This window comes from Enhydra lutris, unplaced genomic scaffold, assembly GCF_002288905.1.
Source record: "Enhydra lutris kenyoni isolate GAN:26980312 unplaced genomic scaffold, ASM228890v2 scaffoldscaffold54, whole genome shotgun sequence".
Lineage (NCBI taxonomy): Eukaryota > Metazoa > Chordata > Mammalia > Carnivora > Mustelidae > Enhydra > Enhydra lutris.
The window spans coordinates 8,185,969-8,249,592 of NW_019154138.1; the positions used below are offsets into that span (position 1 = coordinate 8,185,969).

At 47.9% G+C, this 63,624-nt stretch overlaps 2 protein-coding genes across 3 annotated transcripts in view; both read right to left on the reverse strand.

The window, feature by feature from the left end:
• Positions 1 to 2,066: 2,066 nt before the first annotated feature.
• LOC111157342 (carboxylesterase 1) lies at positions 2,067 to 31,544 on the reverse strand. The gene is made up of 14 exons (XM_022518669.1): positions 31,443 to 31,544; positions 28,075 to 28,282; positions 23,973 to 24,117; positions 21,553 to 21,686; positions 19,367 to 19,520; positions 17,551 to 17,655; positions 16,514 to 16,618; positions 14,014 to 14,052; positions 9,109 to 9,249; positions 7,857 to 7,937; positions 7,435 to 7,582; positions 3,686 to 3,817; positions 2,689 to 2,761; positions 2,067 to 2,428 (listed from the first exon to the last, which is right to left on the reverse strand). The coding sequence occupies exons 1-14, from the start codon at positions 31,492 to 31,494 to the stop codon at positions 2,248 to 2,250; spliced, it is 1,698 nt and encodes a 565-aa protein (XP_022374377.1). The 5' UTR covers positions 31,495 to 31,544; the 3' UTR covers positions 2,067 to 2,247.
• An 11,959-nt stretch (positions 31,545 to 43,503) lies between these two features.
• The window catches only part of LOC111157380 (carboxylesterase 5A), a 28,726-nt gene continuing 8,605 nt past the window's right edge, over positions 43,504 to 63,624 (reverse strand). The window contains exons 6-13 of one of the 2 annotated variants that reach the window (XM_022518742.1): positions 62,881 to 62,985; positions 61,033 to 61,137; positions 59,585 to 59,725; positions 56,754 to 56,822; positions 54,071 to 54,218; positions 46,405 to 46,554; positions 44,175 to 44,247; positions 43,504 to 44,053 (exon numbers count right to left, since the gene is read on the reverse strand). In XM_022518742.1, the coding sequence (XP_022374450.1) occupies positions 43,825 to 44,053; positions 44,175 to 44,247; positions 46,405 to 46,554; positions 54,071 to 54,218; positions 56,754 to 56,822; positions 59,585 to 59,725; positions 61,033 to 61,137; positions 62,881 to 62,985 (1,020 nt within the window). In that variant the 3' untranslated portion in view covers positions 43,504 to 43,824. The remainder of the gene's footprint in view (positions 44,054 to 44,174; positions 44,248 to 46,404; positions 46,555 to 54,070; positions 54,219 to 56,753; positions 56,823 to 59,584; positions 59,726 to 61,032; positions 61,138 to 62,880; positions 62,986 to 63,624) is intronic. The other variant, XM_022518744.1, reaches the window with a different exon arrangement.

Sequence of the window (63,624 nt, forward strand, 5' to 3'; positions counted from 1 at the left end):
AGGCGGGCTGGTCCTCGTCGGCCTCGGCCAGCTTGCCTCCCCTCTGTGGGGTGTCTCATTCCCAGCAGACTGGCCTGGGCTCATTCCCATGGCAGTGATGGGGGTTCAGCACGTAGGCACAGCCTCTAAAAACACAACATCACTTCTGCCATATTTTAGTGGCAAAGCAAGTGAAGAGGCCAACCCAGACTCTTTAATGAGTAGAGCTTCAAAATCGGATGACAAGGCAGTCTCCAGCAAAGTGAACACGAGGGTGGCCATTCGGATGGATCACTCTGGCTCTGTGGCACGGAGGCTAAGGGGAAGGGAGGCCAATTGGGAATCGTTCACTGGTCCAGGTGGGAGGCAAAGGGCAGATCCTTTACAGAGAAGTGCTACATGAGCGGAGTTTCCTGAATGTTTCTGAGGTGCCCGGAACTGGATTAGTTCCTGTTGGAGGCTGGGGAGACCACCAGGGCCAGGAATCACTTCATCTTAGGGTTAAGTAGGAGGAAGACAAGGGAAGGGCCTACCCAAGCTGCCGCTGCATGGTTAGGAGTCTGGAGGCTGCAAGAGACCAATCTGAATGCAGAATGCTGACCCCTGGAAGGGTCAACTCTGTCACAGTCACCGCCCCAGGGAACATTGCTAGGGTCTCTTCCAGGGGTTGTGGTCCTGGATCCAGCCCTGAAGCAGGTGTGGCTATATGGACACTGCCCACTAGATGGCAGCAGAGAACAGCCAGTTAAATGGGTGCCTTTGGCAGGAAGTGGATGACTCAGGAGAATAGGATGTTTAAAGTGTTCCGTTAAGGAAGGAGGGATTGCTCCGTGGGCTCAAGTTCTAGAACCAGACTGCTAAGGTTTCTATCCCAGCTCTGTCGGCAGGGTGGACTTCATAGATGTGAGACCCAAAGCCCCAGGCTCATGATTGCTTTAACGCTCTGCTGTTGCCATCTTGAAATTCTTAATAATTTTTAAAGATAAGGGGCGCCTGGGTGGCTCAGTCATTAAGCGTCTGCCTTCAGCTCAGGTCCTGAGATCAAGCCCTATAGCAGGCTCCACGCTCAGCAGGAAGCCTGCTTCTCCTGCCACTCCCCCTGCTTGTGTTCTCTCTCTCTTTCTGTCAAATAAACAAATAAAATCTTTTAAAAAGTAATAATAAAGGCTTATTTTTATTTTACACAGAAAATTATGTACTTGGTCCTGTCTGCCACGTCCTTGTTGAGTTTTCTTGGTTGTTAACGTTCATGAGGTTGATAACAAGTGTTCACCTCAAAGTGTGGCTGTGAAGATGATATGAATAGGAAAAGTACTTTATTATGAAGACACATAGAAAATATTCGGTAACTTTTAGTTACTGTTCTTATAGGAGTCAAAGGTATAATCAACGGATCACTGAAGGCCGAAGAGCACTTTGACCTTGTAAAGTTCCATCTGACCACCATCTATCGGTCCGTCCATCTCATCACCTGCGAAGGCCTACATTTTTTGCCATCTCCAGGAACCTAGCAACGCTCCTTTCCTCCCTGCTTATGCATTCCACCATCCGTCCGTATTTAGTGCACACACTGTGCAGGGCCCCGGAGTCCCAGAGACCTATAGAAAGGGTCCCCGCCTTCAGGAACGCATAGACCAGGTCGGTGGTTCTCAATGCTGGCTACATACCAGCTAAACATAAGGAGTTCTTTTAAAAATCCTGATGCCCAGGCTACAGAAAAGACCCAGTCAAGTTGCTTGGAAGGAACGGCCTCAGGGAAGGGCCCAGCAGGCTGCTGTGTCCTTTGAAGAAAAGCTCTGGGCCTGAGGAAGAGTCCGTAAGGGCCACATCACAGTGCCCCAGGGGCGTGGAGCCACCTCCCCTCGCGGCCACCTCGAGTGCGCACACAGACGATGCCCCTTCCCTGCCTACAGGTAGCTCCTCATGGAGGGGAGGGACAGGGCACTCCGGCCGCCCGCATCCGGTAGTTGGAAGCTGTTGAGAACCAGAGGCAGAGTCCCCCTTGGCAGCTTCCAGGGCCAAGCCATCCCCACCAGAGGCGGCTTCCAGACAATGGCACCCACCAAGCCCAAGACACCAACACTGACTTGGTCTCCAAAAGAATTTATTCCCCAGATGGAAACCACAGTTCCCCCTCCCCAACCTCCACCATCCTCCACCAGAAAATCCCTAGCCTCCACAGTAAGATTGCTCTTTGGCTCATTAACACCATCTGTAGAATACCCCGGTCTGGGCTCCCTGGGCCCTAAGGCCAGGCAGACCCCCCATTCACAGCTCCACGTGTTCTGTGCGAGGTGGCGTTTCTGCCGCCCCCTTGGCCAGCTCAGTCCAGAAATCCACTGCCTCATCCTTCAGCTTCTGGGCTGGCTGAGTGGTGACTCCAATCTGTAGGTACCCTTCCTTCTGGTCGTAAGCTGGCCAAGAGGGCAGCCCCTTCCCGTTGGGGTTCCTGGGAACAGAATCAAGTGAGAATTACCCAAAGCTACCGTGGGGTCCCCCAACAACACTGCGAGATTTGCAAGACCTCTTGGTTTCATTTCTGCCAGGAGGCTCATTCACCCCCAGAGGCAGGGAGCTCACCAAATCCTAGGCAGCCTGTCCACTCTCAGAGAACTCTCATTGTCAGGGTCATAGGGCTGGGAGCTACCCGTCCCAGCCAACATGTCCGGCCCTCCCCCAGCCTTGCTCCATCTCTGTCACCCAGCTCACCCAGTCCGGGCGAAGTTGGCCCAGTATTTCATCATCATCTTGCTGAGCCCGATCTCCTCTTCTGAGGCACCACCTGTGCAGAGGAAGAAATAAAGGCCACGGTCAACAGCCCTGGACAGCTTGTGGGAAATTCAGAATCTGAGTCCTTACTCCAGGCCTACTGCATCAAAACCCACATTGCAAGAAGATGTGGGTAATTTGTGTGCAATTAAGCTTCGGGGATCCTGATAGAGGATGCAGGGGAGGGCTGTGGTCAGTCTGTCAGCTGGCCACCTTTGTCAACGATGCCTATATATCCTGTCCCCCCAGCTGTCGCGGGCCCAGCACCACACCCACGGGGGCCTCCACAGCAACCCCACCTCAGTACTGTGCTCCCTGGGGTCTTTGCTCGGTCTCCTTCACCCACCCACACTTGCACAAAATCTGAAAAATAACCCAAGTAGTTAACGCCCGGAGGCGCTGGCGTATCACAAACAGCCCTGAGGCGGGTCGCATGTATGTCATCTGTCACTGCTAGTTAGGACACTGAGAATATTGGCAAGAGGTCGTCTCTAAAATATTGTATTATTAAATATATTAAGTTTAGAGACATGAGTTTTAGGTAGATACACAGTTGAATGGACAGACACACAGACGTACATTAGCCCTGATTCAAGGTCACCAGCCATTCTGACCTTGTTCTCACTCACATTCTGATATGCTCTGGTGAGTGGGCAGTGAGTGGTGGCATTCTGGCCCTGCAGGTGACCCACCAGGTGTCTTACAGACAGCCAGGTCCCAATTCTCAGAGATGCTACCAATGGGGACACATGGCTACACCTTCTCCATCATGTGTGTGGGAGTCAGAGAAAGGCTGGGAATCTTTGGAGCTCAGCCCTACTCTGGTGTATTTGGGTAAGAACTAGAGAGAAAGGGGAACCTGCCCAAGGCCACCCCAAACTGAGGCTCAAACCCGGATGTCCTAACTACAAGTCTGTAGTCACCAAAGGACCATCACCTTTCAAAAATGGGGCCCCGAAGACAGAGAAGAGCTCATCCCCGTGGTCCCCTACCACCGTCTTGGGTTTCATGTCTGATGAGAAGCTTGGACGATACTGGAACTCATACATGTAGGTGGGGGCTCCGGCATCTGGGGAGAGATGGAGTCACGCACAGGTCATTTTACCAGACGCCCACCTGCGTGGTGCCGAGGTCTCCAGGGGCCCTGAACGCTCAGGGACCAGGAGGGCCACCCGGGTATGGGGTACAAACACCAGCAACATTAATAGCAATTGCCCAGTGTCAGGGCTGGCTGTGCGCTGGACCCAGTGTGAACCTGAAGAAAACCCCTGGAGCTTTGGGAAAGGTCCGTATTCGCTTGAAGACACACCGTCGGTGGAGGCGACAGTGGTTTTGAGCCAGGTATTGAGGGACTCAGTGACCTCAGGTCGAATGAGCGGCTGTTGGACCCGGGGGCGTAGACTCATTCAGAAGGACCATCACTGCAGGGGCCTGGGGTCAATCCGTACAGATGCTGCCGTCTACACACGACATCTGTGCTCGTCCCGCTGACTCCGCCGCATTCCACTGCCAACAGCCCGGGTCTGATTCCTTCGCGGGCCCTCTGCGGCCCAACAGGGGCCTTCTATCCTGCCCAGTTTGGACAGTTTGCAGTTGATTTCCTCACCTAAGTTCTAGGGAGGAGTGACACGAATCTGAGGTTGCGTTTAAGTATCTGACAGCTCCGACATTTAAGTAGGAACACGGGGAAAGGGCACAATCTGTCTCTTGCATCTCAAGAATCCAAAACCCCAGCATTTTCTATTTCTCCATCATCTATCTTGCTTCCTGACAGCAGAGAAGGGGGTGGTAGCAGAGAGAAGGGGGTCTCTAAGGGAGGACAGAGGTGGCTGCTCTTGCTTTCCCGGTCCCCGCTCTCGGAATCCTCTCTCTGAGCCCCCAGAGAGGGTCAGCTTTCCTGAAGACGGCTTCACCCAGAGTCGTTTCACCCACTCCTTCAGGGCTGGGTTGGGAGCCGCCACCCTAGGAGCTCAGCGCTGCACAAGGACCCTAACACCCACAACGGACTGACTCTGATGGAGGAATGGCCGGGCCCCTGGTGGAGCTTTTCCCTCCTTGCGTACAAGAACAAACTTCGGAAATGCAGAAACAACGGATGAACAAAAAGATCACTTACGATGCCACCACTCGAAGACACACATGTTCATATTCTAGCATATATCCCTTCTATGAATATAAAAATGGGGTGATGTTGTAGATGTCACTATGAAATAGACGATAATCATTTCTCCATATCATTAAATATTTGTCCAAAAATGACTTAACCATATACGCCATCCCCACATGAGGACGTAGAATAATTAATTGAGTTACCTCTCTCACCCCCGTCAATGAGCCCTTGGTTTAGCAAGAGGTCCTGTCTGGAAGAAGCAACCATCAATGGGTCTGAAATCTGCCTGCTAGCAGCTGCTTCAAGGTCAAGCAGAACTCACCGAGAGAAGGGGCTGTCACTTTGCCCCTTAAGACCTTTTGCGAAGGAGAGAACTTCTTTGGGCAGTGCATTACACAAAAGATAATTCTCCTTCTCCCCTCTCCTTTTTTTTAGCTTTCTGCCTAAAACCATGGAGATGTATAAAATTCCTACAAGCACAAGTGTCCAAAGGAAAGTAGGGGCACAGGTTAGGATAACAGGAAAATAGGAGAGGCAGAGAGGACAGAGTTAGTTATCTAAGTACACCATTGCAAACATGGGGATGGTCTTTCTTTCTTTTTCTTTTTTTTTTTTTTTTTGGCAAGGAAAAGCTTGTGACATTGGCAGCATTATCTTACTTTTAAATCCGAGTTTCCTAAGTAAGAGAATTAAGAAATCCTACTCATACAGTGGAAAGAAATTTCACAACATGTATCAAGAATTTTAAAATGCTCTTAGGGCCCTGCCTGGGAATTTCACTTCTAGCAACCAATCCTCAGAAAACTTTGAGAGACTTGACTGAAGATTTATGCACATAAGGCCAAGCATGAAGACTTTTCACAGATCTTGAACAAAGGCTTAAAATATAGCGTTTATGAACACTATTGATATATTGAACACGTGATTATTGAACACATGATATAACATTAATTTCTCAGTTATATGTTAGACATGGAAAGATTATTCAAAAAATATATCAAAAATTTAGAGCAGATGTTTCTTGGTGGAGGAATTCAGAGTAGTATCAAATTCCCTCTTCATGTGTTTCCACATAATATCCCAGTGCAGGATATTAACTTTATATTCAGGGAAGTTCTTTCAAAAAGAGAGTGGGACAAATACAGAATGAAGACTATCATCGGTAAAATCTGTGCAGTCCTGGGAAAAGACTCTGAATTCAAAGTCACATGATACTAGATTCTGATTAAAAAAACACAAGTCCAAGTATGGCTGGGACCAGCAGACAAAGCAGAGTAAGATATCACGAATCAGACATGTATCCAGAGGCAAGACCAAGTTTATGAAAGAGCAAATTTGACCCCCAGTGGCCCCTGGCTGACGAGTTTCGTCGGGACCCTTGGGAGGAGGAAAGAGCGCCTGTACTCACTATACTGAGGGCTTGGGAACAGAACAGGTCAGCTCAGCTGCTTTTTCTCATGCCTAGAAAGTCCTGAACTTTAAAACCCTCCCAGCACGGTTACAGAAGAGACGTCTGTACCAAGAACCATTTCCTGGCCTGCAGACCAGGTGAAGGAGGGGTCCTGTGAGGACCTCAGACAGACGCTCAGAAGGGGTGCACCCTCTCTAAATGAGCTTATCCATCCTTGACCTCATACTCCACCTGCACAGCCTGGGATCAATGTTGGACGGGCCTGTGGTAGACCCACCATACACCAGGATGGACAGAAGCCATCAGTAGAATGGACACTCTCTAGAACACCTGCCTCCACACCTCCCATTGCTCGCTTCTTTTGTTTTTTTGTTTTTTTGTTTTGGTTTTGGGTTTTTTTGGTCTTGGACCAGCCTGATTTTATGCTTGGCTTCAGTCTACCCCCAGCTCCACTAGCTAACAAACTGGTTTGCCCCAGCTCTGATCTTGGAAACCTTCCAAGACATATCTTCTAAGCCTTGCTCTCTGGCCTCACAGACCACAGTAACATTGGGGGAGGAGCCCCTGTGATAGATGCTGCTGGTCCCTCATCGCCTCCCCCAGCTTCTGGGTGCACCGGCCGGACTTCCACCTCTGGCATCCGGAGCTCTTTGTCTGAAGGCTTTGGCTACCAAGTGACCATTCTGCCCATGTGTGTGGCAAGTCAGAGCTCCTAGAAATTAACAGCCCCTTGGGAACAGGCTTCAACCCATGACTCCCAGGAGTGGGAGGCTAAATACTGAAGCTCCCTTGCCAGTCGCACAGAATCACCCTGAGACATGACCGGGGACATGATATGACCGGCTCCAGGTGTCAACGGTGCCCACCCGCTTCCTATGCAGCTCCAGTGGCTTCCTTCTCCTTTCTGTGCCACTTCTCCACTGCTCTGCTGGTGTGTTCTGGGATCCCGTCTCTAACAAGCTATTCGCATTCAAGTCCTCCTCTCAGAGTTGCCTTCTGGCGGACCCAAAGTGAGATGGTGTCCCTATCCCAGGCCATATGGGATCGGTCCTGGAAGCCTGACCCTTGGTGGCTTCCACGTCTCTGTCTATGCTGAGAAGTGGGCAGGACAAACAGAGAAGCCAGTGGGGTGGTGTCTCTCTCCTGTCCAACCTCTAGGACTTACCTCTGTGATGACGGGCCACAGTCACAGATGGGACACCAAATACCAAATCTGCTAACATGTCCAAGAACAGGTCCTTCTTTTGGGCAGGGTCATCCGTCCCCCCTAAATACTTCTCAGTGGCCAGTGGAGTCAGCTCCTCAGGGACCCCCTGAAATGGAGCAGAAGTAAAAGCGACCCTCTGCCCCTCTTCCCCCCTGGGAATGATGCGGCTTCTAGAGCCTGGGGTGGCTTGTGAGAATGGTGACTCTCTCCAGCCCTATGCAACCACCCCCGCTGTGTGCTGAGGGGGGAAGGGCAGAAAAGCGGGGCCAGAACCCTCCATCTCTGGGCTTCACCCTGCCATTTAGGTGCTCAGCAATTTGGGGCCAGTGTCTGTCCCTCTTAGGATTTCAGCCAGTTCCTGTGGTTCCCTGGCCTCTTACAGCGATGGGGTGGGACCTCCACAAGAGTGATGCAGCCGTCTTCTGGTCCAGCTTTCCCTCGGAGAGTGGGTAACCCATCATCTGTTAGAACAACAGTGACACACTTGTGACGCATCAACAACTAGCAGAAGGCACCAACCCTAGCAACCAACCAGACCCATGCAGGCTGAAGGTCACTTTGTCATGACTTAGACAAGCATGGGTCCTTGATGCATTGGGCAAAATCAATGAAACAAACGGGCTTATTTTAACCAGAAACTCAAGCTGTGCAAAAGGATACAGTCAATGTAGAGAGAAGCTGTCCCAGGCCTTTGCAGTGTGTGCGTGTGTGCGTGTGCGTGTGTGTGTATCAGGCAAGAATCCCCACCCTGGACATGGCGACACTGAGGAAAGGTTTAAGCCTGGCTAGTGTTGAAGCAGCGGGCAAAGGACACAGACCTGACAGATACTCCCGCCTGTCTCAGATGGTCCAGGAAGGCCCAGGTCCTGCCATTATACCTTTGGTCTGTCAGTGACCTCTGCAATTCCATGAAGTGAGAACGGCAGGACTGTGACAAAACACCCCACCCAAGCCTCCACATTAAGGGACTTGACCAAACGATAGCTTGGCTGCCAGAAGCATAAGGCCTTGTCCCTAGGATGGATGGGGAGGATGTCCCAGTGCCCTTTAAAATGCTTGCCTGAGAAAGCGCCTGGGACCAGGGGAATTTACTGTTTGTTCCGGCCAAATCCTGGCAATAGCTTGATAGGTCTCCAAGCTCCCTACCTTAGACAGCATGCAATCCCTAATCCTTCTCCCCCTCTGAGATGTAATCTACCACTCAAACCATTTCCTCCAGGACCTGAGAGCCACTCCTTGAAAGCAGACATTCAGCCAGGAAGCCTCCTTCCTCTCCTGGGTTCTGTGGGAGCGGTGAGGCCTGACTCCGGGGTTGCTGTGCCACACCCTGTCCCACCACCCCCTGTCACAGAGACAGAAATGTGTCTCCCGGCGATCATGCCTGCAGGCCCTCCTGGCACCTACATGTCAGGGTTCTTAGATCGGAAGACAATAGAGAGTGTGGGGACAGGGGTCCCCAGGTGACACTTGGGCCATCTTAGAGAAGCTCCCCTTGGAAATGTCGACTCATGTGAAGGGGACAGCTGCTCTGGATTCAGGGGGAGCTCTGGAGAAGGAGGAGCCCTGCAAGCAGAGATGAGGGGGTGATGCAATGGGTGCGGGAGGAGAATGGAGGGGACCCCACATTCTCACCATTGGAATAAGCCAGCCAAACTCATGCTTGTTGATTCCGATGATGTAGGGGACAGAGATGACTTTCTTTTCAGCCAGAATCTCTTCAGGCATCTTTGGCAGCAGCACGCCATCAACGACCGTGGGCAGGAAGGGATGGCTCTGGGGAGGATGGCATCATGGTATCTGGGCTTCCAGACATGGAACTCTAGGGGCCACACCCATGTCCCCTTCCCCACAGTCTGAGCTGGAAGCCAACACCCCAGACCTGCATGGCCACAGGTGGTGGCCACAGAACTCTAGCTCCCGAACAAAGGGGACCAAGTGTATGTGACCCCAGAGGACAGAACGTTGACTCAGGAACTAGTAGTGGTAAGGTGATGGGGGCAAAACTCACTCAAATTGAAATACACAGGGGAGTCTGGGTGGCTCAGTCCACTGGGCATTGGACTCCTGATTTCAGCTCAGGTCATGATCTCAGGGTGGTGAGATCAAGCCCCGCATTGGGCTCTGCACTGGGCATGGAGCTTGCTTAAGAGTCTCTCTCTCTCCCTCTCCTTCTGCCCCTCCCCACCACCTCCTTCCTTGTGTGCTCCCTCTCTTAAAAAAAAAAAAAAAGTATACATATATACATATTTTCATATATATATATATATTTTTTAAAGATTTTGTTTATTTATTTGACAGAAAGAGCACACAAGCAGGGGGAGCAGCAGAGGGAGAGAGAGAAGCAGACTCCCCACGGAGCAGGGAGCCTGATGCGGGGCTCAATCCCAGGACCCTGGATCATGACTCAAGCCAAAGGCAGACACTTAACTGACTGAGCTACCCAGGTGCCCCTATTTCCATATATGTATGTACATATAAGTATACATTAAGTTAAATAGAAATGTATTAAATTTTTAAATATATAAAATATATAATTATATGTATATATTTTGTATTGAAATTTATAAACATATACATTTTATATGATTTTAATATAAAACATAGGGGCGCCTGGGTGGCTCAGTGGGTTAAAGCCGCTGCCTTCGGCTCGGGTCATGATCCCAGGATCCTGGGATCGAGCCCCGCATCGGGCTCTTTGCTCAGCAGGGAGCCTGCTTCCCTTCCTCTCTCTCTCTGCCTGCCTCTCTGCCTACTTGTGATCTCTGTCTGTCAAATAAATAAATAAAATCTTTTAAAAAAACCATAAAATATATATATGTACATATTTCTATATCTCAATTTGAAGTACATGTTTGCCTATATGATCTCTGTATCTACAGTCAGCTCTGGTGTCCATGCTAGTTCATTTCTATAAAAGCCGCCGTGAACTCTGAATTAGCAGGTGCTGAGCCACGGCTCCTGGGGGACATACAATGTCAGGTTCCTGCAAGCATCTGGTCATGTTTTTGTCAATCCTGTTTTATGCGTGTTTAAAGACACCTGATGTAACATGCATTGCTCACAAACAATGAATTCTGTGCAGTGTTTATTCATAAGACACCAGCTGAGAAAGGCTCACCATTTTCCTGGGCCCTGGGTAACGTGACCAGAGCTTCCTTGACCTTCAGCCTCGAGACCGTGTTATCCGTGATCCGCTGTCATCTCACAAACCCCAAGTGTAGCTGATCTCCCGCAGCTTCCTCACACACTAGGTGTTACTCTAGCCCTTGCCCAAGCAGCCTCAGACTGGCAAGGAAGCAAGTTGCTTCCTTTTCCTGCATGGCGGCCTCACCGATCCATCACCACTGAGCTCACGGCCCACGGCCCTGTGAGCCACCCTGAATAAGGCTGATCTAACACATGACTTTTCTCCATGAGACGCACCACAGCCTTGGTGCAGGGAATAGCACCTCAGTGCTGTGCCCATGGGCCATCTTCAACAGTGAAACCATCAAGAGAAAGCGTAAAAGTGTGGAAAATGGGGCCCTACGTAGACCGTGAAAAGGACACGAGTTAATAGTGTGAGATGGGAGACAACAGAGGGTGGCCGTGTTTGATCTCGATCAAGAGCCTACGCATAGTCACTCAAGCTTTTTGTCACTCCCTGCATGTCCATGAAATGGACACATGCACAAAAACGCCACATGCATTGATTTTGGGGTTACACATACATTTAAGAGAGCCGATGAACTCACCAGTACGGAATTCACCATCAATAAGGATCGACTCTATTGAGGGGTCTCTATTTAAACAGAAGCTGCTACTGGGCACACCTGGGTGGCTCAGCGGGGTTAAGCATCTGACTCTCGATTTCGGCTCAAGCCAATTAGGTCCTGGGATTGAGCCCCAGTGTCAGGCTCCACAGTCAGCATGGAATCCGCTTGTCCTTCTCCCTCTGCTCCTCTCCCATCCTTGCTCTCTCTCTTTCTATCTCTAAGATAAATAAATAAGTAAATAAAATCTTTAAACATAACCTGCTACTGATTAACAACAGTTCGCATCGAGGAGGTAGTGAGTTCCCCATCACTCATGAATAAAAGCATCAGGGATAGGCTCGCCTTACACTGAAAAAGTCCTCATTTTTGGTGTTACCTTTGATGAAAATTACTCACATGGGGCCAGAGTCAGTGGCACCTGACTCCCGTGACAGCGTCTGGGACACGGGCTCTGGGTGTGGTTACACTGCATTCTGGGCCACGCGTGTAGTTATTAAGAGCGTGGGTTCGGGAGCCGCACTGTCTGGACTCGAATCCTGGCTCTGCCACCAACTAGTTGGTAACTTGGGACACTTATTTCGCCTGTTCGTGCTTCAGTTTCATTATCTGTAAGGTGGGTTGTTGTGGGGATGAAGAGCCTGGACCCTCAGAGAATGCTCAGCCCAGTACCTGGGCCCTGGAGGTCGCCCCGTGCACATCAGATAGGACCCGTGGGCAGTGCTGCCCAGCCCTCACGAGCCATGTTTCCAGCTCCACACACCATGTGCCTTATTTCCCACTACCAGATGGCAGGTAGAACCCTATGATACCCAGGCTTTGAGCCCCTGTGGCTCCAGGGACCTGCGTCTGCTCTGCAAGGGCCAATGAATGACAGGCCATTTCTGGTGGCCACAGGAAAAGCTCTATCAAGTGAATCTGACTCGGACGGACAGGGGCCCGAAGCCTCCTCTGGTCTAGGCATGGCCTAGGGGGATCAGGCAGTGCAGGACATTTTCTGCACGATCCCCGGCACACAGCAGCCACGCAGCTGGGCTCTGAAGGAATGACTCCATGGGGGCGAGGGCACTGGTCTTGTAAGGAAGACCAGCCTTTCGAGGAGATGACGTGCCCTGACCTATGCTTACAAGGGTCAGTCTGGCAGCATCATGGGGCAAGGATGGGGAGGAGAAGAGAGTCCAACTGCAGAAGTGAGACCACGGGCCCCAAGCTGACCCAGTGGGGCTGACTGGTACTCATGAGACGCAGAGCAACACCACAGCTGCCTTCCACAGTGCTCGCGAGGGGTTGCCCTGGGTGGGGGGGGGGGGGGCCTCAGGCACCACCAGGCTGAAATCAAAACCCCGGGGGCCATGCTCTATCCTCTCCTTTCTCTTCCACCCCTCATACTGTCCATTAGCAAACTCCCTCAGCCATGACTTCAAAATTACCCAGATTCTGGCCCCGTCTCACCATCCCCACTGCTATGTGCCCAGCATAGGCTGCCACGGCCCATCTGCCGCAGCTCAGGGGCCTCACAACTGGTCTCCCTGGAGCTACCCTACGCTTCCCTACCTTCGATCTCGAGCAGCAATCAAAAGCCCTTTTGTAAACCCACGGTCAACTTCCTCCTCTGTTCAAAACCCTCCCAAGACTCCCCATCTCACTTGAAATCAAACTCTGAGTCCTTTAAAGAGACCACCCATACCTCTCTTTCCTTTTCATTCCCAGGCCTGTTCCCTCCCCCAACTCCTTCCACTCCAGCCACAATGACCTCCTGCCACAGGACTTTTGCAACTGCTGCTCCCTCTACCTGGAACACTCTTCCTCCAGTTTTCCTGACAGCTGCCTTCCTCCCCACCTCCAGAACTTGGTCCCAGTGTCACCATCTTGTTGAGCTATTTCCTGATCCCACTATGCAAATCCAAACCACCGCAAACCCTATCCCCATTCCTTTCTCTTTCTCCCCAGCGAGGACCATCACCAAACACATGACGTATCTAGTTTGTTACTGTATCCTCCTTTCACTCCAAGAGGGCAGGGCATTTTCTTTGTTTTGCCTATTTTATTGCTATTTCCCCAGCTTCTGAATCAGGTCCCCACACAGTCGGTGCTAATGAAATCTTTGCTGAATGAATCTCAGTGAATTGTCACGACGCCCTTTAAGGTAGGTGCCAGTATCCCCAGGACAGAGCAGAGAGCACAGAACTGTGAGGTGTGGCAGAGATAACGTCTCAGAATCTGCCAAGGTGCTGGAAGGCACGAGGGGAGGAGGAAGGAGACAGGGAGGCTCCTGGGGTTCCGGGTGTGGCTGGGGGGGTGGTGTCCTCAGGACTGAGATCCTCAGCCCTTTCCAGAGGGCCCTCCAAATCATGTAGCTTGCACAGCTCGTCAACCCTGCAGTCTCCTGGGAAAGTCCTAGGCTCCTCAGGGAAGGTTCCTGAAGAAACACCTCATCAGCTATCACCACCACCCCAGAGTGGAAGTTTCTTGTCCAGTCCTTTCCTGAGGGACTTTTTTGGGAGTGGGAAATGTAAACAAGAAGTAGGGGGTAGGCTGGACCCAAGGGACACAGAGTTGATAACTGGAAGCCCTGGGCTGGGAGTCAAGAGAACCCATTCCAGTCTCACATCTGGTCGCCCTGGCTGGGTTATCCCGGCAAGCAGCCGGCCCTCTCTGGGCCTCAGTATAGTAAACACAAGGAGTCACCATGAGCCCCAACAGAAGATTTTTTTCATTCATATTTAACTGGAGCTTAAACATGTCAAGACTTAAAACCTGTAATCAAGAAACCCAATGTCCTTACCTCTCTGGGGTCTCCAAACATATCAAGGGTGAAAAATTTCTGTGAAGACAAAGGGAGAAGGGTATATGTGAGAAGGTTTCCAGGGACAAAAGCCAGTCTTTGTGAGCAGATGCCAAAGGTGTCAGGTTCTCCCTCTTGGTGCCACCCTGGCAGGGCCAAGAAGAAGTGGGCAGGATACTGGCTCCCCTAGGCAAGGGCACAGGTGGAGGTGTGGGATGGGGGTGGGGGTGCTGGAGAAGCCGTCTGTCTGCTGTTCCTGCCCGTGCTGCCCTCCATCCGCTTCCCCTTCTTGTCTCCCTGGGCGACACTAGTCATCCTTTGGGGCACCTCGCTTTCCCCCAGTCTCACTCACAAATCCAGGCATCTATATGTGACCTGTGGTGCCCCATCTCCCTGACCACAGGGATTTAGTTCAGGTATTGGCATACATCCACATGAATCCAATAGACTTTACCCCAAAATTTTTGCTGGAATTATTGTGGAACAGTGTCTGAATAGATAGGAGGTAAGTCTAGATGCTGTCACTGATTTTACCCTCCCTAGAGAACAAATTTGCCTAAGAGCGAAGCCAACACTGAGAGTTAAAAAAAAAAAAAAAGCCGAGGGATGGAGCAGATACATTCTTAATAATATCATATGTGCACCTGGATCCAGCCGTACCTAAAACCATGTTCTCCTGAACCACAGTTTTGTTTTCAGTTAGTTACCTAAAGATTTTGTTACATTTCTTTTTCCACTCAAGGTACTTTGAGATGAGTTTCCTCATCCTGCGTCAGTAAGTCCTGACTTATACAAGATCAATGAAACTCACCCAATCCCATGGTTCTGTTATACATCGGCTGAAGAGTGCACTGATTGTAACATTGCACTATAACTACTAGGTCTGGCCAGTATGCATCCAGGGACCAGTCAGGCACTCCTTGTTATGGGTTATGGCCCTAAGTCCTCTGGCTTTCCTCAATATCACCAACTCTTCTAAGCTGGTCCTCTTAAGCCAATGGAGAATTGCTGAAATAAACCTGCCTCTTTCCAGGAATCAGACGTGGTTGTGTTTTCATTCTTTGTATGCACTGCTCACCTTATTTGAGCCCGAGAAAACAAGATCCAAGCCCACGTCCACATTGGAATCCAACCAGGAAACAGAGCAGAGGCTAATGCCAGAGGCCTGGCCCCAGGGTCCAGGAGTGTCTCCAGGAGCTGAGGGCCCCGACAGAGTGTCCAGGGGCTCAGGATATGTCTGAACTCATAGTCACACCCTTCCCCCACAGAAGGAAAAATTCCCATTAGGCCTTCCTGCTGTATTCTCTGGGTATCCTTGTGATGACACACTGTCATAGCCATCCATCAGTCCTCAAATGTCGCCTCCTCTAGGAAGCATCCCTGCTGACTGTTATGGGAATTTCCTCTCTCTATACTCCCACCATCCTTAGTCCACGAAGTCTGTGAGTGCATTCCTCCTTGAATAGTTCCTTGGCCACAGAAATTATATCTGATTAATGTCAGGATGGATGGAGGGATGGATGGAGGGAGGGAGGGATGGATAGATGGATGGATGGATGGATGGATGGATGGATGGATGGATGGATGGATGGTTGCATGGATGGATGGATGGATGGAAGGATGGAGGGATGGATGGATGGATGGATGGATGGATGGAAGGAAGGATGAGGGATGGGTGGATGGATGGATGGCTAGATGATGGATGGAGTTGGTCAATACACAGAGTGTGGATGAACTGGAGAGACTGGTAGATAGATGAATAATAACTAGCTGACGGGGTGATGGATGGATTATTGACTCTGGACAGTTGAATGATGGGGTGAAGATATATGGTGCTTGGATGACACCCAGATGATGGAAATGAATGGAAGTTATGGCCGAATAAAAGTTATTGATGGATGGATATTAAACTGATTAAAGAATACTGATAAACTGGATAGACTGGCGGATGAACAGATGGATAATAAGATGATGAGTGGATTGATGGCTGACTGGCTGGATGGGTGGGTGCATGTATAGTTATTCTAGAACCACGACTGAGGCAGTCTCAGAAAAAGTTAGATAAATGGACCACCACTGGGTTATCACTGAGGTAGTTTCTAAATTAAGCAAGATATATTATGACAATCTTCCTTAGAATCTTTGTTCTTAATATCCCATCCTCAAAATACAGAATAGTAGGTACCTCTGGGACTATGTAATGCTTAATTTCTTTAACATACATTTGGAAACAAGAACGGGAAAATTTTGGTTGAGGTGAGAGATTATTATACTATTTGTTCATTGTGTTGTTTCACAACTTCACAAATGTTTGCGATACTTCATATTAAAAAAGAAATTCCTATTCAGATCCAGAGGCTGACACTGTTCCCTAGGGGCCAGAAACACTGTCCCAGAGAGTTTTCTAGGGCAGGGGCAAAGGGACAGCCAAAATAATGGAGCCTGGGCCCAAGTGCACAGGGCGGGGGGCTTGTGTGGTCACGAGAGTGGATATGCCTACCAACTTCAGCGACGTCTCCAAGAGCTCATCTTCCGTCTTCTGGCGCAAGCAGTGAACAAGGACAGCCGAGGTGGTGGCTTTACACCCAGCAAAGACAGCAATTTGCTGTAGAGATCACAAGCAAGAGCAGAACTCAAGAGCCACGTCCCTTCCCTCCAATCAATAAAGAGGAATTCTACCCCAACCTTCACTTCTAAGGGCAGCAGAGGGGAGCAGAACATACTCTAGACCAGCAGGTGGGAGTCCTACGTGCCAAATTAAACAAGGTCTGTCTCTGTGACTGTATCTCTGTCAAATGGGCAAAATGATCTCAGAGCTGAGAGTTGAAAGGGAGGGAGAGCGGGGTGGGGTTTAAGAGCACGGAATCCAGAACACACTGCCTGTTTGCACATTTCCTTTCTGGAAGCCTTCCACGATAACCTCATGCTCACATTAAGATTAAGTGCTCCTTTTGGATTCCCTTACGATATCAGATATCTCTGCTTTATTGCTCTTGTCACTTGAGATTTTATAATCTGTGTGATTATGAAATCATTAATTTGTCTCCTCCAATGGAATGGAAACTTCATGAGGCTCCTAGATGTCTGGCTTTATCAAAATTACGTGATGAATGAATGAAATGAATGAATTCCCGGAACCAACCCCAGCCATGAGGCACTTAAGTGGGGGGCCACTGCAGGCCCACATACTGTAAGTGGGTTGACCAGAACTCAGACCCCGAGAGAGACCAGACACGGTGACAGCCCACTGCCCACTGTGTGGCCTGGTGCCCCCCCGCCCTCTGCCCTGCACCCGGTGCACTTTGGGTAGAATGCTCAGGGGACAGTGCACTGCACTGGCAGTCCAGAGTCTCGTGTTCAAGTCCCAGCTCTGGTAAAACTGGGAGACTGGCTGAGGGTCTCCTTCCCCTTCCACTCAACTGCTGTGACTTCCATGATTTCTTGAGGATGCCTGCCGGATCCCATGGCAAGAAAGGCCCCTAAAGATTCCAGGACAGCAGAGCCAAGGGTGTGGCAGTGGTCCTGCGTGAGACCTACCTGAGCTGTTTCCTTCATGTCTTTCCTAACCAGGGTAGCCGTGAGGGCCACGCCGCTCTCCGAGATGGCCCGGTGGAAAAGGTTCTTGGCCAGGGGAGACAGCACCTGGCAGGACAGTGGACAGGAAGAGAGTTTATGCTCATGGGGAGGGGTTTCAAGAATCACCTCATCCTTAACTCTGGCCTGGACCGTCCCCCTGGAGACCCAGGCACCCAGGGAATGTGGCAGGTCCTCACCAGGGCCTCGCCCTATTCCCAGGCTGACGCTGGGGCCCGGCTCCTCCAAGAGAAGCTGAGCTGGAGGGCACCAGCAGCACAGAGCGAGGGAAGCACGGGAAGCGTGGCGCGTGTGCCGACTGTGACAATCAGAGGTCTCGAGACAGGGCGGCAACTGCCAGCCGCACTTTAAAGACACAGTTCTGATTCCCCATCTCTACTACTCAGGATTTATCCTAAGAAGAGCGATCATGGAGATGCACGATGATTTCCAAGAATGCTCATAATGTTTATAATATAATTGGAAATAACCGAAGGTTCCAATATTATGAGATTGAGGAAATGAAGGATTCTCATTTTACTGTGGAACACCATACAGATCTCTACCACGAATACCACGGAATCTACAACAAAATGATAGTAATAGAAGAGTAATGTTTAGGGAAATGTTTCTGTTATAGGATATGCTAAGAAAGGTTTTTAAAAAAATCTTAAGACAGGTGGGGTGCCTGGGGGGGCTCAGTCATTAAAGTATCTGCCTTTGGCTCAGGTCATGATCCCAGAGTCCTGGGATCAAGTCCTATATCGGGCTCCCCACTCAGCGCGGAGTCTGCTTCTCCCTCTGCTCCTCACCCTGCTGTCAAGCTCTCTCTGACTCTCTCCCTCTCTCAAATAAATAAAATCCTTTTTAAAAAATCTCAAGACAGGTAGACAGATGACAGATGGATAAATAGACAGAAGTGAGTCATGGGGAAAACACTAGAAAAGTAAGTCTCAAAATGTCTGTGGTGAACTTCCCTGGGTAATGGGACTATGGCGGACTCTTTTCGTCTTTGGGCTTACCTGCACTTTTCCTTTTTCTCCACTTGATAAACTATAAAAACTTTCTCATCTGAGTATTGGACATGGAAACCAATACATACGTTAAAAGCAGTAATAGCACTGACCGTCTGCTCAACAGTGAGGGAGCTGGAGAGCTTCTGACTTCCAGCATTTCCTCATCTCATTCCCATCTCTGCTGCCCTCAGTGGCTCCCCCAGCCCCACTCCCCACACCAGGCCCCCAGGAGCCCCAGGTGCTCACACCACCATTGCTGTCCCAGGCCTCCCTGTCTCTCCCTCCAGCCCAGCTCCACATCTCAGTCCCAGAGGCGGCTGTCCTCACAGGAGGCCCCTGACCTGTTCTTGGTGCCGATGTCCCTTGACTTGCAGATCTGGCTTCCAGCTGAACAATGACCCTTTGTCCAACTCTTTCTCATAATCTATACCCACCCTACTCGCCAGGAGAAGTGAAGCGAGTCCTAATGCTAAAACAATGGGAAGGAGAGAGAGTGAGCGCGAGCAAGAGAGCATGCACTCAACCATGGTAGAGGAGGAGTATCATTGCTGGAGCTGTGGCTGGAGATTCTGAAGGCCCTAGGATGCTAGCCTGGGCTCTGAGCTTCCTGGGGGCCAAGGAGAGTTCCGCCATTAGCTCTCCACCAACTGATGCTGTGCAGACCGGGTCAGCCCTAAGTCCAGGTCTTGTAAATAAAGCTACCAACTGGTCCAAAGGCTCCAAGGGGTCCCATCAGCAGCCATATCAGGGCCAGGAACACTTACAAGAACAGAGACGCTTTCACCTCCTGCTGACTCTCCAAATATGGTTACAGAACCTGGATTCCCTCCAAAGTTGGCAATATTCTCCTGGACCCAGCGAAGTGCAGCCAACTGGTCCAAGTGACCCCAGTTTCCTCGGCTGTGTTCGTCCCCTGTGCTGTAAGAACGGGGAAGGGGTGGGATCATAGACCACACGGCAGGGCTGTCAGGACCACAGATGGGGCTGGGGGACTCTCAGTGAGCCTTCTAGAAAAAGACCAGGCTTCTACGGCCCTGACACAAGGGTCTTCTTCTGTCTCCCATTCTGGTGGCATTGTTCTGTTGTAGGTTCTACGTTTACTCAACTGGCATCTCTTTACTGAGCACCTACTTTGTGTTCTGAGAGCTGGGAGCACATCTGAGAACCAAACGTGCCAAATCTCTGACTATACAGAGGCTCACACTACAGATTACAAACAAATGGATAAATACAGAAAATAATATCAGGTAGTGAAAGTCCTTCCAGGAAAAATAAAATTGGGTAAGGGAAAAGACTGGGGTCCTATTTCAGATCACAGGACCAAGAAAGGCCTCTTGGAGGTGGTAGTATTTGAATAGAGACCTGAATGAATGAGCACATGAGCCTTGCAAATACCTGAAGAAGGGAATTCGAGGCTGAAGAAACAGCCAGTGCAAAGGCCCTGTGGTCCAGTGGACAAAAGTGAGTGTAGTACAGCAGCTAAAGGACTCTGTGGGCCTTGGTAAGAACTTTGATGTCATTGTTAGTAATGTAGGAAGTCATTTCACGGCCTATGACAAAATTCCTTTTATGTCTTAAGTGGACATTCTGGCTGCTGTGTAGATGAGACCCAGCATCAAATTAGCAGGTTATAAAAGTAGGTGGTTTTTACAATCATCTGGGAGAGAGACACAGAGGGCTTCGATGAGGGGGCATAAGGGAGGAGATGAGAAGTGGTTGGATTCTGAATATATTTTAAAGGTGGAACCAAGAGGATTTGCTGACCCTGATGTGATGAGGTGAGAAAAAGAAGTCAAGGCTGACCACAAGTCTATCCAGAGCAGTTGGAAGCAGGCGGGAGGGGTCTGCCAGCAGCCAGCAGGAGGCACTGTGGGCAAAGTAGGAAAGTTGGGGGAAGGAGCAGTGGGAGTCAAGGGTTAAGTCTGTCCCCCTGGAGGGTGAGGTACCCTTCAGACGTTCAGTGGAGGTGGCAACAGGTACAAGGTGGTAGTTAATGAGGTACATCTGGGTTTCAAAGGCGAAGCAGGGGCTGAAATAGGGAGCTTGGAACGTGGCTCCTGAGGTCACCCAGGGAACCCGGATCCCGTGGAGGTGGAGAAAGAGATGCACACAGAAGCCAGAGGATCACGTGTGAGGAATCGTGTGCAGCTGCTCCCAAGGTTGGCCCAAAAGCTGTTGGGACACTGTGCAGAGGACAAACTGGGAGCAGGAGCCACAGGAAGCACCTATATAGCATTTTGACCTTAATGGGGAGCAGAGAGACGGACTGCGGGTAGGAGAGAAGAGGTGTCTCCACAAAGGCACCACACCCCGGGACAGGAATCGCTTGGGATAATCCTCCTCCAGCCTGGGGCTGGAGGGGAGGGGGTCTTTCCTGTGAGAAGTCCACCCCTCCCCCAATCCAGCCCAGCAGCCATCTCAGGGTCAGGGGGCACTGCGGCTGGTGCCCAGGAGAGCTGTCCGCTGGACAGTCTTCAGCTCCAGACGCCCAGTTCCTTCACCCAGAAAAACGCACCAAACTCCTGCCCCGAGTATGCTCTTTCCTTCCCTTCCCTTCCCTCCATGTCGGATGCATAAGTCTGTAAGTGCTGCTATAGGCTGTCTCCACAAAGGTGTACGATGTGCTGGAACAGCACAAGTGAAGAAGACGGGGGCATTTCAGAGGGGGTGACATTTGGGTTGGGCCTTGCAGAATGCATAGGAGTTCGTCAGGTAGAATGGGCATTCCAGGTAGAGGGAAGAGGACCTGCAAAAGCTCTGAAGCAAGTGGCCCAGTGTGGCTGGGATGGAGAAGGTAAGTAGAGCCCAGTGAGGAAAGGACTTGGGTGCTTTCTTAGGGAACCTGGCAAAGATCTCTTTGAGGGATGACCTGGCCAGAGCTGAATACCTAGCACCCTCATTTTGGTGGCGGGGGGGGGCAAGGTGCAGTGAGGACTATGCAGAATCTTACCTGAAGAATCCCCAGATGCCCAGGCGGTACTGAATGACCACCACCACCACGTTTTCATGGGCAGAGAGGGCCAGCCCATCATAGGTTGACGCTCCGCCCACCAGCAGACACCCTCCGTGGATCCACACCATCACCTGGGCAGGAAGGAAGCAACCGTACTGGTGAGGGGAAGCAGCGCTGGGCAGGACCTCAAGAGGTTGTCCAGTTTGGTCACCGACCTCTTGGCCGTGGCTCAAGGAGACCATTACCAGAAGTGACCTGTCCCCAGCAAAGTTAGAACAGGCATTTGATCTTCTCCCCTCTCCTCCCAACTGGGGCCCAGGCCACTGCTCCAGCCAGGACACCCTGGCTGTCCCCACCTGGGTCCCCAGACCCAGTGCCAGTGAAGCTCATGCTTCAGAACTTCATCATGGAAACAGTCACAGCTAAGAGTGTCTTCTCCCCAACACTCCCATCACCCTCATGCCTGAGCCCGTCCCGCAGCCCGGCCTCCTCCGCCGCCACAGCCCCATGCTTCGGCTTCATCCTTAGTGAATACCTTGTGCGGTGAATTGAAATGCTCGCCTGCCTGAGGGACTGCCTTGAGAAGCACACGTGCCCCCAGTGGGATCGCTTTTGAATATGCCGTCCTTTCTGTCTCTTCCGCATCCCCAAATCCCACCCGTCCTCCAAAGCCCAGCCTAAAAGCCACCTCCTCCAGTAGGTCTTCAGTCATCTCACTAATAGGATCTGAGGACCTACTCTATGCCAAGGACAGTGTTTAGAATCGAGGACGAGGGTAGATATAAGAATTCATCACGCTTGGCTCTGGCATTGTAAGAGCTCATGTAGCCAGGAGGGAAGAGCAGCTAAAATAATTAAGTTGCAATCATTTTATTCATTAAAAAAATGAGTTTGTAACACAAACTATGTGCCAAGTAGCACTGCACGCCATAGGGACTAATACGGTCCCGTTAACAGATAAGAAACCTGCCTGAGTTCACGAAGCTTAATAAGCCGCGGAAGCAGAACTTGAACCCACGCAGTCTAGCTCTGGAGTCCACCCACTGAGGCACCCAGCCCACTGCAGCCATTGGCCAGGGTGCAATGGAACTGCTGTTAGGAGAGGAGTAAGATCTTCCCTTTGACTCTAACTAATGCCTCGGGAGTACTTGCTTTGTGCCCTCACCAGCCACTGAGACAAAGCCGGATGCACATCACTGGTACTCATGCGTGATTAGCCCAGTTCTGGAAACAGAGCCAGGCGCCCCTGCTGGTAAAAGACAGAACCGGGATGTAAGCCCAGACTCTGTGCCTGTGTCCATATGGAGAGGTTCTCGCCTTGTTCCTCCTCCGCCTCTGGTCCCTGCCTCCGTCTGGGTGGAAGGACAGAGTTAGCAGTCATCTGAGTGAAGGCTGAGATGAGGGTTGGTCAGCAGTGACTTCCTGAAGAAGCATCCCAGATGGTAGGGCCCTCCAAAGCCAAGGGTATCTGATGATGGGTTTTTTTGGTTTTTTTTTTTTTTTTGTGGATTTTGTTCTTGTTTTGTTTTGTTTTTTGGTGGTTTTTGGGTCCCTCCTTTGCCTTGACCCCCAAGTGCAGCTCTGCACACAGAGGCAGGGAGTATGTAACAGAAGAATGTGAGAACAGAGGACTGAGTGCTCACAGATTCACAGATGCCCTCCCCCACTCCTGGGCATCCTGCCAGGAGATGACTGGGTGCAAACATCCCCCACCTCTCCACCCCGGGGATCACTTCCTTTTCCTGGACATCTCCAAGCCCCAGCTTGAGTCTAGAATTTGCCCCATCTCTGGGCTTCCTTTATTCTAAAAATGCTGACTCATGGGGTCATCAGTCGTGCCAAAGACAATTAGGGAAGGAAATTAGCTATAATAAATTCCCAAGTATTTGGCCAGAGGCAAAAGAAAGAACTTCCCGGATTGCCCCAGGCTCTGCCCCTAACACCTCTCAGGCGACCCTGGAGCTTGTGAGAGAAGCATCTTACTGTGCTGAGGAAAGGCCTCCCACAGGCTCGCCTCCTAGTCTGTGTCAAAGCGCACTGGTCTGAAATTCAGAAGGCCTCTGCCCTGGTCCTGCCAATCCCACCATGTGATCTCACCTCCCCCTTTCTGGGCCTCAGTCTCTCTACCTGTAAAGGAAGGATGGCTTATCTCTAAAGTCATCATTTTGGTCCTCCTATTATCAAGAAACGATTTGGAAAAATTACAATGGGCATGACAGTAGTACAGCAAATTCCCCCAGAGGTCTGTCCCTGGGGGAAACTGAGGCATGGAACGCTTGCATTTCTTGTGGTCCTAAGGTCTGGCTGTGGTGGGAACAGGAAGCACTGAGGTCTCTGAAATGACACCCCACCCAAGCTGCCTTCACCCCCTTCTAGTCTACACCAGAAGACCCACAGTGCTGGAACCTTCTACTTACCGGCAGCCGGCTTTTCTTTGTCAAGTCAGCGGGAGTGTAAATATTTAGATAAAGGCAGTCTTCAGAAAACTTGAGAGCAATGTTCTCCTTTCTGTTGGTAAAGAGCTCTGAGAGCACCTGCCCCTGCATTGCATCCTGGGAGCACCTGGGGAGGGGGGCAAAGAAGAAGTTCTGAGTTCCGCTCAGAGCTAAGCAAGATGCCTCCTGCGGTGAGCTGGGCCTTGGACTGGCAGGCTCAGGCTGATAAATAGAGTTGTTCCTACCAGGCTGGAGATACTGGGATGGTTAGGAGACTCTTTAGATGCATGGGTGGGGTTTGGGGGGGGAACCCTGAGGCTCACTAAGGTCTCCCACGGCTGTGTCTAGATAGTAAGAAGGCTTGGTACTTGTCCCCTTCCCTGAGCCTTTGAGATTCCCTGGGTCAAGGAGAGGAGACCGCCCATAAGCTGACCGCCTGGACAAGGGCTATCTCCCGCATGCCCTGGATACATGCCAGCTCTCTGTTCCAGGCAAACATGTCCATGTTCCACGTGTCCACGTGACCACCAGGTCAGCATGTTCTAGTCCATGGCAGACTTCCATAATCCCTGGGAAGTCACTCAAACGACAGACATTTAGGCCCTACAAAAAGTCAGGGATGAAATATTTTGTTGGGCAATATCAGGAGAACTATATTCTAGTCCTGTCACACTCGCTAATCTTCTGGGTGACCTTGGGTGAATTCCCTGTCTGCTTTGGCTTGAATGTGCCAGGTCAATGTGAGGGAAGTGATCTTTATAAGGGTCATGCAGTCCTGACATGCTAAGAATCTACCCATCCCAGGCAAACACTATTGGTTTTCCCAATAACAGACCTTATAGACCCAACACAGATTAAAACTGGTAAGGTTGGGGCGCCTGGGTGGCTCAGTGGGTTAAGGCCTCTACCTTCAGCTTGGACCATGATCCCGGGGTGCTGGGATGAAGCCCCGCGTCGAGCTCTCTCCTCAGCGGGGAGCCCGTTTCCCTTCCTCTCTCTGCCTGCCTCTCTGCCTACTTGTGATCTCTATCAAATAAATAAATAATCTTAAAAAAAAAACCTGGTAAGGTTTATGAACCTCCCTGCATGCCAGGCATTGTTTTAAGTGCTCTTTGTGTACTAACTTACTTAATCCTCCCATGACAAGCCCCCTAACACAGAATCTATAATTATCCCCCTTTTTACTAAGGTACTGAGAGGTTAGAGAACCTACCCAAGGCCACACAGCCAGAAAGATCTATACTATGTAGCGCATGATATTTCTGAGGACACTATAAGGAACATTTCTGGATCTCAAGGTACCAGAATGCAGGTATCACAGCCCCCAGTTTGTAAATGAGGACACTGAGTCACTCTGCTGGCAAGTGGCAGAATCAGAATCTCCAGTAATGACTCCTTAATTCCCATCCTAAGGGAACTTTCCCCTGATCACCAGAGCAAGGAGCCTAACAGTCTTAAAAGAAGAAAATCAAATGTCAAGAAAGGGGAAAAGAGTTCAAGGTCACTAGTGTTCAAATAAATGTGGAATAAATAGCAAAATTACACATAATTATAATGATAATTATTATTGTTTTGACTATCCAATAGCCAAAAAGCATTTTTTAAAAGATTTCATTTATTTATTTGACAGAGAGAGAGAGATCACAAGTAGGCAGACAGGCAGGCAGAGAGAGGGGGAAGCAGGTTCCCCGCTAAGCAGAGAGCCTGATGTAGGGCTTGATCCCAGGACCCTGAGACCATGACCTGAACCGAAAGCAGAGGCTTAACCCACCGAGCCACCCAGGTGCCCCCAAAAAGCATTTTTTTAATAACCCCAAGCATTGCCAAAGATCTGGGGAGTGAAGGTTTTCATATATCAATGGAAGGAGTGTCGCTGGAACATTTCTGGAGGGAAATGTAAACAGAAGGTGCATATTCATGACATTTCTTCAAACTTACCCAAAAATATTCATGGGCGTACATAAAGATTTAGCTGCAGGATATTCATCAGAGTGTATCTGTACTATCAAAAACACCAAGAACTTAATGACCCCAAACAAGAGATGGGGTAAATAGATTATAATCCAAGACTCAATGTTTATAGCCATTACAAGTCCAGCTGTGATATCTAATGACATAGAATAATATTCCTGCTAGATTTATAAATGAGCAAAGCAGGCATCCAAACTATCTGTATTGTATGATGTGATACTATGATTTATAATAAATACATATTCGGCCTCCATTCCATTTCGGCCACAGGCTCCCTAAAATCCGTGGAATTTCCTCTGTGAAGGAAACAATAAGGATATCTTTATTATGTTAATAAGGTGACTTTTGATCACACTTAAGGCTAGGGGCTGGTTGCCACATGAACCACCCAGTGAACTTTCAGTTCTGCCTCCCTGACCTCTGGGGAGCAAGATGGGGCTGGGGGTTGAATGGTGGTCAATGCCCCTGGTTTCATCAATCATGGCTACGTAAGAAAGCCTCCTTAAAAAACCACAGGACAGGATGCTGCAAGTTTCCAAGTTGGTGAACCAGAAAGCTTTCATGGCCACTGTGCAGGACCCCCAACTCCAGGACAGAAGCTCCTTTAATCAGGACCTCACCCCATGGATCTCTTCATCTGGCTCTTGATTCATATGCCCTAAAAACCTTTGTAATGAACTGGTGGTGTAGTGAATAAACCCGTTTTCTGAGTTCTGTGACTCAGCAAATTAATGGAACCCAAGGAGGGAGTCAAGGAACCTTTGACTTATAGCCAAAGTCAAGCATAGATAGCAACTTGAACTTGTAATCGGCACCAGATGCAGAAAGTGTCTTGTGGGGCTGAGTCCTCAACCTGTGGGATCTGACACTATCTCCAGGCAGAGCAGTGTAGGAATTAGTTGAATTGTAGGACACACAGCTGGTGTTGGAGATTTTTTTCTCTGTGTTGGTTGCGGGGGGGGGGGGGGGACACACACACTGAAATTGAGTGCAAAATTTCATGGATTCTATTTTTAAAGAAGAAAATATCCAACAGATAAAAGACTGGAAAAACAGAATCTAAAATATGAACAGCAGTTCTCTCTGTCGGTGGAGGAATTGTATGTGATTTTCATTTTCTTATCTTTCCTTACTGGTACCTTCCTCCTTTTCGGCAATACATATGTATTACATTGGCAGTCAGGAAATAAAAAGAGCAAATACTGTTTTTTAAAACAAAAGGAAGGAAGGATGGAAGGAAGAGAGAAAGAAGAATAGAAGGGAAGGCAGCAAGGAGCAGGACCCTGGAAATTTCCAGAATGCCTTGCTGAGGTGAATAAGGTCATAATGGATATATGCAGGCTTCTGAGGTGTCTGGAGGAGGCAGATATTGGCTACTTTGTCTGGCTTGGTCAGAGTGATTGGGACACACCAGCCATTGCTCTGCTCACGACTAGGTACTTAGACACACTTGGGAGCTAAGAACTTTCCAGTCAACTCCCCAAAGCTCTCCCCACTTACACAACTCTTGGTCTACCCCCACTTCCCAGCTTTGGCAAAGGTCAAGACAGGAGAATTGTTACTTCTACGTCCCTCACTTGCTCAACTTCTAGTTTTCTCCCACTTATAGTCTAACGTATTGCATAATTTATTGACTGATTTGCATATTTTTTCTTTGCCATCCATCTCTCTCCTAGAATGCAAGCTCCGTGAAGGTAGGGATACTTTTCTGTTCGTTCGTGGATCCTAGGAAACCTAGAATGTGCTCAGTAAATGTTTGTTGAATAGAGCTCTAGAATGCTCTATTCTAGAAGGTATTAAAAGATTTATGGGGCACCTGGGTGGCTCAGTGGGTTAAAGCCTCTGCCTTCTGCTCATGTCGTGATCCCAGGGTCCTGGGATCGAGCCCTGCATCAGGCTCTCTGCTCAGAGGGGAGCCTGCCTCTCCCTCTCTCTCTGCCTGCCTCTCTGCCTACTTGTGATCTCTGTCTGTCAAATAAATAAATAAATAAAATCTTAAAAAAAAATATTTACAACAGCTTGGAAATTTTGGAACAAAGCCACTCAGCACGTTGCCCTGGATGCTTTCTGCATCACTTTGAGGCCAGCATCCCCCCGAGAGACGCCAACTTACATGGGAGGGTAAGCGGTGGTGTTCTTCACGAAGTTCCATGGCTCTGCGGGCTGTGGCGGAGCAAATCTCAGGGACCCCAGAGGAGGCCTGGCAAAAGGGACTCCCAGGAAGACGGCCACAGGCTGTGCAAATCCTTCTACACTGACGTACTTGCCCAAGACCTTGCCTTGCACGGTGTCCACCACAGGCGGCGAGGACAGGTGCCCCCCTGGACATCCAGAGGAAAGAGGACACATCAGCCCGAAAGGTCTGACCTGGACTCCCAGTGGGTCTCCACCTTGAGCAGGGACCTTGAATGAGTCACTTAAACCCTCAGGACCTCAGTTAAGCTTGAGGTTAACTGTCATTCCTTACTTGGGGCTATCTAGAGGAGCCAATTGGAAATGGAGGTATAATAGCATCAAGTTAAAAAGAAATGCAAGAAGGAGAGCTGCTGAGGGGAACAAAGCATTTGGTTGTCACTCCTAGAAGCTTCTGGAAATAACTGGCCAGTCGGCCTCAGGTGCTGAGCTGCACACTGGTGTAGAACATGAATAAAAGGCTGTCCCTCCTCTCAGAATTTCTGAACCATGTAGGGAGTATGAGCTACAAACACACTTGCCCCTACTGGGTGGGAAGGAAGGGGCCGGAGTCCCCTGAGAGGTACCAGTACCACAGGGGTCAGAAGAGGCAGGGTGGCCTCCAACTTGGTGGCATGGTGGAAGTGGTGCCCTTGGAGCTGGGACTGGCAGTGGGAGGGAGGGGGAGCCAACAGCAGGAGGTAGAAGGCGGGGGTGGGGGGAGATAAAGGTGTGAGGCAGAGCAGAGGCTAGGCTCTGGGAGCTAAATGCAAGGCTGGCCTGAGGAAGAGTGAAGGGCCCACGGGAGCCAGAGGGAGTGAACGGGGAGCAGACAGCAGCCTGTATTGTGAGAGAGGTTCAAGCCTGGGAGGGGCTCAGTACCAGGCTAGGGTCTGGGGCTTTCTTTCGGGGTACACGTATAGCAGTCAACAGTCCTAGAGTATGCAAGAGTGACATGCATCATCTCATAGGGGATTCTGAGCAGGGGCTTCCGGAGCAGGGGAGAGAGCCTGGGGGTCTGGTTCCTACCTGTTCCGTCCTTGTGGGGCTGGCGGTCCTTCCCCACTGAACTGTCCCTTTCTCCCGGGCTGTCCCTTCCACCCCAGTCCTGGTTCTACCTGCTGTGCCAGTGGGCCCTCAGACTCTCCATCATGGCCCTCCTCCAAGCCTTTCCTCATCCCACCCGGGCAGCCTCTGTGTGTATGTTTCCTTATCTGAAATTGTTTCTAGCCTGGCATCACGCCAGCTGCTCCCTTGTGGACACAGACAAAAGGTCAACCTCTCCCCCAAAGTGTGCGGGCGGAACAAGAAAGGGTGATCCAGATTTAGTCTTACAGAAGGAGATGGAATGGTAACCTGCAGGAGAGGCGAAGTGGACAGGAGCCCAAGGGGCCAGGGTGAGAAAGTGGGTGGGTGGGGTGAGAGGCAGAGCAGTTACGGCTCCAGGAGCAGTCCGCACTTGTCGTGTTATGTAAGTACACACGTAATATTTATGCTACATGACGTTCATACACAGGTAAGCTTTGAATGCTGAGCCCTTACTATGTGCCAGATTTGCATTCTGGTTCACTTAAACTCGACTTCACAAGATGCCCATTTTATAGATGGGGAAGCTGAGGAAATGGAGAGAGCCAGCGTGGACTTTCTACAGCGGGAAATGGGATGGCCTTGCCAGGGGGTAATCGGCAGTAAGGGGATAACCCACTCCTCCTTTGGTTCTTACTCTGCCCTCACGTTTGGTCCCAGGTTTCCGACAATGTCACCATCAGAAAGAAGGTGAAGTGCACATGGGGCCTGGGCCTTCCCAGTTCTGAGGGTCCCAGCCCTGGCTGTCCATTCACAAGCCACAGACAGATTCCAGAGTATGATTTTAGTGGACCTTGGGCAAGTCCATTTCCCTCTCTGAGTCCATTTGCCTGCCTGTAAACAGGCATAGGTGCATTCTGGGGTCCCTTGCTATGCTCTTGTAGTAATCACGGGCTTTATTTTGTGTACACTTGATGCGTGACCTCTGGGGCCTTGCTGACCCTGGAGGGACCGCCCTCTCGGAGTTAGCCAATTCCAGTGATAGGAATCAACTTCCCTTCCAGTATGCAGAGCCTGTACCCCAATCACCTTCTTTACCAGACCGTCCCAGGCCAAGCCACTACCATCCTGCCCTAATCACTCCAGGGCCAGGGACCCAAAAACTGTGAGAAGCCTTCGTGCCCTAGAACTCACTGAAATTGGTTAGTTTTCCAGTCCTGAACCCGCATATCCTGTCTCACCTCTTCCTTCCCCAGGTAACCACAATAAGGGCTCTTGCACGAAATTCCTCCCTCCTCCCGCCTCTTCTAACCCACCTTGAGCATCACCTCAGTGTGCAGGACCGTGGTGGGCATGCGTCCTCCTCCCAGGAGCTGTGAGTAACAAATGCTGGCCATTGGCTCCTGATCTGTTGGCCTCACCGCACACCAAATTTTCTACTACTACATTTTAAAACAACTCCTTCATTTATAAATTCTTTATTTGCACTTTCCATACTAGGCACTCTTTAGAAACAACCTGTTTGATCCTTACAACGGCCCAATGACAACTGCCTTGATTCCCGTGTTAGAGAGGGAGAAACCTTAGGCACAATGCCTGAGGACAGCCGGCTAGTAAGCGGTGGGCTGGGATTCAAACCTACACCCTCTGGGTCCACAGTCCATCCAGGTCCCCTGCCTGACATCCGAACGGGGAGCGTTCCTACGAAACTTTTCCTAAGCCGAAATGGCACAAAGCAACGTATCCTGGGCTCTCTGCAAGTTGCATTAAGCCGCTTTGCTTTTAGGAAAGACCTCCATTAGTCCCTGTTATTGTAGCCCAAACAAATTCGAGGATTTTCGCTTTTCCGTTACTATAGTAATACAGGATTTCCCTAAAGGTGAAGAGGCCTAATGCCACTTGCAGAAAGCCCGGGATACTCCTGTTAACATTCTGCTAAGCCACTCTCCCTGATTTGGCCATGCACAGACGAATAATGAGGCAGAAAACAAACCAAGCTCTCTGGAATCCCCATCCAGGAGGTGTGAGGTTAGCTGTCGGCCCTACGCAGGGAGCACGCAGCGGTGGTCTGGGAGTGTTCATGCTCCCCGGGCTCTCCGGTTGACAGGGACTGGCTGGGCACCAAGGGGGTGAAGTCCAGAGGGTGCCGGCTGCCCCAGAACTGGACCCGCCATACCCTTCCTCTCCATGCATCTTCCCCACCTCGTTCCCCTCCACCTCCCGCCTCGCGCCTGGGCAAGGATTTCCAAACACACCCTGCTGTTTTATTTCAGAAGGACTCACCCCAAGCTATGGAAGTGGCAAGGGAGGTCAGGACCAGAGCAGAGAGCCACATCGTGGACAGGCTGCAGCTCCAGCACTTCAAGCTGTTTACACCACTTAAAAGAGTCTGTTCAGGTCCCGCCCCCAGAGCTCTTGGCCACGCCCACCCAGAGTTTACCCTCTTTTCTCCAAAGCCAGGACAGAGTTTCTGATTACAGAGAGCCCCAGACTGGTCCAAAAGCTTGTTACATAAGGGCTTCTCCCTCACAGAACTTCTAACCTGAGGGCACTATGAATTTCCCAAGGCAGGCAGGAACAGACAGACAGATGCCTTTCAGGAGGGGGGGCTTTGGTCCAGGGTTCTCAGAACAAGCTTGAAAATTAGAACAACTGCCAGCCCCACAGCTGCTGGGGAAATCAGGACAAATCTGTCTCAGCTGTTTGGGCTTCTCTCCCATACAGTTCTGTGTTCTCAAGTTTGGGAACACCTTAAATTCATCCAGGTCTCCTCACCTCCCTTTTTTTAAAAAAATTTTTGATTTATTTGGCGGGGGGGCAGGGAGAGAGAAAGAGACAGAATGAGTGAGGGGAGGGACAGAGGGAGAGAATCTTCAAGCCCCATGTGGGGCTCGATCCCATGAACCAAAAGATCATGACCTGAGCCCAAACCAAGAGTCAGACATTTAACTGACTGAGCCACCCAGGTGCCCTATATGGTTGCCTTTTTTTTTTTTTTTAAGATTTATTTATTTATTTATTTGACAGACAGAGGTTACAAGTAGGCAGAGGCAGGCAGAGAGAGAGAGGAGGAAGCAGGCTCCCCGCCGAGCAGAGAGCCTGATGCGGGGCTCTATCCCAGTACCCTGGAATCATGACCTGAGCCGAAGGCAGAGGCTTTAACCCACTGAGCCACCCAGGCGCCCCTGCCTTTTGATGTCTAAATTAACTTTAAAATATTCCTGCCAAGCCACTCAGCCTCTTGTCACACACCTCCAGGGTCAGGGAATGCATTCCTTCTCCAGGCGGGGATCTTTGGACAGAATATTTTCACAGCAAATGAACTCTAGCTCTAATCATCCATCCATCATTCCATGTACTCAATATTCCATTTATTCATTCATTCTCCATTTACCAATGCCTGATGAGATGCTACGTAGTATAGATACAGAGGTGAATTCAAGGGATATTCCTTGGGCTTACAGAGCTCAGCATGTAGTAGATGAGACACGTGGTGGGCCACTGCACAATGCAAAACCCCAAAACAGAGGGATATAAAGTGCTCTGGGTATACCTGGGAAAGTGTCATGTGTCTGCTGGAGGCACAAGGACGATGAAGCTGCTCAAAGCCTGTTTCATAGAATCACTGAATGTCCAAAGAAAGGGATTTCCTTCAACACAGTCTGGTACAGCTGGCTAAGAGAACACTCTGCATTTATTCAGGCTAGTGATGAACACCCCATTCATTGACAAGGACAGACAGTCATGATCTCTTGTGAAGGGGGAAAAGGAGGTTCTAAAATACTTGAGGTCGCTTTATAGGAGATGTTTAGTGGTTCCTCAAAAATCAAACATAGAGTTACTGTATTCTCAGCAATTCCACTCTTGGGTATATACCCGAGGTAACTGAGAACAGAGCCATTTAAAAACAAGACACAAATAACAGCATTATTCCTAACACCCCAAAGTGGGAACAACCCAAATGACCATCAACTGATGAATGGATAGATAAAGTGTGATCTAGCCATCCAATGGAATATTATTCAGCCATGAAAAGAAACAAAGTATGGACACTTGCTACAACATGGATGGGCCTGGAAAACCGGTCACTAATGAGAGAAACCAGACACAGAAGGCTACATGCTATAGGATTTTATTTATATGAAAAGCCCAGAATAAGCAAATGCATGGAGACAAAAAGATCAGAGGTTGCTCGGGGCAGAGGACAGGGGCATGAGGAATGACTGATAATGGGCAGGAGGCTTCCTACCTATGTGACGATGAATGATGCGTGATGAGAGTGGTGAGATGTTCTGGGTTTAGATTGCACTGATGGTTATGCAATTATGTGAATATATTACAAAAAACACTGAATTGTACACTTAAAAATTCTAAGTTAAATTTTAAGTTAATAATTTAACTTAGTAAAATATATTTAACTTAATAAAAACTCAAAAAATGAATTTATGGTATGCGCATTATCTTTTTTTAAAGATTTTATTTATTTATTTATTTATTTATTTATTTATTTATTTATTGGTAGGAGGGAGAATTTGAGGGGGAGGGAGAGGGACAAGCGGACTCTGCCCTGAGCATGGAGCCTGATGGGGCCTCACTCCCAAGACCCTGAGAACAGGACCTGAGCCAAAACTGAGCGTTGGACAATTAATTGACTGAGCCCCCCAGAAGCCCTGTGAATTAACTTTCAATAAAATAAATACTTAAAAATCCAGTCATGTATAATATCCCATTTTAGTAAAAACATATCTTTGTGTAGAAAAAAAAATCCTGGAAGGTGATACATCTATTTTATGTTGCAACCATTTTCTGGCTGTCGTATTGTATTTTTACTTATTTATATTTTCCACCTCTGCTCATTCAGGCATTCGTGTGACGAATATTTATTGAGGGCTCACTGTGTGGCAAACAAGGGGCAGAGTGCTTTGTATGCAGTCCCTCCCTCAGTTCTCAAAGGAACCCTGTGAATTGATACCCGTATCTCCTGGGACTCAGCTCAGGCAAAGAACATAAGTTTAGGAAGAGCTGGGAATTGAACAAATGCTGTGTAACGTTCCAGACCATACTCTTAACCAGTTTGCTGTGCTGTCCAATCCTTGTTGACAAACCGACTTTCTCAGTGCCCTAAATGCATGCTCGATTTGCCTGTGAGTGAGCACCTATGGTTTCTCTCCCTAAGTGCCTCTCCATCTCCATCCTTCAAAGCACCCACACCTCCCCGCTGACCACTCCTGGACCCTTCCTTGGGCTGCCTGGGAGGATGAATGGAAATGGGAGTGCTAGGGTTCCTGGGACAGGGAGTGACTGGGCGTGCTGCTGGCTCAGCCTTCATGGTGGCCCTCTCCCAGCAGAGACAGACTTATGGCAGAGAAGTCACTGGCTGGCCGGGAATCACAGGCCCCAAGCCCTCTACCTTTAACTGGAGACATGAGATGTATTTTTGTCAGTGGAGAGGAAGTAGATGTGAAGCAGGGTGGCAGGTCAGGTCTCCAGGCTGGTGCGATCAAAGGGCAGCTATGCCTTCTCTACCCTTGAACTACTCTCCTGGGGTCCTTTGGCAAGCCTGCACTTGTCCGGTCAGAGCAATGTCAACATTCAAGAGAACTGAGCAACTAGCAGCCACAAAGCACATGACACTCAGAAAAGCTCATGGATTCTTGGCCAAGGCCATAGGTTAGAGCTGAAATGAAATGAAACGAATCTGGAGACCTTATTTCAAAAAAGGATAATTTGCACTCATTCTAGCCACTGTGGTAGGCCAGTAAGGGGAGCACTGGGATTAGGGGTGAGGTCTTAGTGACAGTACTAGAGTCAGTCCCCAGAGGTGACCGCTTGGTGAATGACATGGGCTGGGGCTCCTCCCTTCCACCTGGGAAAGAAACAGGAGTCATAAAGACTACCCTAAGAAAGAAGACCCCTATCTCTATCTTCACGGGACAATCTGGTTTGTCTTCCAAGCAGACAAGACTATTTCTAACCACTTAGCACACCACACACACACACACACACACACACACACACACACACACACACACACACACACACACACACACATAACCATTATACCTGTTGCCCTGACCAGCTCATCTTTGCAGCCTGGGAACAAAGCCCTGGTTCTCAACCTAAAAAAACCTGGAGAATGCTGTCTTTGCAAAATATAAAAGGAGGAAGGGATTATTCTCCTGATCCCACTATTTAATCACACACCTGCTCGAGACATTAGCCAGTTGTGCAAACAGAGGCAGCTACTCCCAGACCTTGGCATGTCTGGCTGCAGCCTGGAAACCCATTACTGGCTCATGATGATTGCGCAGAGTAATAGGTGAGGTTCGAGCTCGTCATGCCATTAGATCACGCCATCACACCTCAGTTTTGCTTAACATATATGGTCTACTTGCATCCCATCAGCTCTGTACATAGCACAGCTCTTCTTGCTTCGGTGGTGGTTGACTGCGTTAACTGCTTTTCCCCTGGGAAACTCCCTAAGGTTTCTCACGTGGAGCTAGATGGTCTGAAGGGTAAAATCCTAGAAACTGGCCTTTGCTCTCAAGCGTTTAGACAGATCTTAGGGGAGAAGACACCTCTGAGACCTCCAAGTTATCCCCCACCAAGCCTCCCCAACAAAGTCCTCAACAGACACACGGAGAGCACCTACTAGAACAAGCCCTCAGAGAAATATAAGCCATGTCCTAGGATTGACTGAGGCAGAGCACCTGTGGGAAAGTTTGACCTGGGGGAGGCTTCACTCGCCATGGACATAAGGGGTCATTGCACAAGGCACAAACCACTGGAGATGTTTCATCTCCAACTGGCAACATTCATGCCATCCCCATCAGACAATCCCATGGGACTGCCTACTTTAGCTTCTGCGGAGGAAGAATATATGATAAAAGCTGGGTAACCCATGGTAGCAAACAGTCCCAGAATGTCAGGGGCTTAGTTCGGCTGATGTAAAGAAAAGTGGTGCTGCGCCTCCAGTGATCTAAACACGGGGTCAGTCAAGGTTTTCTGTAAAGGGCCAGGTAATAAGTACTTGAGGCTTTGCGGGTCATATGGTCTCTGTGGCAACTGTTCAATCTGCTATTGTAGCAAAAGCAGGCATAGATAACACCTGGGCAAATGGACACGGCTGTGTTTCAATAAAACTTTATCTGAAAAACAGGTGGCCCGCTGGATTTGGCCCACGGGCCAGTTTGCTGACTCCTGATCTAGAACATGGCAGCTTTACCATCTTTAACTCATAGTTTCTCATGTTGTCCTGGGTGCCAATTCTAGTCAGCTGGAATTAGCACAGAGGAGTGAACGGGGTGGGGTCGGGGGATGTTGGGCCAGGCCTGGCTGTGGCCCTCCTCACCTCTACTCACAGCCCATTGGAAAGAATGTAGCCGTGTGGCCAATCTAATTGTAAGGAAGTCCAGGAGATATGGTCTGGTTGTGTGCCTAAGGAGGTTGGACAGATTTTAATGGCGATGCCTACCACAGATAATAATATCCATTAAATCATCAATTAGATACTAGGGATTTTTTATGTAACACATAGCAAAATAAAGACATAACCATTATATAATGCTTTAAAGTTTATTTGTGCACCATCTGAAATCATCTTGCAGAGCTCCAGGAATAAGTGTACTATACTCTGGTAAACAATGAACATCTGTATTTCTTTTATTTAAATTCTGATAGCCTGATTGTAAACCTAGTTCCTGCTTGCTTGGACTACTCTATAAAGGCTTCCTTCAGCTCCTTAAGAGTAAAGAAGGAGAAAGGGTGAATCAGAAAGACACATAAAAATGGAAGCCCCAGAAAGTTAAGATTGAATTATATTCTGGGGCGCCTGGGTGGCTCAGTGGGCTAAAGCCTTTGCCTTCGGCTCAGGTCATGATCCCAGGGTCCTGGGATTGAGCCCCACATCGGGCTCTCTGCTCAGCAGGGAGCCTGCTTCCTCCTCTCTCTCTACTTGTGATCTCTGTCTGTCAAATAAATAAATAAAATCTTAAAAAAAAAAAAGATTGAATTATATTCTGAAAACGGTCCAGCAACCTCAAATCATTATTATAGATTGTATTATAGACATCTGGGTGATACAGTAACCTTGAACGAGAGAAGTGTTTTGTATGTTTTCTTATGCTGAGCATTGTCGAGTTTATGTCCATGAATGTCCAAACCGTCCATGACTTCTGATTAGGCAAGGCGTTAAGAGGTGAGCACGATTTGAAACAGCAAAGAAGAGAGCATGTCAGCACTGGGGCAAGGTAGTTCTGGAGGCTTCCTGAGGAGGTCACTTGGGCCAGAAGGGCAAATGGAGGACAGAAGGCTTGAATGGTAATCTAAGGGGAGCTGGCTTTCACCCTGGACAATAGGGAGCCCTTGAAAGTCTTTAATCCTGGGAGTGACAAGAGAGAAAGGGTGTTTCCGAAAGTAGAATCTGGCAGAAGCAGGCAAGCCACTGGAGAGGTCAAGAGGGTTCCTCCTAAATCGTCACTGGGAGGTGGGAGGTGAGTTCTCTCCAGAGAAAGCTAAGATCTCTGCATGAGGAATCTTGCCCACCAGGCTCTCACAGGTCTCTCAGCAAGAACAGTGACATCAGCTTCTCTGAAATGCTGGACTGCACAAAGGTTTGCCCAAATCGAGGACCTATCAAGGCTGGCTCTCGGTTCTCACTTTAGAAGGTCTTGAGGGGCCATGAAACCTTCAGAATGCCTAACGAGCTGGTTGACAGCTGGGGGTGGGGCATCACAACCTCATCCCCAAGTCACTATCCTCCCTGTGCCTACATGTCTTTCTCTGGAAGCAGATTGGGAGCAAATCAGGGGTGAACACCAGCGAGTGGTAGAGGGAAGGATGAGTCAGTCAACCCCCTTCGTTGCAGCACCTAAGTTCCAGGGGCCTCTCATGTAAAATGTCGTTTCAACATACCATATGTTTCAACATACCAAGAAAATGTCGTTTCAACATACCAAGAAACATGAACATCAAGACGTGCAAATTACAGGCAGACTCTCAAATGGCCATGATCAAAATGGCAAGGACTTCTACTACTGCTGTGTTCGTAGTTGTGCCAAGTATGGACAAGAGTATGGAAAAACAAGAACGATCGCTATGAGTGAGAAACTACGACAAGCTTTCTTGGGGCCAATTTTGGCAGAATCCAACCAAACACTGCCAAGCGGCGTGCCTGCCGTCCACACTATTCTCTAATCAGGATAATTCTGAATGAGCCCGAAGCCGTGTGCGTCAGAACATCTGCCTCCGTGACACCGACAGTAGCAAAAACTGTGATGTAATTGGAGAGACCAGCTATAGCGACTGCCCAAATACGTGATCAAGTATTCCAACTACGGAAAGCTATGTTGCTGTCAAACATGGAGAAACACATATATTTTTCATTTGTTCACCTAAAAAGCATTTTTGCCACTTCCTATGACAGAGGGATCAGAAACTGCATTTCTTTCCAGCCTCTCCCCACAAAAGCCCATAAAATAAACTCTTGGAAGGCACAAGCATGTGTACATACAGAATGGAAGAGGAGATGATAATGACATCGGTATTTTAGAAGTGAGAAGGTGGACAGAGGAGTGATAACTGCCTTTAGAGCATAGAAAGGGAAAAATCTATGCATGAGGAGGGACCCCCCCCACACACACACACACTCAGACTAACACATTCACAGTGGAGGCAGCAGAAAATCCTCTGGATTTAGAGCTACTGGGTACCTGTGAAGGTGGGGTACAGCTACCCCCCATTACGCACATGGGAGTGCAGCTCTCCCTTCTGAGATCTATCCCCAGACCAAAGTTCCCACATGTGCTCTGCCTCTGCTAGTCCCAGAACTGGTTGAATCTGGGGAATCCAATCACTTGATTCCAACAGAGCCTCCAAAGAGCCTTGCTAACATCAGCATAGTGTGGTTTCTGTCCAGAGATCTGAGTGTCAAAAGGAAAATGTTCCCTGAAGTTCAAGGAAATGCCGCAGTCACAGTGACCCTTGATGAAGCCAAATGCTGGTCACCTAACCCTGTCCTTCTATTACTAACTGACCATCAGTGGTCCATAGGAATGCAACTTTTGGAAATCAATTGTTGCTTTATAGCAAAGCTATAAAGCAAGGAAACATAACGTAACAAATAAGGATAAAAGTGAAAAGAATCCTTTAGAAAAATACCAAGTGTCAACAACAACACGGAAGAGCTAGAAATTTCTCACTCTGCTGGTACGACAAGTCTGCATGACCACTTCAGAAAACTCGTGGAGTGCCTACTAAAGTTGACATGTGCTGGTGACCCAGCAAAGCTACTCCCAGGTAAATATCCAAGAGCAATGCATGCACATAGTCATTAAAAGACACGTTCTAAAGTATTTGTGGCAACTCTTTTCATAATAACCTGAAACTGGAAATTCTCCAAATGCCCAGCACCAGCAGAATGGATAGATTTTGGCATATTCACACAAATAATGACTACGCAGCAGCGATAGAAACCTGTCACCACCTGCTTTGTGGATACACGATGCAGATACACCCCCTCTCCCACCTGGGACCTGCAGCCAGGGCCAAAGGGCGGGGAGCTGGGCTTTGCGGTTGGCAGAAAAGATCAGAGTGTAAAGGGCACTCGAGGGGAGGGGAGCAGTAACAGGGAGTCACCAGGGAAGTGACCCTTTCCTGCCCATCTCAGGCGGGCTCCTTGGGCCCCAACTGGGAAGTACAAAAATTGGGAAAGAAAAAAGCCTGTGGGTCCCAACCTCTGTTCTGCCTGCGAGTGTAGTCATCGGAGTCAGACTTTGCAGGTAATGGGCTGGAATTGGCTCTTTTCCAAGTGTTACAGAGAAAAGCAACGATGATAAATAGTATTGGTTTATAATTTAACCATTTTGTTGTTGTTGTTTTTGTTTTTAACCTTCGAAGTTGTACAGTATCACATCACCTGCATCTCAGGAGCCTCAGAGGGGAGGAGAGCAGTTTTTCCCCTTTTATAATGCTATCCTCTGCTGCACATTAGGGAATTCACAGGCAAAGATTTGGTTTGTCTCCAGAGTTTTGTAGGATTTGATTTGATTTAGTGATTCAGGTCCAAGATTGTAAGGGGGATGAGAGGTGGGAAGGAAGTATGGAAAAAAGGAAGTTGTTTAATTTACAATAAGAAAGTATATAAGTATTTTCTGTTTTTACAGTGGTGAGAAAACAGAGGTGAGTGGGAAATGCATGCATCTGTGTTGTTGATGAGAAGGAAGTGAAGGGACCCTTTGGGGAAGTGAATTTGTAGAACATAAGAAAAGCAATTTAGGGGCCCCTGGGTGGCTCAGTCAGTTAAGCATCTGCCTTCAGCTCAGGTCATGACTGGGGAGTCCTGGGATCGAGCCCTGCATTGGGCTCTCTACTCAGTAGGGAGCCTGCTTCTCCCTCTCCCTCTATGCATGCGTTCACGCTCTCTCTCTCTCTCTCTCTCAAATAAATAAAGTTTGGGTTTTTTTTAAAGGGCAATTTGAAAAGGGCATGGCCTGTGACTGGGTCCATCTTCTGCAGATCCAGATGGCAGGAATAATTTTACAAAGTAAAAGTACTCATTCCCAAAGCTGCTCATCAAATTCTATCCATAAATGTCCCAGGAGCAGGCTCCTGGCTGGAGATGGGGATACATCCACATCAGACAGATATGAAAAGCTGATTCTCTGAAGATCTTCTAGCAACTTGGAATGCATATATCTCGCTGTGACTACTCAGCACTTCTTAATCAGGGGGAAGCATCTAATGCCTAAAAAGGGAAAACAAATGTTTCCAGGTCCCATCCAAGAAGTTTCTGGTTTGGTTGGACTGGGGAGCAGCTTGGGCAGTGGAATTTTGGAAAAGCCCTCTGGGGTGATTCCTCTACTTACACCTCTGATAGGAAACCCTGAATTAAATGGAAAAAAAAAAAAAAAAGCAGGATGCCAAATAGCATTTATATTTCAGCTTTAGCCCAATACAACATCTGATGGCACATGGACAGGAATAAGGCAAGAGGGCCCTGTATCTAGATGCGTTGGAAATATGTTCCCTCTTGCAAGACACCTACCAAAATTAGAACTGTATTTGAGGATGCCGGCACTGCGTGCAGTATATAAATAAGTGTAATGTCATTTAATATGATAGTATTTTAAAAAATGAGTTGAGTGGTGTTTTCTAGCTGTTAGTTTAGCCAAATATCAGTGTAGAAATTAGCCTTCTGCAGCTGCAGAGGCAACTGAATTTCCAGCTTGCTTGTGTGTGGCTTGGTTCCTCTTCCTAGAGCCAGAAAATGCCCCAAGTACTGTTGATCAGCCCTTCCACAACCACCAAAGCCAGAGACACTCCAACAGATTCGGACCCTACGCTGAGGGAGACAGGGAGCACGGCAGAAAGAGTCCTGATCTGGAAAGACAGAGACTCGAGGTCTGGTTTTGACTTGCTGCTAAATCGCTGAGTGATCTACGGTGAATTCCTTCACATCTCCATAGGTTTCCATAAAATGAGAGGCCAGGGGTCCAAACCTTAACATCTTTGAGGGTCAGGTAATATCAATGAGTGAAATGGACCCAGGCACAAGACAAATTAAATAACTTTGCTTTTAAAGAAAATCCCCCCCCCCGCCCTTACAATCTTAGACCTGAGTCACGAAATCAAATCAAATCCAACAAAACTCTGGAGACAAACCAAATCTTTCCCACAAAGGGGAATAGTGAGGACTGTGAAAAAAGGTAAAGGGGTAGCCACTACTCAGTTCCTACAGGTTGTTCCATCAGGGTCACTGAGAACAGTTGTGCAGGTTGTGTACTGCACAAGAGCACTAGTTCAGAGGAGGTACTATTCACATCACAGATGTAGATCTCTATCAATGATTAGATGATGATTTCCTGGAAGATGCCTGTAGAAGGTTTTGAAGAAAGGATACTTTCTAATTTGTACGAAGGTGATGTATGGGCTATCAGAAGCCCTGGTTACCAGGCTGGAATGCAGCTCCAGTGTTGCCAGATTTCTTCTTCCCCCTTCTCCTCCTCCTCTTCCCCTTTTCCTTCTTTTTCTCTGGAGGGGCTAGAAACATGGCTTCTAAAGTGAAATTCCCCTGATTTCATATTAATTGGAAACTAAATCCAAAACATTTTTGACACCAGTGGGCTAAACAAAACATTTCTGGGGGCCACATTGAGGCTAGGAGTTGGAGATCTCTGACCCAGAAAAACACAACATTACTGACATTTCAGAAACCCTCCTACTCTATGCACTTCACATGTAATCCTGAAGCAATCACAAAGAAAAACTAATTACCCTGGTAAATTACATGGATAGAATAGGGATTATGTAGTTATCATATGAATTAAATTAAATATCAGATTATATTAAATATATTACCATTTTAAATAAATATTATAAATGAATAGATAATTCTATAAACATTAAATTAAATATTAAATTTTAATATGATATAAAAAGCAAAAGTATGGGACGCCTGGGTGGCTCAGTCTGTTAAGTGTCTGCCTTCGATCATGATCTCAGGGTCCTGGGATCAAGCCCAGAATTGGGCTCCTTGCTCAGTGGGGAACCTGCTTGTCCCTCTCCCTCTGCCTGCTTTCTCTGCCTACTTGAGCTCTCTCTCTCTCTCACTATGCTCTCTCTCTCTCTCTCTCTCAATTAAATAAACAAATATATATATATAAACAAATCTATCTATATATAAAAATTCTTTTAAAAAAGTAAAAGTGCCTCCTTCAAATGATGTATTACAATATTCTCCCTACCGATCATCTGGTTAACTTCAATCCATCCTTTCTCCAGAGAGAATCTCCTAAGATATGCATCTCAGTTAGGTCCCCCTGTTGTACTTACATGAAATACCTGACTCTCCCTAAGTGAGATTTTCAGATTTGTCACCAGCTATCACTTGTGTGGATGTTGGCTTACGGTGTGTCTGCTTACCACTGGTGGAGGGCGTGTCTCGCTCAACACTCTAGCCCCAGTGGGGATGTGCCTGGCACACATCAGGTACCTAGTGTAGGTTTATGGAGGGTTGGATCAGTCTATGTCCCATCAGGCAAACATCTTTTCTCCTTGGTGTCCTCCCTGACCTGACTTTGTCACCAGGTGTCTGATTCCTTGGCTCCTGACCTTGGAAGACCTCTGGTTTCAATTGCTGAGAAGGAGGCTCTCTGGCGCCCCACCCCTCCTCCCCCTCATATCTCCTGAGCTGGAGAAAAGACCCAGTTTAAGCCATCGAGGTTCAGGACATCCATGCCTGGCTTGTGGCAGAAACCTGCCTGGAGAGGAGTTGGAGCACTCAGATTTCAGGTAACATATACCTCTGATAGGAAGTGCCCTTCACCTTGGATGCTGGGGGTCGGGGGAGAGTTTTGAGTACAGAATTAAATTCTGCTCCCCGTACATACTTCATGTTCCGTGTTTGTTTCCTCTTAGTAACAAGATCATTATGATGCCAACCGATAGGCCGGCGCTCCTACAGATTTATTGAAGAGATCTGAGATCTGGTAGTGTTCCAAGGCAAGCAGCTTTGTTTGATATCGAAAAGAAGTCCCTAGAGATCATCCCCACGTCCATAAAACATCAGTAAAAGCAGCTGATTTCACAAAGTAGCTAAACACAAAAGTGGAGCTAATGTCGTGGGGGAAACTGCAGAAGAAGGAAAATCAAAATCCCACACAGTTCCTCAGGGAGCAGAGAAGAAGAAAGGTAGGAGCAGAGAAAGGGAGAGTAAGGGGGGAGGAGGACCCGGGAGGGCTGTGGAAGTGGACATGATCAGGGGGAGGGTATCTGACCAAAACTCCGCCTCCTGTTCCTTCAGTTTCTGTCCCACGCTCATGTTCAAGTCCAGCTTCAGGTACTGCTCGCTCTGACTGTAGGCTGGCCACAGAGGCAGGCCTTCCCCGTTAGGGTCCCTGGAAGTGAAGGCAGAGATGGGGATGAGACTTCCATTCTCCAACACCTGACTGTGGGGGAGCCTGGGCGGGAGTGTGTGGAGGTGTAGTGGGGGAACGGTGGGGGGCAGGGCTCACTTACCCTGTCCGCGCAAAGTTGGCCCAGTACCTCATCATCTTCCTGCTCAGCAATTTCTCCTTCTCCGTGGCTCCTTCTGAAGGAGACAATCGCAAAACCCGGCTCTCACACATATTCACCAGAAGGCCAAGGTGACTCAGGTGAGCTGAATATGGCATTCCCATCTCCCTTCCCGCGGGATCCTCTCACCAGCCCACCAATCAATGCACTCCTTTTGCAGCCGCATGTACAGAGGCCCAGAACGGCAGGGGCTGGCCCAAGGAATCATGGTTCTGAATGCTCAAGGAGGCTCAACACCCAGCTTCCCCATCTAGCCAGTGCTCTTCCAGACATTCCTGCGAGGCTGCAAGCTCCATGGGGACAGAGACCACCCCCCCCCACCCCCCCCCCCCCCTGTCTCTTTCCACCACTCCCCGCCTCAGTTAATTATTGCATTTCTTTATTGGAGAAAGTAATATTTGCTCAAAGTACAAAATGCAACACGCAGGAAGGGCATCTAATGACAATAAGGTTCCCTCCCGTCCCTTCCCTCCACACCCCCAGTGCCCAGCCTCAGAGGTAACCATAGCTACCAGCTACTCGAGCGCCCTCCAACGGCAGGCTGGACGTACAAGGGTTTAAGCGGACACCTTCCTACACATTCAGTATGACATGAACACATATTCTGCGTCTTTTTCTTTTTACAAAATCGTATCCAGGAGATAGTTCCACACTGTCGCCTAAAAACCTTCCATTTATTGCCGTTTATTATTCTCTAAATGTATAATGCATGAATATGTATATATGCAATCATATGGGAATATATAATTTATGCACCCAGTACTCTCTTGGTGGATCTTCACAGCGTTTTCAGTCTTTTGCTGGTAAAAGCAATGCAGCAGCACATGCCTATCGTTTTGCCTGTGCGCAAGTATAATTGCACAAAAAAATTCTAGACATTGGATTGCTTGGGGAAAGACTATCTGCATTTTAAATTTAGAAGTTTTGCATTAATATACGAAATTGTCTGTCTCCCCACACCTGCTCAAATACATTATGTAAAATGCATTGCTCGTCCCAACCTTGATAGATGAAAAAGGCTTCCTCAGTCAAGGTTAGTGTGCAATCTTCTTGTTATTGGTGAGGTCACGCGGATTTTGATGCTTAAAAGTCACTCACGTTTCCTTTTCCATAAACTGTCTCTTTGTATCTGTTAGCCACTTTTCCACTGGGCTGTTCTTTTCCCACTGACTTTAGGAGCTCTTTAGATATTAAGGAATTGAAACTTTGATACACATGTGGTTCATTTTCTCCCATTTGGAGAGTCCTGTGCCCGTCCCACAGTATGAGCTCAGTGATGGCTGCTCGTAGTACAGTGACATTTATTAAGCACTCACTGTGTGCTTTGTGAAAATTGTCTCACTGGGTCCTTATCACAACCCAAGAGGCAGCTATGTTATTATCTGTATTATTAGGATGGGCATGAATAAATGATGTAACGAATAAACCGCAGCGCACAAACGTACTTATGCGGAGCACAAGAGGCCAGCATGACCTGGTCAAGGGCCTGGGTCGTGCAATTTCTTTAACGAAATATTTTAGTGATATCTGTTGTGTGTAGTTGCTATAAATTTTTTCGGTGGATAACCTCATCTGATTGGCTTCTTATTTTAGGCTCTGAATAGGTCATAAGTTCAGGAACAGATGAGCAAACTTTGCTAGTAGCAGGGCACAACATCTACATTAGATCACCTGGGTCCAGAGGACATTGGGAATTATGAAAAACATGGGTTGTTGGGTTTTGTTGTTTTGTGGATTTTTTTGTTTTGTTTTTGTTTTTGGGTTTTTTGGTTTTTGTTTTTTTTGCCTTTTAAAGCCCTGGGTGGTAATCTCATCGACAGTTCTGGAAAGGGCAGGGAGGGTAAGATCAGTGGTCAGAGAGAAGAAAGTGGTTCTAATTAAAAATAAAATTAGATCACATGAGTGCCCCCAACGGTCCAGCCCTTTAGGCTTTAGCACAAAGAGAAACACTCATCAAGCAAATGCTGACAACTTCTTTTCATCTCGGTTTCTAAAAATAAGAGTGGGGGCATTTTCCAGGGAATGGCTGGGTCTGTAAACCGTAGATTACATTCCAATGCACCAGTACCAGGGGGCTCTTGCATCACGTCAGGCGGGGGGAGGGCTTCTCCCCAGCTCATCCCAAGCTCAAGTCCGCACGAGAGCAGAAGCCCCCCTGAAGCCTGCTCCTTACCAAACATGACAACGTCGCCTTTGAGGAAGGCACCTCCAAAGACGAAGCGGATTTCATCAGAGTGATCCGCTTTGACGAAAGCCGGCCTTCTGTCCTTTAAGCACTGGGGCCCGTGTTGAAACTCATAGAAGTAGACAGGTGCGCCAGCATCTGCACAGAGGAGGGAGGGGGCCTGTGGCCAGCGCCCAACTCAGTGGAGCAGGGGCTGGCCACGCGTTCCCACCCAGAGGGCCCACCACACCCGTGGGTGGGATGGCTCAGAGACAATGCGGACTTGAATCCTGCTAACTTCCCTCTTCCTTATTAAAGGCTAGCACTTGCTGCCACAGCAGTCCCTACCCCCGTGGTTACAGGAGCTCACTAGCCCTCAGGGCAGACCGATTGGGTAAGAGGTCTTCACTTGGCTATAAACCTTTTCTCCTGAGCAAAGAGCTACCTCCCACGGATCCTGCTTCAATTGTCCCAAGACAAACCAAAGTTATTCCCTGCTTCCAACATTCCTTCTTCTCACTTCCGCTAAAGGTCTTTGCTTTTAATTCCTTCTCACCCCACCTTTCCCTGCATCATCCATGTTTCTCTCCTGGACCACTGCCATCAGCAGAGTCTCTGTTAACACACACACACACGTGCACACACATGTGCACACACACACACAGACACCCACAAACACACATACTCTTGGTCTCAGCTTCCCCTCTAGCTACTGGCTTGTATCTCTAAATCCCTTCTAGCAAGACCCCACAATACTCATTATCTCTGCTCCCTCTCCTCACTCTCTCTCTCTTAATTGAAGTGTCACTTATGGACAATAAAAAGTGCAGATTTTAATTAGATGGTTTGATGAGTTTTTGCAAACGTATACACATTCCTGTAACCACCACGCGAGGGTATACAGAGCATTTCTATCACCCTGGAAAATTCCCTTGTGTGTTTTTGTAGTCACTCTACCAGGAGACAATCAGCGCTTTTATGGATCGAGACCACAGATTAATTTTGCCTGCCCTTGACCCCTGCATAAATGGAGCGACACAATATATGTACTTCTGTGTGTCTGGCTTCTTGTCCTGGGTGCGGTGTTTTTGAGACTCTTCCACGTTATCTCATGTATCAGTCATTGATTCCTTCCAACCACCAAGGATACGCTATTGCTTGAATATACCACAGTGCGTTTACCCACTCGTCTGATGATAAACTTCTGGGTTCTTTCTAGTTTGGTGCTATTATGATTAAAGCTGCTGCGGATGTCCATACACCAGCAAGGACATATGCCTTCATTTCTCTTCAGTGAATGCCTAGGAGTAGAATGGTTGAGTAATAGGGTAGGTATGCACTTAATTTTATAAGAAACGGACAGTTTTCCAGAATGGTTGTACCATATTACGTTCCTTCCAGAAATACATGATACTGCTGAATATTCCACACCCTTGGCAGTACTGGTGGGTGTGGTTTGTGTTTTCAATATTAGCCATTCTAGTAGGTGTCCATGGTTTCCTCATTTGGGGTTTATTTTGCATTTCCCTGATGACTAATTATGTTGAGAACCTTTTCATGAGCCAAAAAAGGCTTTCCTGTATCTTGTTTCGTGAAGTGTCTTTTCAAGCCTTTTATCCATTTGTAATTGGATTATTTGTCCTTTCATTATTGAATTGTAAGAGTTCTCATATGCTGGATATGAATTTTTTGTCAGATAATTATGTTGTGAATATTTTCTTCCAGTCTGTGGCTTGCTTTCTCATTTTCAGAGCAGCACTGGGTTTTTTGTTTGGTTGGTAGTTTTAGGTAAAATACACAGGGACACCTGGGTGGCTCAGAGGGTTAAGCCTCTGCCTTCGGATCAGGTCATGATCTCAGGTCCTGGGGTTGAGCCCCGCATCAGGCTCTCTGCTCAGCAGGGCGCCTGCTTCCCCCTCTCTCTCTGCTTACTTGTGGTCTCTCTCTCTGTGTCTAATAAATAAATAAAATCTTTTTTAAAAATACACATAACATAAAATTCACCACTTGAACCATTTCTAAGTATGGTAAATCAGTAGTTTTTAGTACATTCAGAATGTTGTACAACCATCACCACTATTGAGGCCTAGAACATTTTCAGCTCCCCAAACAGAAACCCCGGATCCATTAAGCAGTCACTCCCTATTTGCCCTGCCCTCCTGTCCTTTGGAAACTGCTTTCTGTCTCCACGGATTTGCCTATTCTGGGCATTTCATATAAATGAAATCACACACGTGGCCTTTTGTGTCTGGCTGCTTTCACTGAGCATAATGTTCTCCTGAACAACCATGTTGTCGCAGGTGTTCTTCTTATGGCCAAATGATAACCCGTCGTGTGTATACCGATCAGCTGATGGATCTTTGGGTTGTTACCACTTTTTGGCCTCTCCAAATAAGGCTGCTATGAACATTCATGTACAATTTTTGCTTGACCATCTGGTATTCAATTATCTTAGGTCTATGCCTAGGAGTGGAGTTGCTGAGTGATATGGTGATTTTATGTTCAATTTTGTGAGGAACAGCCAAACCACTTTCCACATGACATGGACCATTTACCAGTCCCACCAGCAGCTCATGAGAGTTCCAGTTTCTCCACATTCTCAGTAACACTGTTATTTTCTGGTTTTTGTTTGTTGGCTGTTTTTTTTTTTTTTTATTATAGCCACTTTAGTGGGTATGAAGAGGTGTGTCACTGTGGTTTTGACTTGCATTTCCCTGATGGCTAATAATGTTGCTCACTTTTTCATGTGCTTATTAGTCATTTATGTATCTATTTTGGAGAGATGTCCACTCACTCCTTTGCCCACTTTTGAATCGACTTGTTTGGTTTTTTGCTGAGTTATAAGGGTCCTTTTATTTTCCAAATAATAAACACTTATCATGTAAATGATTTGCAAATATTTTCTCCCATTCTGTGGGTTGTCTTTTTACTTTCTTTATATTGCCCTTTGATGCAAATTTTTCATTTTAATGAAGTCCAATTTATCTGGTTTTTTTTCTTTTTTGATGATACTTTTGTTGTTAGATCTAAGAATCTACTGTAATGTTCAACCTCTTTGTGTCTTTGGTTCTAAAATGAGTCTCTTGTAGACAGCACACAGTTGGACTGTTTTTATAATCCACTCATTCTGCAATCTCTGCCTTTTGAGAGAATCCATTTACATTTAGTATAATTACCGACTATGAAAGACTTACTTCTGCCATTTTACTATTTGTCCCCCATATGCCTTATATTCTTCTTCACTTCTTCCATCACCGTAATATTTTCCAGGGTACCACTTTGATCCCCTTGTTTCTTTTACCATACATACATATTTTTAGTTATTTTCTAGGTGGTTGCCCTGGGGATTACAATTAACTTCCTAATTTATAATAATCTATTTCAAACTAATACCAACTTCATTTCAATAGTAAACAAAAACTTTCCCCTTTATAGCTCTGTGTCTTTATATTGTTATTGTCACAAATGGCATCTTGATGCATTGCATGTGAAAACATAGATTTATAATTATTATTTTCTACAGTTGTTTTTAAATGATGTAGGAAAACAAAGAGACATTAGAGAATCAAAAATAAATCAATACTGACTTCTATAAGTAAACATAAGTAATGCGAGTACCATGAGAAGTGTTTTCTTTCTTCTTATGGATTTGAGATACTGTCTAGTGTCCTCTTGTTTCAGCCTTAAGGACTCCCTTTAGCATCTGTCGGGCAGGTTTACTAGTGACAAACTCTCAATTTTTGTTTATCTGGAAATGTCTTGATTATCCCTTCATTTCTGAAGATAGTTTTGATAGACATGGAAATCTGGTTGGCAGGCCTTTTTTTTTTTTTCCCCCTGCACTTTGAGTATGTTATTCTGTTGTCTCTGGCTTCTGTGGTTTCTGTGAAGAAATCAGCTGTTAATGTTATTGAAGCTACTTTGTACATGATTAGTCTATTCACTTTAACTGCTTTCAGAAATTTCTCTGTTTTTGGTGTTTGATTGATTATAATATGTCTCTACATGGATCTCTTTGAGTTTTTCCTACTTGCGATTCAATGAAATTCATGGACATGAATATTTACATCTTTCATCAAATTTGAGACATTTTGATCATTATTTCTTTAAATATTATTTTTTACCTATTTTCTCTTCTCTTCTGGAAGTCCTATCATGCATTTGTTGGGATATTTTATGGTGACCCACAGGTCTCTTGGGCTCTGTCCATTTTCCTTCACTCCTTTATCTTTCTGATCCTCACACTGAGTAATCTCTATGGATTTATGTTCAAGTTCTCTGTTTCTTTCTTCTCCATGCTCAAATCTGCCACTGTGTCCCTCTAGTGAATTCTCCATTCCAGTTGCTGTATATTGCAATGCCAGAATGTCTATCTGGTCCTTTTTATAATTTTATAAATTCTTTCTTTATTGCTCCTCTATGTGGTGAAACATTATTTTCATGGTTTCCTTTAATTTTTTATATGTGGTTTCCTTTATAGCTATTTGAGTATATTTAATAGTTGGTTTAAAGTAGTTAGAAAATCCAATGTCTGGGGTTCTTCAGGGACAGTTTCTATTCATTTCTTTTTTCCCTGTCTGTGGGCCATACTTTCCCATCTCTTTGCATGGTTGTTGAACAGTGGAGATTTTGAATATTATAATGTGGCAACTCTGAACATCAGATTCTACCCCTTTGCCACAGTTTACTGTTACTGCTTTTTGTAGTTGCTGTTGTTTGTTTGTTGAGAAATGTTTCTGTACTAATTTTGATTATTCTTCATCATGTATGGCCACCAAACTCTTTTTTCTCTTGTTATCTTCATGGTCAACTAATAATTTTATGGGTCAGCTGAGATTTTCATAAGTGCCTAAAACAGACAAAATCTCCCAATCTTTGAAGACGGGCATTATGTGTGTGTCAGAGCACACCCTCAACACTCAGCCAGACAGTCTACAACTCTTATTTAGCTTCCACTTTCTGTATGAGCAGAGCCTTCAGGTCAGCCCGATATAACAGCTTAGGGCCATCTCAGGTCTTTTCTAAGCATGTTCCCCACTCTAGACAAACACGAAGCCTTCTAAATTCCCAGGGCTATGAGGGAGCTTCTCAAGCCTTTATTCCCAGAACATTCTATTGCCCAGCTTTTCCTCCTAAGTATTGTCTATTATTTTTTTTAAAGATTTTATTTATTTATTTGACAGAGATCACAAGTAGGCAGAGAGGTAGGCAGAGAAAGAGAGGGGGAAGCAGGCTCCCTGCTGAGCAGAGAGCCCGATGCGGGGCTCGATCCCAGGACTCTGGGATCATGACCTGAGCCGAAGGCAGAGGCTTAGCCCTCTGAGCCACCCAGGTGCCCCTAAGTATTGTCTATTATTTATTGCAACTGTTATCCCTTGCATCTGGGGGCAGCAGCAAATACATTTATTTATTTTCTTTTTTCAGAGAGAGCATGCACACATGTGCACATGTGAGTGTGGGTGGGGAGGGACAGAAGGAGAGGGAGAGAGAATCTTAAGCAGGCTTCATGCCTAGTGCAAAACCTGACACAGGGCTTGATCTCACCCCCCAGAGATCATAACCTGAGCTGAAATCAAGAGTTGGACGTTTAACCAACTGAGCCACCCAGGCGCCCCAGCAAATGCATTTACCTTTAAATGTTGATGGAAAATACCCTCCGGGTAGGTGCCTAATGTCTGAGAGAGTTCTGGGTTAGGCGAATGAAAGTAAACCCTTTGAGCTTAGTTGTTTAGGGAGCCACCAGATAGATCAAAGCAAAAAAAAAAAAAAAAACCAACAACAACACCACAATTCTTTGAGTGTGAGGTCCTTTTTTCTCCTTCCAGTACTAGAAACCTATTCTATAAATGTGGGCTGCTGTCTTTAAGGTCACTGCCTAGCTGGTATCAAGAAATGGGGCAGAGTAGGTTGAAATGCCACACTCTCTCACTGAGACCCAAGGATCTATATCTTAATTAAATGTTCATTTGCTTGTGATAAACCCTTGATTTGTTTCCAGGTTCCGATCAAATTGATTCTGACAGTACTTACCAGTTTATTCACTGCTTTTGGGATGGAACAGATTTTTGGAATTCCCTCCTCCACCATTTTTGCTAACATTGTTAACAGTGTTTTTTGATGAGCAAAAAAATATGTATTAATTTTGCTGCAGTACAATTTTAGATTTTACATTTGGATCTACAACTCGATTCACATTGATTTTTGTATATAGTGCGAGGTAACGGGTTGAGGTTCACTTTTTCTACATAAATATCCAGTTATTCCAGCTCTGTTTGTTGAATGGAATTTCCTTTTCCCACTAAATTATCTCAGCACCTCTGTCAAAAATTGGCTAATTATATTCCGGACTCTCTACTCTAGCCTTCAGTCAATACCAGACTTTCTTAATTCCTACATCTCGAAAATTATACTTGAAATCAGATGACTTGTAAGCCCTCTAACTTTGTCATTCTTTTTCAACATTGTTTCGGCTATCCTTGCATTTCCATGTAAAGTTTTAAAATCAATTCATTCCTTTTTTTCAAAACCACTGCTGAGATTTTGAGATTACAATTATTTTCTGAAGATCAGCTTGCTTTTTTCTCATGAATCCATTTTAACCAGACTTTTACATACATAATCTCATCACAATAGTTCCCATCAAGGTCACCAGTGACTCCTGTGTTCCCAAATTCAAGAGTCAATTCTTGGTCCTCATTCTCTTGTCTCCTCCGTAGACCTTATGATACAGAATCCCAGAGCTCCCTGCAACTGCTATCCCCTGCCCCGGTTTATCTTACTTATATTACCACCTAACACATATACATTCTATCTTTACTTCTTTGTTATCAGTCTCCCCAGCTAGAATCTGAGTTTCATGGAGGCAGGGTCTTTGTTTGGTTCACTGCTGTATCTCTAGGGCCAAGGATACTCTTAGGCACATGGTAGGTTCTGGATTAAAAAAACAAAAACAAACAAACAAACAAAAAACTGGATGGGGCACCTGGGTGGCTCAGTGGGTTAAAGCCTCTGCCTTCAGCTCAGGTCATGATCTCAGGGTCCTGGGATCAAGCCCCACATCGGGCTCTCTGCTCAGCAGGGAGTCTGCTTCCCCACCCCACCCCCCTCTGCCTGCCTCTCTGCCTACTTGTGATCTCTGTCTGTCAAATAAATAAATTTTTTTTAAAAAGAAAAAAAAACTTGAAAAAAAAACGTGGAAAGAGGAGGAAAAGGGGAATGGAAGAAAAAGAGAGAGAGGGAGAAAGGAGGAGAGAGAGAAGGAATTAGGGCGGGGAGGAAGGGAGACAAGGTTTGTATCCCCACAAATAATACTCTTGTTCTGATTGCTCCACTACTCCTTAGAGCTAAAATGCTTGGAAGACACCTAAATAGAAAGGAGTCTGGGAAATGAGTCCTCCCAAGTCATGGGAGATGAGAATTTTCTGCACAGTCCTGAAGGAGAAGGAGTAGAAACAACAGAACTGGCCAACATCCCTGAACCCTGAAAGGCATGGGAATTGCAAAAGTCAGTGTGCAAGGTTACATCCCACGCATTCTTGGGAACTCCCTCTCACTGAGGGAAAAAAAGGGTAGAGCAGGTGGCCAGTTATCAATCCACAAGACTCTTGGCAGTCACTGGCCTTACTGGACTGTGACCCTGCTGTACGGTAGGGGGTGTGGGTACTCAGAGACTCACCTCTGTGATATCGAGCTGTGACCAGCCCAGGGACCACAAAGAACACATCTCCAAGCAAGTCCAGAAAACTATCTCGTATCTCAGCCGGGGAGTGCTTGTTGGAGAAGTACTGATCAGCCACAAGGTATAAATACTGGTTGGGGATACGCTGTAAAAAAATCATGGTCACAGGAGACTCAGGTCAACAATAGCAAACACGATGAGCATTTGCTTGGGTGGAGATGGTTCTGGGGTCTTTATGTGCAATGTCTCATCTAATCCACATAGTGACCCTATGGTGCAAATATCAAAATTAGCCCCATTCACAGATGAAGGAACTGAGGCTTTGAGAGAGTAAGTGGTTGTCCAAACTGGTGCAACCATGATTCTTCCGCAAGTCTATATATGCAGCCGGAATGCATGCTCCTAATTACAGTACGCACGCCTCCCTGAGATGTTTCAGAAACACCCATCCCTGGCAACCAAGGGCGGGACTCTTCTGAGCGTACGCCTTTGCGGCTATTACTGGGACCCTGCTTCTGGAAACAGTGCTGCCTCCAGTCCATTGCTCTTAGATTTGAACTAGTCTTTGTTTGGAGTTCCCTCATCCATAAAAAATGGGTTGTTTGGAAAATTACATGAGATCTGAAGAAAGAAAGGTGCTGGCTGGCACAGAGCCTATCTTCAGTTCCATCAGTCCGCCCTGAGACCCACTGCTAAATCCCTGAACAGGACCTTCTGTACTTTCCTGACTCAGCACGGGTTGCCTCCCAGGCTTCCATCTCTCAACTCGCCCCAAGCAAAAATGTCAGCTGTTGCAAAGTAAACTTCATGAGGATGCAGGGTCTGCCACACTGGTGAGGTTCTTGGGGATCTGGGGATCTGGGAAATGCTGGCACAAGTCATGGCACCTCGACCATCACCCTCTCACCCACCACATGACAACAGGCACAGCCAGGCAGAAGTTTCTTTGGAATTTGGGGACAGTATAGAGCACACTGGGGAGCACTGCTCAGACCCACTCAGCGGGTCCTCTGAAGGCTGCGTGTTTTTAATCAGGCCCAAAGCAACTCCAGGCTCTGGTGCAAGTGATGCCCCTGACTTGGACCATATGACCAGCAGACCCCTATGAGCTCAAGGTGTCCAGGGTGGGTACAGTGCTCTGTGGAACCTTTGGAGAGCCCCAGCGGGACAGTCACCATGCAGACCCCTGGGATTCTAGAGCAAGGCTCTGTTTTCTGCATCAGAGAATAACTTAAACCTTTGAAAAGTATTTCTTGCTCTGCCACCTAGGAGACACTGCACACCCTTCCCGTCCTCCTGCACCTTCCCACAAAGCCTACTTCCCACTCCTGGGACCTGCCTCAAGATCCCTCCTCCTCTTGAAGTAGCCTCTGCTTGAATTTTCCTCTTTTCTAAGGCCAAGATCAATGAGGCCATCCTCCATGAGGTCATCTCCAATGATCCTGAAAGGTCCCGCTATCTGACTTGCATTGTAAGTATCTCTCAAACCTTAGTCCCGATTCTCATCACTGGAGAGCCAAGACTCATCAAACATCCCCTCTGAGCCTTGAGGCTTGAGATATCCCCTGCCTCCAATCTGGCTCACTCTGTGTCCAGAAGGATCTTTCCAAAATGGGAATCAATCACGTCACTCTTCTGTTCCCAGCCCCCGGGATGAGCTTCACATTCCTTTCAGAGCATATAGAAGCTGGAAGCTTCCTTCTCGAGTGGCAGCCAACCCCAGCAGCTGACCTCACCACACTCCTCTGCTCCTAACTGCCACGCTGGGTCCTCTGGCTCCCCAGCCCATTGCTCTAGGAGCCGGACAAACCTAACTCATTCCTCAAAGCCCTTCTCCCCAAGAGAGCTACCTGCTCCCTCCTGCGGGCACCAGAGGGCCTTGGACATTCCTCTGCTCTGGTTTGTTAAGACACTGTACCGAAGTGCCTCCTCCTTCCATCCACCCGTGGTCTGCAGATCCTGCAAGCATAAAGGGAGAGCCTGCTTCTCACTGCTCTCAGGGCATGGGGAAGCTCTGGGGCATGTGGGCTCTCAGCAAACATCCATTCCATGAATAGGTGGCGGAAAGGAACCTGGCACAGAGTTCATGCTGGAGAAATGTTTAAGGCAAGAAGAAGGGAAGAAGAGAAAGGAATCCATGCCTACCTCTAGCGGTTGGCTAAGACCTACTACTGCTATGTCTGTGCAGGAGTCGTGAGTAGGTGACTGAGCAATGGTCCTTGGTCTGGCTGGAACCTAAGACGGTGACCGGCTGGTGTCTAGTGAACACGGGTCCCTAGTCCCGGGTGTGTTTCGGAATTTAGAACTTTTCGGATTGTATCTAGATAATTCAGTACCGAGGCTGCATATGATGTCACATGCTCTGGAGGGGGGCATCCCCGCCCCTACAGGACCATCTCCGCAGAGAAGCACGTGAATAGGGGGACAAATGATGTGAATGGGAACGATAAGGACCAGCGGCCACCTCCCGGCTGAGGCAGACGTGGCTGCCCTGTGGGCTGGTTTTCAGAGCTCCTTGGATTTGGAGACTGAATAAGGGACTGTGGAACTCTGCTTAGCAAAGATTCACTGAATGAGTGAATGGGGAACGTCTATAGCCCCAGCCCCTTGTCCCGAGTGTGGCCCAAGGAGGCTTGTTAAACAGATGACTCTGAAAACTCAGTTGTCCAAGCTCACTTACCAGGACTGTGTGCAGCAAGTGCAGGGCGAGAGACTTGTTGGAGCCCCCGAGGATCTCGGGAAATTCCTTCTGTGGAGAGAAGTAGGGCGTCCTCCATGAGCACCTCAGGTCACCTGAAGGGAAAGCGTTTTCTCTGAGAGCCAAAGTGTCTGCCCACTAGAAGAGAGGCTGGGGCAAGCAGGAACCTGTTCAGTCCCCATGGGGCGACATGTAGGAGAACCTCCACAGGTTGGTGAAGCAATGATGTTTCTTCCCACGTGTGCTAAAATGCAGCCATTCCCTGCCACACCTGTGGTCTTATGGGGCCTGCGCGGCTGCTCTGTGAAAAGACAATGTTGTAAGCTCACATGCCCCCCACCACCAAATTCCCACGTTGAAGCCCTAACCCCCACTACCTCAGAATGTGACCGTGTGGAGATAGGGTTTGTCGGGAAGTGATTAAATGAGAGGGAGGACGTTAGCAGGGCCCTCACCCAATCTGACTGGTGGCCTTATGCGAAGAGCAAATTCTGACACACAAGAGAGACACCGGGGATGTGAGCACACAGAGGGAAGACCATACTGGGACACAGGCAGAAGGCCGCCATGAGCAAGCCAGGGAGGTATTTCCCAGAAGAAACTGGACCTGCCGACACCTTGATCTTGCATTTCCAGCCTCCAGAACTGTGAGAAACTAGGTTTCTGTTGTTTAAACCATCCGGTCTGTGGTATTTTGTTCTGGCGGCCCTGGCAAACTGGTATAGGCTATAGCTTCACGCTGGCATCAAGTCTGAAGAGAGGCCAGAAAATCTCGAAGCTAGTGACTTACTGTTCTCTTTCTCGAGACCTTTGCAGTCAGGGCCTCTGAGAAGCCAGCAGTTCGCCGACAGCCGGCAAGGCTGCAAGGGTGGGAGTTAAGATCCCAGGCTCTGCATGGGGCCTAGTACAAGCTGTGGGTAATTATTTGCTAACTGACGCCTCCCTGGCCAGTACTACAGCTTAAACACATGAGAGGGTACAAGTACTCTCCACGTGTCAAATGAATTTCCCTTTGACATTTTCTGCTGAAAATCTTGGGATAATAAATCGCCAGGGTAAATATTTAAACGTCTCTGTCTCCTGGCATCTGTGGGAACCCCCAGAGTCATTCAATTTATCCACAAGTATATTTCAACTACTAAGAACCTCTCTATATGTTCAGAAGCTGAGATCTGTTTTTGGAGGACTACCCACGGTCACCAGCGGCCAGCAGGGGACATAACTGGAAGGTCACATGAAATAACAGCCCCGCCCCAGGCTCCTGAGCTACGCAGACCTGAGCACCACATCCCATGGTGCCACTTGAATAATTCCAATATCTAACATTTACTGAGCACTTGCTATATGCCAGGCTATTTGACGGGTACATGTGAAGCAGGTAGTAAGATCAGCCCTATTTCACAGGTTAAAGGAATAAAGGTTCAGAGAGGTTGGGCAGTTCACTTGAGGTCACAGAGCAGGTTAACAGAGAACTCAACATTTAATGGCAGAGCCTAAGTGCATGAAAAAAACTATACACCACTGTCTCCTCCCCAGCTGGGAGACTGGGAAGGAACTTCGCCCTTTCTGAGGCTAAGTTTCTTTAACCGAAAAACAGGACTAATAGTGCTTCACATTGATTCACAAGCTGTTGCGCCAATGGCATAAACTTGGCACGTGGAAGGCACTCAAAACTGGTCGCAGTGGTTACAGTGGTGGTGGCTGTCATCAAGAGCACCTGCCTTCTTTCTGGTGCAGACCCAGAAGCACTGAAGAGCCCTCCTTAAGCCACATTCACAACATGAGGAGAAAGATCCCCACTGCCACTTACCCGAAATCATTGCTCTATAGGTCAAATTCATCATGGCAGAACATGCCTTTGACAGCCCAGGGAACTCAGGGTTCTGGTTCTAAACAGCACCAACTAGGCTTGAACCTTGGCAAACCTCTGCATTTCATTATCTCCTCTCCCTCAGCTTAAAAGGAGGGGTTGGTCTCTATAACTGAGTTATGGTGATATTATGAATTTGAACATTCCTCCCCTTCTGAGGACAGATGAAAAGTTTATTTCAAATCAGGAAGGGCTTCTTACATGTCAGGGTCAAGGAATCACGGCTCCTTCTCAGCATTCAGCCTGAGCACAAACGAGCCCTCCCAGAGAAGCCTTTCCTCTCTACCAGTTCTCCTCCCTAAAGACCTTCTCCTACCAGCTTATGTCCTTTGTAGCACCTGTCCCTTCCCGAAACCAGCTATTCAGCCTTGCATTCCACCTGCTCTCCCCAGTCAGATGGTAGCTTGCGGAAAGCCGGAGCCGGAGGACTTGTTTACTACCGAATGCTTCGTTCTTCCAAGAGTGCAGAGCAGGTAGCAAACGTTCCGTGCATGCTTGTTGAATGACTAGAGGGATTCCATAGTTTTGCAACTTGGACAAGCCTCGGGAGCCCTCTTGGAAGTTAAAATGCCAGAACCAAGGCCGGACGTGAAAATGGAAAGGCCTGAGATTTTCCAAACCTGCGTGAATTTCATCTTCAAAGCAGTCACCATGTAAATTTGAAACAATCATTTATAATGTTTTGAAGAAAGCCTCCTCCCTTACTTCTTTATAGAGTTGCTTCTTTCTCCCTAAGCCTTCTATGAGGAGCAGAGCAGACACCGGCTATGGCTGCCCCGAGTCCTCAGTTACCCTCTGCCAGTGAGGGGGAGGGGCATCTCTGTGTCCTTGGCCGCTGGGCTCCCTCACAGTGCTTGGCGTCACGGACAGGAGCGCTCAGTGTGGAAGCACGCAGCGGCCTCACTGCTGAGGGAGTGATAGGGAGGACAGCTGGGATTCTTACCTTGGGCAGCAGGAAGCCACACTCGTGGTTATTGACTCCGATGACAGAAGGAATTGGATTAAATGTTTTTTCAGTCAGTAGGTCTAGAGGCTCATCAGGAAAAAAAAAACCATCAACCACTCGAGTGAAAGACTTGGTTTTCTGGAATAAGGGAGAAGAGAAAAATCAGCATCTGTTTCTGTTCATAAAACCCGCTGTCCCCAAATCCCTAGTCCAGCAGAGCCAACCCACTCCAGCAGTGGTCAAACTGCATTACGAAAGCAAAACTAAGCCACCTTTGGCCCATCCCGAGGCCTGAGTGCTGCCTGGCCAGCCCTGCTACTTACTTGGGCAAAGGGGTCAGCTTCCTGCCTTGGATTCCTCATCTGCTAAATAAGGGTAATAATTAGTATCTACCTAAAGAACACCAGAGCCTACAACAGTTGATCTCAAAGTATGGGTCCTGGACAGCAGCAGCAGAAGCATATCACCTGGGAACTTATTAGAACAAATTCTCAGGCCCCAACCCAGGCCTATTGCATATGAAACTCTGGGGATGCATTCCAGCCAACTTGTTTTGACAAGCCTCCAGGTGATTTTGATGCATGCTCAAGTTTGCGAATCACTGGCCAAATGCCATGTACAGAGTGGTTGACTGGGGGTGGGCAAGGGGTGAGGGGGTAGGTGGGCAGAGGAGTGGTGGGGGTCGGTGTGTCTTTGCCTTTCATCTGGCTGGATATTTCTTGGGTCTCAGGAAGTAACACCTGGCTCTGTCCATGGTGTTTTGGGGTCTCTGTTTGGGAGTAGGGGTGGAAGGGAGTACACAAAAGACCTTTTACACAATATCAGGTCAAGGTCAAACAGCTCCCACACTCCAGCACAGCTCACAGCAGACCCTTCATCCATGCTAAATAACTACCCAACAAATGTTGGAATCTGAAAGATAATGATCTTGCTCTTCCAAGGACCATCAGAAGCTCTCAAGATTGGAAGGGACATAAAAGCTCATTTGGTCCGATGAATCACCCAGTGACCGAAATTTGTCAGCTGTCATCTAGCTTCTGCTTGCATCCCTACAGAGGTGGGAATCTCACTACCTTTTCTAGGAGCTGGCCTTTCGCAGACCACTGAGTTTTTAGAAAATTCATGGTTCTATCAAGCCAAAATGGCTTCCTAACAGAACTCCTGCTCTTGGCATTGAGTTAACTTCTGGCAGCATGTGGAACAGGTGTGGTCCCTCTTCTCAGAGACTTAGAGACAACCTTCATATTTTCCTGGCTTTTCTCCAGGCTGAACAGCATCCCTGGCCCACAGGTTCCTTCATTACCTATCAGGGTTCTGGATATTCCACCTTATGTTTCTACACCATTACTATAAATCCCAGCCTCCATCTTCCCAAAGTCCCAAATCAAAGTAAGTAAGAGAGTGGTGGGATTTGTGTGCCCCCAGAGCCTCCTGTCCCTCCCCACCTTGTTGATGTCCAGCAGCTCCGTGGGGGATTTTGCCCTCAGGCAGTGCAGCAAGGCCACCGAGTCCATCGCGTTGGAGCCACAGATGCGTGCGACCACCTGCAACTATTTCCAGAGAAGGACTGGGTCAGAGCACAGCCCTGGAAGTCGCCAAGAACATGACAATTGAAAAGAGTCCTTGATCCAACCTCTGGCAGGTCCTTCATATATGAAGCCCACCCACCCCCCACTCCACCCCCATGAACGTGTAACAGAATGTGCACACTGAAGTCAGGCTGGCCCTGGACCTCTTTACACTCCTACCTGACCCTCTTGGCCATCTTTAGCGACCGCTGGAGCTGGGGGAGGGGGTGTGGCACTCCATAGCTACGCAGGACAGAGTCAAGCTTCCTGGTCACGGGGACACCAGTGTTATGACGTCAGTTCCACTGGCACGAGGCCCCCCGCCCCCTGAGCCCAGAAGCCCAACTCAGGAGCCCCAAGAGTGAGGGGCAGCTTTGCAAGCATGACTTATCTGCCCTGAGACATGACTCCGGCTCAGTCTCAGCCCGTCAGCTCTGCTCAGCCTTACCCCTAGCGCAGCCTGGAAAACCCCCAACATCTTTTTGTGTCTCTCACCAATTCCACTCATCCCCACTTCCTCTGAGATGTCCTTTCATGAACTCCTTCCTCTGCTAATTTCCCATCACCTCCAGGATTCCCACCTTTTCTTCCTAGCCTTTTCCTAAACACTGTCTTGCCCAGTCATTGAACTTTTGTTGGGCGCTTATCCCTTGAAAGTGGTGGTCCCTCAGTGTCTGGGAGTCACAAAGGCTTTGAGAAGCCAATGAAAGCTACAAACCCTCTCCCTGGGAAAATGCACAAACCTACAAAACCTGCCTACAACTGAAGGAGCTCAAGGACCACCACCCAGACTTTTCCTTGTCATAAAAACATGATGGTCTTCTCAAGTCAGTGTGGCGTGTCTCCATTTATAAACCCACAGGTCCTACCATAGAGCTGGGGAGACAAGGGACACTCAGTAGACGTGTGCCGAATGAAAAAGGATGTGTACAAACCAAAAGCTGATGTATCGTGTTCCCCAAATCAGTATGTCCTGTGTATTGGGAGCACGTTCACAATACTCTATCTCTAGGCCTCTGCTCCTGGCGTATACTGTTATTTTCTCTAAGGTGTTTAAGCAGATGTACCACTAAAAAACGCACAGTCCCCAGGAGATGGCTCCACAACCCTGTGCTAATATTCATTGACTGAATCAGCTCAGTTGTTAACTCATTCATTCGGCAAACATCGATAGTCACCTACTAGACTGGGACATGAAAGATATAACCCTGGCCTCCAGGTCCTTACTGCCTGGTAGAGCACTAAAGTAAGAGGACAGATGACAGAAGCCTTGGGCATATGCCTCATTGTCCCCTCACAAGCTCATGCCAGGCAACATGCTTCATTCACAGTGTTCTTTCCCACTGAACTGGAAACAGCCTCAGGCTCTTAACATAGTCCTCTAGGTGGAATGGAGCAGTTACAGGAGATGAGTTGCATACAACACAGGGGATTGAGTACTATATCCCAGACAAAGAACAACGAATAAGATGTAAGAACTATCACCTACACACTCATGTACATGCACGCATGCACACACACACATTTGTGCACACCAGCCGTGTTGCACTGGAGATCTACTTCCTGAACCAGGCCTTCCACGGAGCAGTAACGTTCACTTTGACCAGCACTGGATTCTCTGACCATGGTCAGTAAGGATGGCCAAGCACACGGTCTGTCAACACCTGCCCAAGTTCTCCCGTGACCAAGCAGAGGAAGCTAAAGAGGTGTTAACAAGGTACCTACATCTTCATTCCTCTCATCGTCGGGGGCCCTCAGGAAAGGGATGATGGCCACCCCACTCTCCATGATGGCTCTGTGGAATAAGCCATTGGCCATGGGGGACAGAACCTGGAAAGAGAGCACAGGAGACCAGGACAAGTTATGCAGGGGACCCCCCCATCCTTCACATACACCACCCATCCTTCTTTAAACAAGAAAGACTTCCCAGGAAGTCCCTTTAAAAGCTCTACACATACGGCGGGTGTGGGGGGGGCGGAGACCTGGTTTGGGAATTCAAGGACGAGTCACAAAGGTTCGGGCAAGTTATTTAATGTCTCTGAGCCCCAGACTCCTCAGGAGCTTTGAAGTCAAACATTTGGGTGTGAATCCTAACTCCCTCACTTCCCGGCTAGAGAACCTCAGGCAAGTTGCCTTCTATATTTCTGAGTATCAGTTTACTCCCTATAAAACTGGGAGTTTTGTAAAAGTTGTTTTACAACTTTTTTACATAACTGGGAGTTTTGTAAAAGTTGTTTTACAACTTTTTTACATAACTGGGAGTTATGTAAAAGTTGGTTTACTCTAATTCACCTTATCAAGTTATCTTTTTTTTTTTAAAGATTTTTTTTTAATTTATTTATTTGATAGACAGAGATCACAAGCAGGCAGAGAGGGAGGAGGAAGCAGGCTTCCTGCTAAGCAGAGAGCCCGATGCGGGGCTCGATCCCAGGACCCTGGGATCATGACCTGAGCCGAAGGAAGAGGCTT

Coding starts and splice junctions, on each gene's coding strand:
- LOC111157342 (XM_022518669.1), bottom strand. CDS start 31,494: ATGTGGCTCTCTGCTCTGGTCCTGACCTCCCTTGCCACTTCCATAGCT. Junction 7,583..7,856: donor GGAGGTCCCACCCCATCGCT/GTAAGAGGCCAG, acceptor GCTCCATTTCAG/GGGGTCCCTGAGGAGCTGAC. Junction 3,818..7,434: donor TGTGGCCCGTCATCACAGAG/GTAAGTCCTAGA, acceptor ATCTCTCCCCAG/ATGCCGGAGCCCCCACCTAC.